The 72,089-nt window shown below is 38.1% G+C and overlaps 1 pseudogene; it reads left to right on the top strand.

The window, feature by feature from the left end:
- The first annotated feature begins 36,646 nt into the window (after window positions 1-36,646).
- Window positions 36,647-63,995, top strand: LOC142431048 (AP-2 complex subunit beta pseudogene; annotated as a pseudogene).
- The last annotated feature ends 8,094 nt before the right edge of the window (window positions 63,996-72,089 follow it).

Here is a 72,089-nt window from a genome sequence, read left to right as displayed (position 1 = left end):
TGAGTTTGGGTTTGGATATAGCTAGCTGAAAAAAGGGGGAGGCGACTTCATATATTCTGATTTGTACCAATATCATTTTATAAATATTTGAAAGGAATATTCAATATATGCTTGTGAGAGATGCGATAGAAAATGATCTAGAATCCCCTCTGACAATGGACCAAGCGCGTGAATAACCTTGCCATCTTGCAGAATGCATTGGAAAGTAAATTGTTAGAGAAGCAGTTAGGTTAAAATTTAACACTTTATCATTTGATCTCCTTCAAATTTGTTCTAGTTTTTAATATTTTCTGCTTTATTTTCCATTCAGGCTTTTATCTGTTTTACTTTGTTATTGTTGCTAGTTTTTAAAAATGTTTTTCTGTCTATGAAATCCAGGATAGGTAAATCTATAGAGACAGTAACTAGATGCATAGTTCCTTGGAATTATGGCAGGGGAGGTTGGATGGAAATGCAGAGCTACTAAGGATGAGTACAAGAATGAAGAAAGTGTTCTAAAACTGACTGTAATGAGAACTGAACAATTCTTGATATGGTTGAATTATTGAATTATATATCTAAACTATATGCCAATAAAATATTTTTTTAAAAGAAGGGAACTGGTCTAGGCAGGTGCTGCATAACATTGGAGCAATGTGTCATTACTGAGTCCTCAGATAATTGAGCATGGTTATACAAAACTCCAACCCACTGCCATTGCAGGGCTTATGACTCATTGCAACCTTATAGGACAGAATAAAACTGCCCATAGGGTTTCTCCATAGAAGCAAATCATCACTTCTTTTTCCCAAAGAGAATCTAAGTGGGTTTGAAGTTTCAGTTCACAACTGAGTTCTCAAGGACTGACACACTGCCGCCAGGGCTTCACTTTTGTTCATTAGTATCAAAAAGAGCATATCTTAATTTTAAAAGGTCCCTTATGTTATTATATGTCTCTTGTGTACATGTTCCATCTTATAAGTAAGAGAAATTTCAAATATTTAGTGAAAAAATACCATTATCTTTTAATTACATTCTCTTTTGAATTTACTGGACCCCCTCATATCCTAACACAGCTACATCTCATTAATAATTTTATACTTATTCCATGTTGAGAGGATATTTTAGATGTATTGAGTTATATATTACTAAAATTGAACATACACATGATGCAGCAACCCATTCGTCACTGTAAAGGAGACTAGTAAAAATGGAATCGAAGACTCCAAAGAAAGAGAATGCCAAAGAAAATACACATCAAATACTTACCGAACATTTTGTAAATGTTATTAAAGCCAATAAGCCTTTAGCTGAATATCACATTTGCCTGCTTTTGTCATGACTGGCCATAGAAAAGCCTTGACACTTAGAGGTATTTGCCTTCAAGTTAACTTCAATCTATAGCCAGCCTGCTGTGCAGAGCAGAGCTGCTGGACAGGATTTACAGGTCTACATGTCTGCAGGAGCAGAGCGCCCCGTGTGTCTGCTGAGGAGAAGCTGGGCGTTTGAACCACGGCAGTTCAATATGCAGACACTTTAACCACGACACCACCGGGGGCCCTCAGTTCTAGTTACAATTTATAAGTTAGCATTATGGTGGAGGAATGTTCCAGCAAGACAAGTAGATGCGGGGAATACACGACAGATAAGCCCCTCAGGACCAATATTGAGAGTAGCCATCTAGGAGGGTAAGGGATGGTGCCGGGAGAAAGGGGGGATCTATCACAGTGATCCATCTAGAGGCCCCTCCCAGGGGGATGGACAACAGACAAGGGGGTAGAGAGAGACATCGGACAGTGCAAGACATGAAAAAATAATACTACTTTATAAATTATCAAGGGGTCATAAGGGAGAGAGAGGGGGGGGGAAATTGAGGAGCTGATACCAAGTGATCAAGTAGAAAGAAAATGCTTTGTAAACAATGATGGCTACAAATGTACAAATGTGCTTGACCCAATGGATGGATGGATGGATTGTAATAAGAGTTGTACAAGACCCCAATTAAATGACTTTTTTAAAAGTTTGGTGGTTTAAATCTGCCTGCTTTTCCATATGAGAGAGAGGAGGCAGTCTGCTTTGGAAACATAGGCCATCTTTGGGGCCCTCCGAGGCGATTCTGCTCTGGCCTTTCCTGCTGGGAGCTGCTCTGGGGCTGTTTCGGACAAAGGGATACCCTGTGTGAAACAGCCAAACCCCGACCGGTCCAGGCCGTCCTCACGGGTGTTGTGGATCTTGAGCTTGTTGCAGCCGATGTGTCCATCAGTTGGTCCAGGGCTTTCCTCTCTTCCCAGCCTTTCTGCTTTTCCCAGCATGGGATCCTTTCCCAGAGTCACGGCTCTCTTCACGACATGTCCAAACCACATTCCTAAAGCATTCTGATTGAAGTCCTTTCAAGGAAGATGTTCTTGTTCTTCTGACTGTCCAAGGTGATTGCAGTGTTCTTCACCAGCACCACAGATACAGCACATCCCTTTCCCATAGATCTCCCTTATTCAATGTCCAGCTTTCACAATCATGAGGCAATTGAACATATCACACCAGGCCCACCTTAATCCTCAAAGAACGATCCATCCTGTCCAACACTGAAAAGAGGGCTTGTGCAGCAGACTTACCCAGTGGAATGCATTATTTAATCTCGACAGCTGCTTCCATGATAATCGATCATGGTACAGTGTGTTTTTATTTTCATTTGATTCTAGGCTTTTTATTGTGTTTTTGGTTCTACCCACCCACCCCACCACCACCACACTCCCACCCTTTTTCTTCTCTTGATTTGTTCTTTGGCCCATTTGTTGATTCAAAACCAAACCTAAACCCCTTCCACTAAGCCAGTTTCAACTCACATTGGCCGCACAGGGTTTCAGAGACTGAACATCCTCATGGGAACAGACGGCCTCATTTTTCTCCTTCAGAGCAGCTGTTGGTTTTAAGCCATCGACCTGATGCTTAGGAGTGCAATATCTAATGTGCCATATCACCAGGGTGCTTCTTTATTGTGTGCTTAGTAATGTATTATTTATTTTTCACATACCTCTATATTAATGTTCTTTCTGTTATAAATTTAGTTTAACTGCATTGTGAGTTGATCATGTATATTGTAGGATTTACACTACATAGTTATAAATGTATTAAGGCTTATTTTCTGTCATAACATGTGGTCAGTTCTATGGAGTGAACCAGAATGGCTATTTTGCTGAAAGGTGGAGATGTTATGCTACCTCGCCAATATTTATTTCCAGTAAAACATCTGCCAACTATAGCTTGATGGTTCAGATTTTGCTATCTGTACATTCAGTTATTATTAGTGATTTTAATTTGTACATGTTGAATACATCAAAGACCTATTTTAGTTTAATCATTGTGTTATTTTATTTTATGCAAAACTATTTATGAGATGGAGTCACAACCTAACATTGCTTGCTTTCCTAAATCAATATTCTGGAAATATAAAGAGGAATTGGATTTCTCTTAGAGGAAAGGAAAATATATACTGAAACAAAAATATCTGTATTTTGTACTAAATTCTAAGTAGTATGAAGGGAGATTTTAATCAAGATTTGAACATTTAAGAACAGTAGACCCCCAGTAAGTTCACTTATTATTTTAAGCAAATTAATAAAAATAATGACATTCAACAGAAGGTGCATTTAGTATCTGTGGGGGATATTTGGAAGTAAAAATGAATGAAATATTTAAGTAAATTTGTGGGAAATTTTATATATGATGATGTATGAATTGCCTGGACAATTGCTGAGAAGCTCTGAAGATTCACTTATCCCTTTGTTAAAATCAGGAAAGAAAGAATGTCAAGGCATGCCTAACTTCTTACCAATAACTATTATATAATCCAGGCTCAGATAGGATATTCAATGACACGTATTTTCCTTTAAATCTTCTTCAATGCTCTGTGGTAGAATCACTTCTTAATGATTAAGTTCCAGAAAATTTCGAATGATGAATTCTAGCATAAATCTACTTTTACTTGTCAGGTTTTGGTTAGCAAATGCATCCAATCTAGACTTTTCAAGTTTGGTCTTTGTTGTTCTTTGTTTTTGAGTCAATTCTAACCCAGCCCAAAGCTTTAGTAGATGGCAGAACTTCTCCTATAGAATCACCAAGCTTGTAATCGTTATGGGAGTGGATCCCCAGGCCTCTTCTTTCATGAAGACACCAGTGGGTTCAAACCACCGACCTATCAATTATCCGCCAATTGTTTAACCTTTGCACTACACCAAGGCTCTTTGGTATTTTCATTAGAGAATCTTTAATATATAAAATTATTATACTGCATTAGAAGAGCACAGGAAACACATTAGAATAATACTTATAATCTATCTCCATCTACAGGGTTTGAGGGGCAACGAGTAAATTAAATAACTCTATCCAAAGGGTGGGATCCAGCTGGTAGGATCTGAAAGCATTTTAACTTTCCAATTGGACCTGAAACCAGAGAAGGTAAGAAATTCAAGGGAAGGATTGAGACAAGGAACAGCATCAACTACTCTGAGAAAAGGAAACACATTAGCTTCATGTCATCGCTCAACTTCTGGCCTTCTTCCCGGGTCACGCAATTTTTGAAACTGTCTAAGAACAAGTAGGCAAAGCATTCTGGGAAATACAACTTTCCACAATGTAGACCAGGACTCCAAAGTGCCAGGAATGGGTGTAGAAACCAATTGGAAAATAACCAGAACACGGTCGTTAAGTGCTACTGTACACTGAAATGAGAAGAAAATTTAGAATCAGCTACTAGAACATAAATATGTCAGGATTAAGAAGGTGCATGAATTTTCTTTGTCAGGTCTTATATATTTGCCCAAAGCCTTCACCCTTAATGGATGATTACATAAATAACTTTTTCAAGCTTCATCTAATTATACATTAGCTTTATTTAATTCAATAATGGAACTATTGGATGCAGTTGTGTAATTTATTTCTTCTGTCAGTAGTGAAAAATGTCAAGGAATATAAATCTGAAATCAGATGCTTGAAATTATGTGATAAATTAACTGGTATTATAAGTTTGATTTCTCATGGTAATATAAATGTATAATTTGAGTCATTTAAACCTTAAATAGAATCATTTTGAAACAGCAATAAGATGTCAGGCATGCAAGCTATTGTAATTTCCTAGACGTCTTAAGGTTTAGAAATGCCCCAGGAACAATCAGAAGAGACATGGTTTGGTGCAGCCTGGAACCTCTGACCACTCACAGCAGAAAGGGTACAGGATTCCTGTAATTGCCAACTCTCCTATGCTGGGCGATAAAGAGCCTGCTCGAAGCACTGACATTAATATGAACGAGGCATTGCAGCCTTTTCTCTCCCTAAGCGAACATGCTAGTATTGTCTGCTGTTGGTTCCAACTCATGGCCATGCTACGTCCCACAGAGCGGTCCTACAGCATCCTCACAGTTGTAGTAGTTGAGTTCATTGTTGCAGCCACTGTGTCAGTACATCTCCTTGAGGGTCTTACTCTCTTTCCATGACCTTCCACTTTATCAAGGATGATATCCGTGAACATCATCATAGAACATAAGTTGTGCAATTGAAATATTCATATGCCAGCTTAAACTGAAAGTAAATAATACTTCCATTTTGGATAAACCACCTTCTTTTTCTTTTAATTGTACTCCCTAACATAAATGGCATCACAATGGCATCAAATCCAATCAGCAGCATCTGAAATGTTTAATAAGCATACTCAGGGGCAAAAAATATGCTGGCCAGTGTCAAAAACATGCTGGCCAAGGTATAAAAGAGTTTTAGTGCTTATGGGTAATTTCTTTCATATTCTTCTTGGAAGAAATTCTATTTATAGAAAGAAAAGCTACCTTTTCAAAGTGAAAGGACATGATGCACAAAGAGAATCAATTTTAATAGGTATACTGACCAATGTATTAAATAAGGATAGTCTTTACTGTCTTCAACTGTCTATAATCCTATTTTCAAGGTTACCTTAGAAAGATATTGTGTATAGGAGGATCTGATTTCACCATTCCATAGATAAGTTTTTTCAAAGCAGATGAATTGTTTTAAAAGTGAAAAAGGGAAAGGTAGAAAATCAATTACTTCCAGCTGACTTAGCAGCTACTTTCAATAAAAAAACTCCAATTTCACCGTTATCAAGTCAATTCTGAGAATAAAGACCCCAATGTTCATTGAACATATGTCTTTGTGAGACAATTCTCTAAATTATTTTCAGTGTAATTTTATTTAAACATACAAAAACAAATAAAAACTTAGGCAGCAGTTACATTTACCATTGAAATTTAAAGCAAAAGTAAATTAATTCGAGGGCTTAATTAACTTGGCCAAGGTTCCATAACAAAGAAATGGTAATATCTAAATTTAAATTCAATTCTTTTTGATCCAGGACCTAATAACTAAACTATCTAGCATATTTTTCAAAGGTCTCCAGCCACATATTCAAGGAATACAGGTGTAACAATACTCAATAACATGTAGAATTGTAATTGAAATTCAGATGTTTCTCTACCCCCATACCACTTAACTCCTAGCAATTTTCAAAGGGAAAATACTTAACATAACAGTGTCCAACAACCATCCAACTGAAGTACAGAAGCTTCTGAAATAAGAGAGTCTCTGAAGTGCTGAACTGAACAGATAAACAAATATTACATCTTTAAACACAGCTTTAAAGACTGCTTTCAGGGACCTCAGGTGCATATGAAAAATCATTCCGATTGAAGAGAACTCAAAATACTTACAAGTTTAAGGGCAATTTTGAAGTTCTCAATGCTATTCGGTCACCTGATTTATTTGCTAAGTTTTGCTCATAACTACGAAACACTAACATAGAGGGAAGTGGAGGCTTGGCCATTTAATTCTCACAACTCTCACTGAAGATCTGGTGTCAATTCTCCTTTAATAAGACTAAAGTGAAGCCAAGGAGCATCTGCCAAGTGCAAGTGTTGTGTTGCTAGGAGGCTAAAGATGTTTCAGCTGGGCTTCAAGACTATGACTAAACAGGAAGAAAGGTCTGGTCGTCCACTTATAGAAATCAGTCACTGAAATCTCTCTGTGTCACAAACAACTGTGCCCATATTTCAGGGCTCCTATGATTTGGGTCTACTGAACAGTTGCCCCAACAACAAACTTACAACATGTAATAGCATCAACGAAACCATGACCACCAGCAACAATAGCACAACAGACATTTATTTGCTACTTACTGGGAAATGGGCAGAATAATTAATGTTCACAAGCAAGAGCTCATTTAGTGCTTACTGCAATTATGTAAAGCAGTACTAACCCTATCCCATTTCATTGATTAATATTTCTGATATTTCACAGCTAGAAAATTGAAGTGGTAGCATCTGAATATGTGCTGAACTACAAATTTTACATGCTTAAATGTTCAGTAATATAAAGGGGCTTCAAAAAAGTCCTTAGATGTTTCCATTATCTTTGAATTCTATTTTCCAGGGAATTTTTGCAGCTCCCTTATTCTTGCACTCAACAAAAAATTCAATGTATGGCTGCATATGGCACTTAATGGTAGATGTAGTTAAACAGCTAGAATTGTCTTACTGCCTACAGTGAAGAGAGGAATCCTTAGAATCATATCATGATGAAAATTTTTCCTCATCTCCCCAGTTGTTAGTCGCCATTGGGTCAGTTCTGATTTTTTTCTTCAGTTTAAGATATGTTAAACATGTTCTTTGTTCTTTCATTGTGTTTTTCAAATTATATGTCTAATTTCATTGTAATATTTGGCTTTGTAATTTTAAATTTTCTGTTGAGCTCTTTAATTTCATCTTTTCTTCCATTTGCCTTTGCTGTTCAAGTTCAGAACAAGTTTCAGAGTCCCTTCTGACATCCACTCTGATCTTTTCTTTCTTTTTAATGACTGAAAAGTTTGCTTTCTTCATGAATGATGCTCTTGAGGTCAACCCACAGCTTACCAGATCTGCCACTAGTATTCGATGCATCACATCTGTTTCTGACAGGTTTGCCATAGTCAAGTGGGATAGACTCCAGGTATTTTTTTCTCTAGTGAAGGTGTTTTAATTTTTCCAGTTTTATCATATACTTACATATGAGCAATTGATGATCTGTTCCAGAGTAATGCATTGGTCAGAATTTAGCTATTAATATTGTACTTCTCCATCATATCTGCCCACACATTTAGTCAATTTTATTTCTGTGTATTCCATTTGGAGAAATCAATGTGTATAATCACCATTTGTGTTATTGAAAAAAAGGATTTGCTATGAACAAGTAATTAGCCTTGTAAAATTTTATCATGTGGTCTCTAGTTTCATTTCTATCATCAAGACTGTTTCTATCATATTTTACAACTACTGTTCCTTCCTATTTATTTCTAATGTTTGCATTCCAATTGCCAACAATGGTCAATGCATCTTGAGAGTTGAGACTCATGGACTAATAGTAAATTGTAAACTACTACACAATCTGGCTACAATATTTTATACCTACCACTATAACCCTACAAATATGTCATTATTGTATATTTCAAGACTGCTTTCTGGTAAGTGCTGTAACACAAACAGACTTATGGAAACCAGTGTTCATCCCTGCACTGTTCACAATATCAAGAATCTGGCAGCAACCAAAATGCCCATCAGTAGAAGGATGGATAGGAAATGTGGCATATACACACAGAGAAACGCTCAGCGACTGCAGAGTGCCTCATGTGATGGATCAACCTGGAGAACATTCTGCTGAAGGAAATCAGTCCATCACAGAAAGCCAAATAGCATATAAGACCAGTGTTAAAAAGAAAAGAACAAATAAACAAGGTTTTTGTACCCAAATGAATGGCAGCTTATTAATGGGCTGGGGAGCAAAAGTTCTGAACAGGTACCAATAGGCTTGACATTTGGGTCAAGTGGAAGATGGTAATCCATAAGAATGCAAAGAGAAATTGAGGGGGGAGGGGCAAAGCAAACGATTGGAGGTTTGATAAACAGTTCAAATTGCCTCATGCAAAATTGATTATCTAAATTGTAAGCCCACACCTAGTGATGATTTACGTAACATTGTTAAGAAGTAAAAACCCTTTCTTTCTGGAGTAAATGTTCTCGTTATTTAGCACATTATTGTTACTTGAATATGATGCCCCCTCCACTCCTAAGATTTCATTGCTATTACTATGGTAGATCTTTTTAATGAAAATTGAAGGGGGAAAAAAAACCCACAAGGCAGTTATCTTTCAGTCGTTGAGGGATTTTTGAAATAATTCTAATAATATTCTAGGGAGGTGAAATACATTTCTAAAAAGCCAATACACCATGCATCTAACTCATCAGCAGCAACCAGAGGTAGCATACATTGCCATGTAATCAACCTCATGTTTCCATCCAATTATCTGCATTTTCGAGAGCCATCATACCTGTCAACCATGTTTAGATAAAAGTGCTTAAGGTCAATGCCTTTGATATGAAGTGCTCTCACAGAGAGCCTGAAATAAATGACTTCAGGAGAAGCTGACAGATCCTGAATAAGGCTGAGTTATTATTCTGCCAATGAGCGTTGGTACTGATGACTGAAGTAATGTCACTAGTCACTACAGACTTGAGGTTTTGTTCTAATGACATGCTTCATGACAATCAAAAAGGCCTCCTATTGCAAGAAATTCATATTAATGTAACTCAAGGGAATTAAAAGACATGGGTATGTGTAGATCAAATTTCAAGTAATGATGGAAATATGTATATACAAAAGGTTCAGCAAGACAGTAATTCTGTGTAGGCATCTCTTTTTCATTATGAAAGCTACTGCTGTGTCCTATGACGTCTGGTTTCTATAACAATTACTGCCATTCGTCTTTGAAGTGGCATTTGCACAGGCCAGCTGGCTTAAGCTATTTTGACATTTGGAAAGACCCTAATCATTTTTTCAAGCCTATAGTCAAAATAACCAGGACCTTTAGACCAATATGACATATGATACAGTAATTTGTTTCCAATGCTTTTGAACATTCTAGGTGGCAGGATCACTGTAACAAAAATAAGTGATCAATATTCAACCATTTCATGCAATAGCATATGGTCAGGAGCTGATGGTACTTCAGGGAAAAGCTCAAGTTTCACTAAAGACATTGTAAAACAACATTCTAGGAATTGACAGAATACAAATGACAGGGTTGAGATACCTTTAAAAGGATATAGAAATGGAGATACTCATTTACACCACAAAGTTTGGAAAACCAAATATCTGGCCAACCAATTGAGAGAGGTACATATCTGTTCCCATTTCAGAGGAAGGTGATCCAACATAATGAAAAGGTTACAGAATAATATCATTAATATCAAGAAGATGTTTTGCTGGGGATAATTAAGAAAATTGTTGCAGCAGTACATTGACAGGGAACCAAGAAAAATCCAAGCCATTTGGAGAGAGAGATTTTGGCTGAAAACCAGAAATATAAATATTCATGCTTAACTGACTAGCAAAGAGAGTATTCTGTTTAGAAAAACCAAATTTAATGCCAGTGAATCAATGCTAGCGACCCCCCACTGTGAATTTCTGAGACTGAAAAGTTTTACTACAGTAGAAAGCCCAGTCTTTCTCCCTCAGAGCTGCTGGTGTTTTTGAACTGCCAACCATGTAGACCATAGTCCAACATAGAAGGGTTAAGCATTGACGCAATGACAGGAAGTTTGGTTTGATTTGGTGGGTTTCTGAGACTGTAACTATCTTCAGGAGTACAAAAGCCAGTCTTTCTCTCAATGCTATTTAGAGTGTATCATAAAAAAATTAAATTAAGGTTGCCATTTTGAAAACTGGAAATTGCAGACCACTTAATTTCTCTCATGCAGAGCCATCAGCAGAACCAAGGGTTACTGGTAAAATCAGGAAGGTTGTAGCTTTCATCACATCACACATACGTACTCTGTGCGCTGAGAAAACCACCCAAGAAGCCATACTGTATGAAGAGGAACACAGTATGAGGATTGGGAAATAACTCTTTGATAACCTGAAATAGGCAGATGGCACTACTTTACTAGATGGACATGAAGAAAACTTGATATGCTGATGCCAATAAAAGACCACAGCCTTCAGTATGGATCCCATTTTGACATAAATTAAAAATAACATTCCTATAAACGGATCAAAAGCATGATCATGATAAATGGACAGAGGATTGAAATGATCAATGATTTCTTGTTACTTATGTCTATAACCAGTGTAGATGGAAGCAATATCTTATGCATAAAATAGCTAGATCGTGAGTAAGGAATCAGGAGGAAGACTTGGTATCATTTAATGATGGTGTTGGTAAAGAACACTGAATAAACTATGAACTGTCAGAGGAACAAGGAAATCTGCCTTGGCCGAAGTCCTGTGGAAATGAGTGAAGCTGTGTCCCATGTACTTTGCATGTGATATCAGGAGCAAGCAGCTGCTAGAGAGAAGCATATTGCTGGGTAAAGTACAGGGTCAACAAACAATCAGAAAACACTCAGTGAAATATGGATTGACACCATGGCTGTTACCACTGCTCACATATAGCAATGATCATAACAGTGGCTCAGTATCAGGCCTCATTCTGCTCTGGTATACAGAGGGTTCCTGTGAGTTCAAACCAACTGAATTTTACCTAGCAACAATGTAAGATAACAAGGGTGTTAAAGAACATTTTATATGGCCCCAACTCATCTTTTCTAATATGATGGTTGAAAGGAGGGACAAAGAAACTAAGACTTCAGTGGTATGTAAATGGTATCCTTTATGACGATACTAGCTGAATTTAGTTATTTCAAAAAGAGGAGCACTGTGAACAAGAGACACAATGTAGATTGATCCTGCATCATCCTCACACTCACAAGCATGTTCAAGTTCATTGCGGCAGCCATAGTACCAATCCATCTCACCCCAAATCACTTTAGCCTTGACTGGTTCTCTACTTTACTAAATACACTTTCCTATCACAACTAATTTCTCTTAAGATGCCCAAAGCAAGAGAATCAGACAATATTCCATGATCTGTAAGTATTTCATTGACTAATTTTTTAAAAATAGGTCACCAGACCCTTTATGTTTCCTCTGCCTTAGTCTGTTTCCTCTGCTAAGATTTTTAATGATTGGTCACCCTGCTGATAATTAAACTGTGGGTGCCGAAATGACCCGTATATCTCACCTTCTCTGGCTGTGGTATCTCACTGCTACCAAGTCAATACTGACTTATAGTGACCCCCTCCCCGGGAGGGGGGATTTCTGAGACTGTCACTGTTTACAGGAGTAGAAAGCCCAGTCTTTGTCTCCTGGAGCTGCTGGTTGTTTTGAACTGTCGACTGTGCAGATCTCAGGCCGCTGGGTAAGTAACCTCTACACCACCAGGGCTTCTGTAGAGAGCAAGAAGAACCCAATCCCACATGATTCCAAAACTAATTCCAGCAATGTATACGCTGATTTCCTTTATTTTGACACAGGGAATCCCTCTCATGGCACTCTCCTGCTCTGATGTGTTTGATACTCCCTTGACATGACTAAGAACTCACTATTCTGAGCATTTATAAGAAAAGTTAATAGGTCATAAATCAGGCTCAGAAGGCATGAAGGTTGCATTTCTGTAGCTCTTCGACTCATCCATAACGGCTGGAATATCTCTTACTCTCATGCCAGGCTTCTCAGTCATGTTTGTTCTTCACCTCTGGGCTGCTTTAGAAAGTGTTAGAAAGCTCTCTTAGAGAGCATAAACAGTCAAGAGACATCTCACTATGCTCACTATGAAAGCCAGTCTCTTGTTCAAAGATACAGCTTTACACAACGTATAGGCAGGGACTCATGCCCCATTATTTCCACTTCTCCTGGCAAGAATTCCAGATGTATTCCATTTTGCCATCTTCTGGGGGGCAGGATTCTCAGCCCCTGCTTTGGAAATAGTCCACCTTACTCAGAGGAATGGTAAACCTAACCAATCCCCACTTAGCCCTCTACATCTTAATTCCATGCTGCCGCTCAGTCACTGGGTGGGATTTACAAAGACAATGGACAGAGGAGCCAGACCCAATCATTTCATTTCACCTCAATTTCAGCATAGTTTCCAGCAGCACATCAACAAACAAAGCGCCACCATACAATGATAAATAGGGTTGTTTATTGAACCAAATCAGAGAAAACAAGTTTATCTTCTAAAGCATGGCTGGGGAACAGGTGACCCTCAAAACCATCATTTTCAACGAGCACCCAACATCTAACCAAAGATGGTAGTTCCTGCCACTACATTATGGGTGGGTAACTAAATGGTTGACTAAGGTGGCCTCTAAATGATGTTATAAATATGCAAATTGCTCTTGGCAGAAAAGAAGTTACCCATCTTTATTTATCATCAAGATATATTCTCAGCCATTGTTTGTTCCTGGGTGAGAAATCAGTGAGAAGGATGGCATATTGCTATTGAATCCTGGCCAAGGCAATAAGCCTATGTGGGAGGTATAAAAAAGCAGGAAGATCATTCTCCATGATCCCTGTCTTTATGGCCATTCCCTTCTCTACACAATATTTGTGAATGAGAAACGGCAAGATCCATCTGTCAATTGTCCCAATTTTTGCCATAAACATACACTAATGTCATGAAAATCTATGGACAAACATGCATTTGCTAGTCAAATAGACAGTGAACGTTCTTAGATGAACACATGAAGTACTCTTATCCTCATGTTGCACATGTTACTTTTCCAAACGCTTTTGTGTAAACCATATTCAGTATGGGTGTCACAAAGACTTATATGCGTTTCATTCCCATTAATTGTTCCTCTGAAGTAGGCAGGGTCTATACATAATATTCAGTGCCTTTTAAGTTAAGTATTTGTCACACTATTTTCTCAGGATATGCTCTCTCAGACATTTGTGTGTATGTGTAAAGAAATGGCTGTGTTTTCTAGATTATATAATGCAGATTAATAATTCTCTGCATATATATGCTGTCTAGTTTCTATCTAGATAGTATATGGACAATAAATAAAGACAACTTTCAATTTACAAATGGATCATATTCCTAAAATCTATTCATAAACAGATTGACAAGATGTTAGGATTAATCTTCTCATAGTTTTCGTGTGATAAATTTGATTACCTCCATCAGATTTGAGTGCAACTTCTCTACCCTGAGATTTGCAACATTACAGTAGATGAAAGAATGGAAAAAAGAGAGTCCAACTTTGCTTATGATTAATATAATACATATTTGAATATATCTTGACATTGATTATGATCAATATAATACATTTTGAAATTGTGACATGTAGATACTGTGTTGTCCTTTAAGTACTATATCCTCACTTCTTAAAAATGCTTTCTCAAATCCTTAGGGACCCCTATGCTGCCTAGGCCTGTCCTGTATTTGCCCCACTCGTCCTCTGAATCCTGCTGTCCTCTACAGTCTCAAAGCCCGCATGAAGATGGGTTGACACTGTGGTGGTTAGCAATGACCTGAAGCACAGGAACAATTGTGAGGATTGTGCCGGACAGGGCAGTGTTTTGTTCTGTTGTGCATGAGGTTGCTATGGGTAGAAATGACTTGATGCTTTCTAACAACAGCAAAAACAATAATAACCCCAAACATGAATATATTCTACACTCAGTTCTAAATATTTTACACTTTGTTTTAAACTTTTAATTATTTTTATTACTTAGCTCTATTTCCTCTTTAAATGCCCGAAACATAAGACATGTTATAACATTTTATATTGACTTTTATTTTTGTTCACTTCTATTTAAAGAATATTATATGTAGGTTCTAGATTCTTTGATATTTGTTAGTTTCTTTGTAACTTAGAATGCAATCTAATGTCAACCTAATTTTGAATTAACTTGTTTTATTTATTTTTTTGGGTTTTTTTAAATCTCTGTAGGCTTATAATGACCTAATAATTCTGCCCTGTTTTCTGTCCTTCAATGGTTTTCTTAGAGTTTCCAACATAAACTTTTCACACTCTCCTTAGAAAAAATATGTGACTTCATGATTGATACAGTTACTCATAAATAATCTATGGTGATAGTGTCACACATTGTATATTTAATTATACTATAATACCTTACCTAATCTTTAATATGTCTGGCTTTGACAATCAACTGTCTAAAAAAGTCATAAAAATGCATTATATCTGTATTTGGTTTTATTATTTTTAATCTAAGTATTTTATAGTTTTTAATATTTAAATGTACTTTTAATATATTTTATATGTAGTTCTTATATATTTTATTCCTTCAGTTTGAAAAACTAATATACATATTATTTAGTCCTTTGGTTTGAAAAAAATTCTCTAAAAACAAGTATTAAAAACTTGTATGATACTATTAAACTGTTTTAATTTCTGTTTCTTATAAATACATACTCCCAGACATGATAGGGCTTCAAAATTTTTCATTCTCTTTTCCTCTGTATGTTTATTGTTCTTTTCTGGTCCTCTCTCTTAATTTTTCCTATATTTTCAAATTTTAGCAATTTAAGTATGAAGTATCAAAATGCATGTGTGTGTGTTCAGTATTCTCTGATATTTTTGGTAGTTCTTGACTCTGTGGTTGGATAGATTTCATTATTTCAGAAAATTCAAGTTCATTTTGCTTCCAAATGTTCCTTCTAACTTACTGAGAGTCTGCTCTATTCTGAAATTCTAATTTTAATTAAGTAGACATAAAGTCAGAAAACATAACCAAAAGTTTAAGATATGCATTTTCAATAATTATTCATATGAATCTGATGGGAAAGGGTGAGAAAAAGTATTCAATAATTCTATCTCTAGTTTAGAAAATAGCCACATTCAGTTCTATGCTCAATTATTAAAATAAATTCACAATTAAATTGCTTTCTATCAAAGACAATAAGGATATGCAAAATTTCTGTAAATAAAACAAAAAGAGAATACTTAAAAGGGAACAGAAATCAAACATTGTATCGGCCATACTGACACTGTAAGATAAAATAGTATTTATTCAAATTGATAAAATATTAATCATTCTTTAAAAAAATGGACCTAAACTATGTCAGACCTAGTTTTTGCAAAAAAATTAGGCATTAATTTTTAAAATATATTTGCTCCAGTATTGCAATTCTCAATAAGCAATCTGAATTAATAGGTGTTGTTTTAGTGGTGAGAAATAAAGGGATCAAACATTTCCCCAAACTGAACATCCTGGACAATTGGATTTAAAACAGCAATAATTTACATGTTCAGTCTAAATGTGAGAGGCAGATAGAAAATAGGGCTTACATACATAGTATAAAATCACAGTTGTGGTAAATTCTATAAAGGGAAAAGATGAATTGTTACTAATAAATAACACAGGAAGAATACTCCTTGAGATTAGACAAATAAGTAACAGTTAACTATCTGGTTTTAACAACATGAAAGGAACGGAAAGCTACATACAATATGGTGAACTCTAAATTCAGACAAACATAATGATCATTGCTACAAAGTTACTATGAATTATGTTGTAACGATAATTCATAGTAGGTAAAGGTTCAAATGAACTTTTTCCACCTGTGATACAGGCTACACTAGGACTCAAATTATTTTACATAGTTCAAATTCCACTTTCCTTTATTATATTTATGATTTCTATTATTTTATACAAAACATAAGATTCTTTCTTTGCTAATATAAGTAAAGAGTCTATGAAAATCTCCTTGACAGAGCATAATGTGCTACCTTGTCCTTGGTCTCTAAAGCTTTTTTTCATATAAACAGACATCAGACATCTAATGAAGTCTTATATCAATCGCTTATTCCAATGACCTCTGCATTTTTAGTCTTAATTAGTATTTAATTATAGCTGTCTCAGGCTTTCATTACTCAACTAACTCTGAAAAAAAGTTTAATTTTATTCATTTTATTTATATTTTTGTTTTATTGGCTTATTTATTCATTCAAGGCACAAAGTCCTAGTGTTAGATATTAAGGTAGGAATTAAAGATTTCCTGACAAGAGTTAATGAAGAACAACTTTACAACTGTTCCCATTTCTAGTATATAATTATATAAATTTTCTGTATGATAGTAAAAGCAACAATCACCATATGTACATTCAATTAGGAGGGAGCATAATGCTAAGAGCATGGCAAAATTGTTTTTAGTTCTAGACTTATTAGTCTAAACGTATTTGTTGAAGGATGTTTGTTTGTCTGCTTACTCGTTCAATTTGAAATAAAAGTCATTTATTTTCCAATAAAAATAAAGACAAGGATGATTCATATGCCACAGATTTGGGGCTGGAGGAGACACTCCCTAAGTCAACTACAATCGTTTCTCTAATGCCTAGAGTTCATGCATTTTAGGGACCATTACAATTGCACCAGTATGGTCATTCTATGCATATTCAATTGTAGTTATTATGAACAATGATCAAGGCTGGCATAGAAAGGACATAACATTTCTGTTTGCTATGGATTATTTATTGTCTGAATGTATGGGAGGGAGTGTTCTCTTTCCTTTCTCGTCTTAAAATAGATTTCCATAAAATTATGATAGATGATGCTCAGAATTCCTTGGTCCAAGAAAGATTGTGGGAATGAGTAATTGCTTGTTTTTACAGCCTCTTACTTTGGTAATATCTTTGTCAAGTTTATTTTTCATTATTGAGTTAGTTCAAGTAGATTAGAGAAACAAATCCAGAGACACTCATATGTGCATAGGAGTTTTATATCAAAGAGTAGTTGTATATTAAGAAAACATCCCATCCCAGTTCAGATCTAGTGCATAAATTGGATATTAGCCCAAGTATCCAATACTAGTCTATAAATTCCTCTTCAGACTCACGCAATGCCTGCAATGATGCTGAATGCCAGAAGATCACCGGCCAGTGGGTGGAAAGGGTTGTGGATCCAGTGGTGGTGGAAACACCTCTAAGGTTCTGGGTGGCTCCATGTGGCTTGTCAGCAGGAAGACATGAAGAGATAGAGTATGCCCTGTCCCCAGGGAAGAAAAAGTTCCTAGAATCCTCATGAAAGGCCACACCCACAAAAAGGGATCAATCAAATTGTGACCTGATTGACAGGCTGAACTACAGTCCTTCATTCTTTTATCAAGTTGGCATAAAATTGTGTAACTACCACGTGTATTCTTTTTATTTTGTTGCTTGTGCATGTGCAGTCAGTACGGCCAATGAAACTATCGAGGAGAGGCTAGAAAGTGTCTGTTCCCCCACACAGAAAGTCTAATGGCTTTCTGTGATGACTAACCATGCATAGCTTCATGTATGTGAAAAATTAAGCTTCATACTTACTGTACCACTCATGGTTAACATATGATTATTTATCTTAACCACCTGTTTGCACGCTGTAAACGGCTGGAGGAATGAATGAAACTGTTGACAACTAGTGACTCTGCTGAGTTGAGGCAAGGGTCCATTAAGTTCATGCACCTTCAGGATATAATAGAGCAGTGGTCTTTAACCTTCCTCAAATACAGTTCCTCATGTTGTAATGACCCCAACCATAAACATTTTTGTTGCTACTTCATAACTGTCATTTTGTACTGTTATGAATTGGGCAACCCCTGTGAAAGGGTTGTTCAACCGCCAAAGGGATCGTGACCCACAGGTTGAGAACCACTGTAATAGAGGCCTAGGAAAATAACACCTACCAGATCAACCCCTAAAGAATGTGGATAGAGCCACAACCAGGTAAACTCACGGATTTGTATAAAAACAAAAAGTAATTTTAGGTGCCATTGAGTCATCTCCAACTCATAGTGATCCTATGCACAACCGAAACAACACCTGGTCCTGTACCAGCCTCACAATTGTTCCTAAACTTGAGTCCTTTTAAAGGTGACAGAGAACCCATTTGATATTATCATGTTTAGAGCTCACAATTTCATATGCCAGTGACAGATCATAATGTTTTAAATAATTTTTAACATTAAAACATGCTTCCAGAAGTCTTAGAAGAATTTGATGGCCCACTTCTAATATATTGGTTGACAATGACAATACCATATACAATTACAGTGTGTTTTAGCTTCAGAGTTGTCTCCATGAGACATAGTTTCTTCTTGTTAGGATGTGCTATTAGGGACACCGTGTGACAAAGCAGATATGCCTCACCGAAGTTGCTAGGTGGTGATGTATATGGAACAGGACCTCTGATGGTGTAGTGGTCACGGGTGGAGCTGTTAAACGCAAGATCTGCAGTGTGTGAAAGGACAAGCTGCTGCTGGGGAGAAAGAGAAGGCTTTCGCCTTTCCTAGTGGTTCAGTCTGGGAAACCCACAAGGGCGGTTCTCATCAGCCCTACAGGGTCGCTATGAGTCGGAATCAACTGGATGGAGGGGTTGTTTGTTTGAATCTGTAAGCGAGCAGCCTGTTAGGCCATTCACCTGCAGAGCGGCTGAAAGGTTCTAACCCACCAATACTTTAGAGAGCAGCTGAGCGTGTCACACCAGGGTTCCATTTAGATATCCCCGCATCCATTCAATTTCTTTATGCCTGTATGTGATTTGTATTTTTAAAATGTGGTCATTTAAGAGGTAAAGAGTAACTAAATAATTTACTAACTTTAAAACATTCTTGCATTATTACGTTTTCATGTAACAGGTAAGCCGTGTAAGGCAGTAGCTGTTATATTTACCACTGAAACTGTAAACAAAAAAATGCTTTACAATAATTGATGTGTGCATAGTAGACAGGTATAGATATGTAGATATGGATATCAATTTACTTATTGGTTTGTCCCTATTTGACAGTGTCATAAGAACATTGATTTAATGTAAATGATGCTATAAGCATAATAATGCCTTCTGAATTATAGGGCTAACAATGGAATGGAACATATCTCAGAAAAAATCCATTTGTCTATTCTGTTCTATTTGATTTTTAACTTTTAGTTTTTAACAATATTGGAATATTAACCATTACTATTTCAAACCCTGTTTTAAACAGAATCTAATTCAAATGTAATCTATCTGCCTATATTTCTCAATTTCTAGGAACAGTTCTATTGAATTATTTAGTGTACTATACTATGGCAATTAAAGGGACCCATTCAGCAGGATTTAAGCCAACTAATCAGTCGGTCATTTCTAGTCACTTCCTAAATCAGTTAAGCATTCCACCAAATACATATATTTGATATTTCATATATATTCATAATTGAGTGATCAACTTTCTGATTTATAAGCTGACAGAATTAATACCCTAAAGGGATACTATAATGTTAGCTCTTAAAATTGTGTTAGACTTGCCTATAAATTAGATTATAGTACAATCATACACAGTTTTATCCATGTGCCTCTAGGAAAAAGCATAAACTCAGTGCTCCCAAAACATCATTCTTTAAAGCAATTAACTATTGTATTTATCTTCCTTTTGTGTTTTATTCTGAGAAGCTATTTAGATCCACCATAACATGCTGTAAGTCAGAGAAGTTAATACAGAATATCGCTTGGCCTAGTGTTTTAGGTAGGTACTTCAAAAGTTGAAGAGCCCAACAGAGCATAGGACACATATGAAGCATGTAATACAGGTAATTAGTAGGTAAAATAACTGATCTTTCTAGAATCTTTTGAATCAGTTGGTTAAAAGAAAAAGACACTTTACAGAGAGGTCCCCAATTTTGTATATTGTAAGCAAATCACATAATAAAATTGACAAAAACGTATCACTCCTGACAAAGGCAAAGTTCTGAAACACAAAGAAGTAAATGTTTCATCGATCTCATGTAACACTCATAGGATTGCCCGTGAAATGTATTTTCTTTAGTTAGTTGAACATCAGCTCCATTTCTGACAAGAGGTTTTGTCTGCATTGTTCCTAAATTAGCATTCTGCTTAAGGTTACTTATAGCAATGGTAAAGTAAAAGGAAACTGTTATACTGATGTCTTCCAGATAAAATAAAAATTCAGATACAAACGTATTTAAATCAGATTCTCAGGTAGAATTTTTTCTGACATGAAACATGTAAGAAAAAATATAAAAATATGTTCACATTGATTTTTCTCTCTGCATATACACACACAACAATCACACATATGAGGGCTGCCTTTGTTCTAGCACTATTTGCAACGAAACTAGTCATACTAAAGTCATTGATTGCATCCTAATTGCTACCTTTTGGAGCAATAGTGGTTCTGAGGTGGAAATGTGCCGGATGTGCAGGCATCACCGGTTCATCTCCAGCCAATGCACAATAAGCACGGCCCCCTCTACCTCACAGTTCGCATTTTACATCTGCTTGGGGCTCCTGGGGGCTCATGCGTTGCTGTGATGATGATCTGGAGTCAGTCGAGCCTCCAAATCAAACTGAACATGGGGGAGGGATCTGATGGTATACCTCAGCGTTTCATTCTATTGTGTTGTGTGTGGGACAGCAGGAAGCCAGAACTGACAAGACAGCAGCATCCTTTCAGCTCTTATCTTACCCAACAACGTCCAGTACCAGTACTTGGTTTTAGTAAAAGCTTCCCTCCCAAAGCAACCATTACCCTTTATTTTAGTGAATTACCTTTGATGAATTCCTGTGACAGGGCATCTATAACCATTTTCCCTATGATCTCATAGTCCTGATATTAATACTGATTTTCCCTATAAAGTCTTTCTCTTCTCTTCCCTGTTGTCAACTTGAATCGCCCTCTTCTTTTTTCCTTTTCATCTCCTCTCTTTTAATGTTCTTTGGAAGCTTTGCCATAATCTGTTTCAATGTTGCATTGCCGACTCCATGCAGCAGCGAAAGGCAGCTCACAGACCCAATAAAATACAGCTCCTCTTGGCTGGATCTGAGCACTTAGAGAAACAGGGTGGACACTAAGGCGTGGGAACTAAAATAGGACGTTTATATTAGTGAAAATTCATATGCTGTTGAATATGGCATATATATTTGAAAGGAGAAGCTACATAGGCAAAACTCAGCTGAGCTTCACACATTTTCTCGATTCAGATAATCAGATATGGGATGATGGATTCAGGGGATGGGTGTTATAGAGGCGCTTCTTCTTCCACAGAGAGACAAACTCTATTCCTCGGAACAGTGATGAAAACTCAAATCTGTATTTCCAATTACATTCTCTAATCTGAGCCGTAGCCTCATTTATTCTATAGACTGGAAGATATTTTTATGCAACTATGTGACAGGTTATTTAAAGTCAGCATGTCCAAAACTGTTTGTCACATTCTTACATCAGCCTGATCTTATTCTTATATTTCCGCTCTGGGTAAATTACATATTATTCAATTATTTTTCCACATAAAGATAAATGCTTATCATTTACTTTGTTTACAACACTTACTTGTTCAATGAAGCCTATAATTAAGACATTGCACAAAAATGCAACCCATTTCATGAAGTAGATTCTGACTCAGTAACTAGCTCTCGTTGAAAATGAATCATTGTCTATGTTCCTCCTACAATTGGCTTAAGTTGTTTTCATTTATTATCAACATTCATAAAGTCAGTTCACTTTCATTAATGCATTATGTTAAATATGATACCATCCTTTTACTTCTGCTGTTATCTGTGCTTTAAAAATCCTCACCTGGTTTCTGTGTTTGAAAAATACAAGATATTATCAAAAGTCTCTGTATTTATCCACAATCATTTCCCTTCTAACTAGTGAGAAATTGCTTATCTCATTATTCAGGTTGTGCAGCATAAATGGGCTATAATTTACTAATGGTTATGGTAACTATTTACTTTGAATTCTGTATGGATCTAACACACAGGTACACTGACTCTCTCATGCTCTCTCTCTCTCTTTCTCTCACATACACACAACCTCCTTGGTGCTTTTTTTTAATCCTCTTTATATCTTGTTGATCTAAAATCCAACCTAAGGACTATATCCTTATTTTCACTCCACTTTCACCCTTACTTTACATTTTTACTCTGTGACTGAATTAATATATTCACTTTCTTGTTTGAAGACCTGCCAAATTAGGAATCAGTTTGAATCCCATGTGTTCTCTTCACTTATCTCTAAAATGGTAAGGCAATAATCTTGCATCCAGAACCTCAAGACCATGGCTTAGCAATTAATTAATTGGAGATATTTGAATTATAGATTGAATCCTGGCCCTTACCACCCAAAATTCATATGTTGCAATTCCTAACCTCTGTGAGATCAAAAGATTACAGGGCCTTCCATATTTACCATAGGTGAAGAAAGCCTACAGCTAAAGCCAGAACACTGGTCAGATTTCTACCTTCTTAAACTGTGAGGCTGTCTTGTAAGAAGTGTAGCCAGAATGCACCGTAGGTGCAAGGATGGCCAGACTTCTCACACACTTTGCACAGGTTAACAGAGGAGACCAGTCCGTGGAGTCGGAGCTCACACTTGGTTAAGCAATCCACCCTCAGTAAGTGGATTGACACCGTGGCTGCAACAGTGGGTCACGCATGGCAACCATTGTGAGGAAGGTGCAAGACCGGCCTGGGCGTCCTCCTGTTTACCTGAGGTTGCTGCGAGTGTGAACCCATCTGAGGGCATTTAACAAGAGCACATTTTGAGGAAATACATTTCTACTTGTCAAATGCACACATTTGTTCTGTTTCTGATACAGCAGAACTGGACAACTATGCCAATGCACATCATTTTATTGTCAGCAATTAAGTCTCACAGCATAATGCTAATAGAAATAATGTTGCCTTATTTTGAGTACTAAATGAGAAAAAACTTGGAAAATCAAATAGCATACGACCTTGTTTATGATAGGATCCACTACATTCATGAGCTTATATTATTGTCAACAGATGATTTAATGAATTACTGAAATAATTAATAAATTATACATCAAGTTAATGTTGATATTTGCTCTCAAAAGTTGAGAATGTTTCCTTGCGACAACGCCCTTTCTGTGATAGAGCAATACTCTAAGTGGTTCTGACTAGAACCAGGATAGTTCATGGATGTGGACAGAATTTTAAATGATCTTATCCACAAATGATTTACAGCTTTATCATTTGAGATTTAGAGTCATTAACATTTACAAGACCTGATAAAATAAATGAAATGAGAATTTGTATTTAAACTACAATTTCACAACTATGACACGATTGCTAATTCAGGCCAGATATAAAGTCTTTGCTGTGGGGGGATGTCCTGTGTACTAAAGTGCATATAACACCATAGGCGAGATCTTCCCACAAGAGTTTGTAGTGTTTGCCCCTCTTTCACCTAGTTATGACAACTCAAAATGTCCCCAGAGACTTTGCCAAATGTCCTTGAGAAAAAAAGGCAAAGCATTTCCTTGCTGGCAAATATTCTGTTAGATCTATCAAAAATGTCCCTCAAAAGGGAACTTGGGGGCATCCTTGATACATGGTGAAGTATCACAGTCCAGGGGGGTCAACTTACCAGTGTGGTTACTCTCGTGATCAGTTCACCCCTCTTGGTTCTATTTTTTCACATTAATTCACCACAGTGTTTTTCCTTATCACAGTCAATTCCATATCAATATACGGTATGGTATGGGTAGGCCTCTTCTGAAATTGGAAAATTAGCCATGCACCCTGTTCTGCTAAAAAGTGATATGTACAGAGTTGAATCATATGTGCTTTTAATCCTGTCAACTTTTGACTTCATTTGAAGAGCGTAATCCATTTATATTACCATTGATAAAACATTTACTTCTGCCACTTTGTTACTCATTTTCTAAGTGAATGTGTCTCTTTTGTCTCTCATTTCCATGTGTATTCCTTATTTTTATGATTATTTGATATTTTAAATTTAATGAGCTATTTGATTTCCTTATTTCCTTTTGTGCAAAATTTTAAAAGATATTTTCCCTAGGCTACATTTACGTCTTAAACTTTTACTAATATCGTTTGAGTTGATACCTACTTAACTTTAATAGCACATGAAAACTCTATTCTTAAACAGATTGGTTTCTCTCAAGTTCATGAAATTGTCAAAAATCACATCTTCATGTTTACAATATGTGCTCACAAAGATGGCTCCTAATTTATTTTTCTGTGTACGTTTTCAAATAATATGGGTAATAAAAACTGAAGCTTTACAAAAATATTCAACTTTAAATATACCCGAGCAATGACATTTTCCAAAGCCCTTTATTCTTCATAAGGCTCGCATCACTATCTAATGACCTCTCACGTCAGCCTACAGGATTCGATTTGTGAAGCAGGTCTACAGACAATGTGCTTCCCCGGCTTCTGTTTCTCTGAAAGTGTTTTCATCTCTCCGTCCTTTTAAAAGAGAGACCACTTTTACACATTTAGATTTATTGCTGGTGCTTTATATGCCGTTGCGCCTCTTTTTGCCCTCCATGATTTCTGATGAAAAAACAAACAAACAAACTGCTTATTCTATTGAAGATCACTTGTACATGATGTGTTACTTCTGTCACTTCGGTCTGCTACTCTTAAGATGATTACTTTCTCTGCGCTTTTCAAAAATGTCATTATAACTTGTGCACATCACTTTGCATTGATTCTATTCGAGGGTGTGTCTAAGCGGACATACAATTATCAATAGCATGCTATACATGCAAATGTGAATAAAGGAGAGAAGAAGAAATTCCTTTGAACTATAGTGTTGTCAAAAGTATTGAATGTATCACAACAAGGCAGATGAACAAACAAATCTGTTTTTGAAGAAGTACATCCAAAATGGTCTTTGGAAGTGAAAGCACTCTCCACGACATGTTGACACAGAAGCTGCAGCAATGGACTAACACATGGAAAGGGTTATGTGAAGGCAGAGGGTAGGGAAGTATTTTACTCTCTTATGTGTGTAGCAGCTAGGTGTTGAACCTGACCTCATGGCATTCAGCAACACCAATAACAACAAATCCTATTTGGAGTTCTTTAATATGCTTAGAAATCTGCATTCAGATTTTTCATCAATTTTGGGTGTTTTATTGTTTAATGATTAGAGTTCTTACAAAGTTGATTGATCTCAATCATTTCTGCTTGCTTCTGTTGTCTTTGTGTTTGTTGGTTTGGTTGGAAAATAAAAGCTTTCAGATTCTTATTCCTCCATCATTGTGCTTTCACTTACAGGATATAGTTTTGGATCACAATATTTAGTCTTTCTTTCTTTACAAGTTCAATTATCAGCAGGATTAACTGACATCTTTCTATGGGCAATGGGAAAATACACTATTTGATCTTGACTTTACTATTTCATGGAAATAATGACATAGTCTTCAAAATTCATTTTTTCTTATCCTTTGGCCTTCTAGTTTGGAATCAAGTAGGCCACCTTATCTTCGAATAGGTATACATTGAATGGGTGGCTTTTAATAAAAAGCAAGTATTATTGTGATTGGGTGTTGTAGTGTCAGCTCTTACTTAGTGTGCTTATGTGCCTCTCAGCAAAACACTGTCTAGCCTTGTGTCATAATTATAGCAGTATCTGCTCATTATTTTAACCAGTTTCCATCAACCTCCTTGGATATCTTCCTCTTATTCAATGACCTTCTGCTTTGCCCATCACAATATTCTTCTTCTTCAGTGACTGGCCTCCAGCAAAAATGTCCAAAATATGTAAGATTAATATTTAAAAGAAAGGCTGTGTATTCCTAGTGGGTTCCAAAATTTCAATCCTCCTGCCGTAGAGCCTATTTTTACTCAGAACCATTCCACATAAGGTTTCAAGGCAGCAAATATAGATTGCAGAACGCAGCCTCTGGTTTCCTCACAGTAGACGGTGGGTTTGATCTGCTTATCTTGAGGTTAACAGCCAAAAAAAGAAAAGGGAAACTCAGTCAAGTATTTCTTCTTCATGCTCTTTTTCTTTATTTTCTCACTATCTTCCAAATAAATTGCGTGCAGAATCAGCGTGAGGAACATTTCAAGTGGTCCGTTGATAGAGTAGGAAAAAATGACAGGCCGTTGTATGACTGCTGAGATAATCTCAGCTTATTCACAGGGTTCTGTGATGGCCTCTATCTAACAATATTATAATATTTCAAACAAGCAACTCTCAGCACAAACCGGTAAATTACTACATACCACTTAAGTCCAAGACAGCTATTTGTTGTTAAGATTTCTCATTTAAAGGAACACAAAGGAGATAATTGAAAAGCATTTCTCAAATAAGTGCTCTACTTCAAGATATCTTTTTATTAAACTTTAGAGATCTTCCACCACTGGATTTATTTTCTTGTTCAATATTATGGCAGAAGTAGCAAAATTTTGAACTGGATATTTATCCATTTAACAGGGTTAGTGCTTATTTAATGAGAACCTTGTACTCGGCACCCTGAATAAAGTTCCTAGAGGGTGAGATGGACCAGTGGTTTGGAATAGCCTGGACACTGACGGTTGAAATTTACAGGTGTTCCTGGAACTATTAATGCATTCCATTCATCAATCTGTTTTCAAGTCCAATTAGTTTGTGCATCAGAACAATTAGGTGGGTTCAAATCTAACAGTCAAATGTTTGTCTTCCTATGTAGTATAGCGTATGCATTCTAATAATTATAATAATAATCACTGTGTTAGGGTTCTCTAGAGAAACAAACCAGAATGCTAATAATTTTATATATATTTATACAGATAGATAGATAGATAACATAAGAAATAAAGAGTTAATTAAATCATAAAACAGTACAAATGGCTCAGTGCAACTCATTTCCGTGAGACAGTTGTGAGACACTGGCAGTCCTTCAAGTCTTAAGGGCCGCTGGGTAGTCTTCTATAGAGAAATTCAGGCTCTCCGGGCACTAGCAGCAAACAGCAAGGGAGGTCTCCAACAGTGAGCCAGATGCCAGGGTCCGACAGTCCCCAGATAAAGAGATGTAAATTCCAATGACTTGGGGAAGCAGGTCTTGAAGGAACCCCAAATTTTAGTGACACAGTCCATGGGTTAAGTGTCCCACAGGTAGTGTAGATCACAAATTGAGGCAGGGAACAAGCAAGGTGGCCACAAAATGGTCCCATGAGCACAGAGCAAGAGCCAAGAAAGGCAAGGCTCACCGAGCGATTTATCTCTCCGCCCTTCAATTCATCGCACAAGTGTTTATCGGCCAGGTTGGCACAATAAACTAACTACTTCAATCCACCCCTTGCCTGTACACAATTCTTTAGCCATTTATAATGTATGGACATTAATGAAATCACACTTATACTTATCATCAAACATCTATCATTCATATAAATGAAAACACACTGAGTCCTATTGTATCTGATACATCATACATGAACAAAGAAAGATATGCAATAAACACATAAAAAGAAAATACACTGACAATTACAAACCTCGCTTTTATAATTGATCATGTGGTCGTAATTGACAGGTAGGACTACCTTCTTCTACTACCCATTCTGTATTACCTTTGCCCTCAGCAAACACCTCATCTGGCTGTGGTTTTTTGCCTGGTGGGGTGACCCAGACCTTCATTCCTGAGGGGTCTGGGTCATTATAAGTCCTGTCAGGATTGGGTTGCTGTAACTTACCATTTACTTTAATAGCAGGGCATGGTAACACTAGGAGTCGGCCTATGGGATCTCCTGGATTCCAGACATATTCTTCTTTACCTCCATTATGCAGTACCAGTCCAATTTCTCCTTGATAACCAGGATCAATTATACCACTTAGTACAGTGACACTCTTCCTGACCTGTTGATCCAAAGGCATGAGAAGTCCAAAGTGCCCAGGGGGCATTCTCAGCTGCCAGTTCAGTGGAATCCGTGCTATGTTTCTGGGTGGGAGAGTGCCTTCCTTCAGGACCAGGACCTCCAGGCCTGAAGCACATAGGGTTTCTGAGACAGGAAGCAAAAATGCTGCAAGTAGATCACTAGGAGTGAGTGGTGCCACTCCAGCTTCCACCCGTTGGTTCCTGGACCCATGAATTCTGGCTATTGGAGACACAGCACCATATATTGGCTACTGGTTTAGAGTGTATACAGCTTCCTGGAGAACACGGTCTCAGCCCTGCAAATTGTTGCCACCTAGTTGACACCACAATTGTGTCTTTAGGAGCCCATTCTGTCGTTCTATCAAGCCAGCAGCTTCAGGATGATGAGGAACATGATTTGACCAGTAGATTCCATAGGAATGGGCCCATTGCCGCACTGCATTTGCTGTGAAGTGAGTTCCTTGATCTAAAGCGATGCTATGTGGGATGCCATGCCGGTGGATGAGGCATTCTGTAAGTCCATGAATAGTAGTTTTGGCAGAAGCATCACGTGCAGGGAAGGCAAATCCATATCCAGAGTAGGTGTCTATTCCGGTAAGAACAAAGCCCTGCCCCGTCCATGATGGAAGTCGTCCTAAGTAATCAACCTGCCACCAAGTTGCAGGTTGATCTCCCAAGGAATGGTCCCATACCTTGGACTTAATGTTGGTTTCTGCTGCTGGCAATTGGGGCACTCAGCAGTGGCAGTGGCCAAGTCAGTCTTGGTGAGTGGAAGTCCATGTTGCTGTGCCCATGCATAACCTCCATCCCTGCTGCCATGTCTACTTTGATTATGTGCCCATTGGGCGATGACAGGAGTGGCAGAGGAAAGAGGAGGACTAATCTCCATAGCGCGTGTCATCTTATCCACTTGATTGTTAAAATCTTCCTCTTCAGAGGTAACCCTTTGGTGAGCGTTCACGTGAGATACAATTAACTTTACTTTCTTGGCCCATTCAGAGAGGTCTATCCACATACCTCTTCCCCACACTTCCTTGTCACCAATTTTCCAATCATGTTCCTTCCAATTCCCTGACCATCCAGCCAAGCCATTAGCTACAGTATACAGTCTCACATCTGGCCATTTTTCCTAATATGCAAACTGAACAGCCAGGTACACTGCTCAAAGGTCTGCCCATTGGGAAGATTTCCCTTCACCACTGTCCTTTAGGGAGATCCCAGAAAGGGGCTGTAGTGCTGCTGCTGTCCACTTATGAGTGGCACCTGCATATCATGCAGAGCCATCCGTAAACCAAGCATGGCTTTTTTGGTTTTCAGTTAAAATATGATACAGAATTACCCAGGAGGCCATAGGTGCAGACTGGGAGAAAGAAGGCAATGTGACAGGAGTGGAGACTGTGGGCTTTGGTCACTTCTTCATGCAGCTTACTTGTTCCTTCAGGTCCTGCTTTGGCCCGATCTCGTATATACCACTTCCATTTAACAATGGAGTGTTGCTGCACACGTCCAACTTGATGATTCCGTGGGCCAGACAATACCCAGCCTCCTGGTGACTTGGTGGCCCATGGTGAGGCATTCAGTTTCCACCAAGGCTGAGTAACAGGTCAATAGCTGTTTTTCAAAGGGGGAGTAGTTGTCTGCAGAGGATGGCAGGACTTTACTCCAAAATCCCAATGGTCTACACTGTGATTCACCAATAGGGGTCTGCCAAAGACGCCACACTGCGTCTTTATCTACAACTGACACCTCTAGCACCATTGGTTAGCTGGATCATATGGTCCCAGTGGCAAAGCAGCTTGCACGGCAGTCTTAACCTGTTGAAGAGCCTTTTCTTATTCTGGGTACCACTCAAAATTGGAGGTTTTTCATGTCACTTCATAAATGGTTTGAAATAGAACACCCAAGTGATGGATATGTTGCCTCCAAAATCCAAAGAGTCCCACTAGGCATTGTGCCCCTTTTTTAGTCATTGGGGGCACTAAATGCAATAGCTTATCCTTCACTTTAGTAGGAATATCTCAACATGCCCCACACCACTGGACCCCTAGAAATTTTACTGAGGGGAGGGTGCCTGAATCTTCATTGGGATAATTTCCCAACCTTTTGTATGCATATGTTATACCAATGAATCTAGAGTCTTTGATAAATCTTCTTTAGTGGGTCCAATCAGCATAAAGTCATCAATATAATAGACTAGTGTGACATTTTGTGGAATAGACAGGTGATCAAGATCCCTTTGGACTAAATTATGGCAGAGTAGAAGAGTTGATGTACCCCTGGGGGAAAGTTGTGAAAGTATATTTTTGTCCCTGCCAGATGAAGGCAAACTGCTTCTGGTGGTCCTTCGAGACTGGTATTGAGAAGAAGGCATTAACCAAATCAGTAGCTGCATACCATATACCAGGAGAAGTATTAATTTGTGCCAGCAGTGAAATCACATCTCGAACGGCAGCTGCAACTGGAGTCACCACCTGGTTAAGTTACGAAAATCCACTGTCATGCTCCAGGATCTATCTGTTTTATTTACAGGTCAAAGAGGTGAGTTAAATGGGAATGTAGTAGAAATCAGCACCCCTGCATCTTTAAATCTTATGATGGTGGCACTGATCTCTGCAATCCCTCCAGGAATGTGAAACTGCTTTTGGTTTCCTATTTCCTAAGCAATGGCAGTTCTAATGGTGTCCACTTGGGCTTTCCTACAATGATAGCCCTTATTCCACATTTCAGGGATCCAATATGGGGGTTCTGCCAGCTACTAAGTATGTCTATTCCAGTAATGCAATCTGGAATTGGGGTAAGAAGCACAGGATGGGTCCTGGGGCCACTGCACCTACAGTGAGGCGCATCTGAGCCAAAGCTACATTGATAACAACCTCCATTAGCCCCCACTCTGACTGGTGGGCCTTCAAACACCTTGGGTCTCATGGAATTAGTGCCAGTTCTGAGCCAGTGTCCAGTAATCCCTGAAAAGTTTGATTATTTCCTTTTCCCCAATTAACAGTCACTCTTGTGAAAGGCCATAGTGCACTTTGGGCAAGACTAGAAAAAAACTAACAGTATAGAGCTTTGGTGATGTAGCAGGGTCCTCCTTCAAAGGGACCCAGCTCTTCCTCATTCAGGGAGTTGTGGGTCTATAAGTTGGCTCAGATATGGGAATTGATTGAGTGATCATGACTGTCTATGCTGCAGTTCACCTGATCTACCATTCTTCCACCTGTATGGATCGTGTAAATATTTAGCAGGTTTCCCATCTATTTCATTGGCTAAGTAGCAATGCCATAATTCCACATGAGACAGGTTGCTTTGATTACTACGGCAAACTTCTTGTCTATTATAACCGTGCCCTGTCTCTGCTGATTCAGTGCTGACACCTGCCCTCTACCACCACGGGGACCCATCAGCCCCATTGCAGGCAAATGTCAGAGTTCGCTTAGGGTAGTGCCCACGTTAATCCTGGTGCACATAAAATAGCAATTACAGGAGTCTTAAGAGATGCTGGGGCCCACTTCACCAACTTGTTCCTTATGGTTGTGGTGAAGGATATGTCCTCAAGACACCCCCTTTTGGGGGTCTATGGGAAGATTCTGATAGATCCATTCCAACATACTGATTTCTCTAAGCTTTTGGATGCCTTCCTCTACAGTGTACCATGGTAGCTCAGGTACTTCAAGTTGGTCAAATCTTGGCCATCTGGCATACCATACTTCAGCGAACCAAACAAATAAACAATTAGATACTCTCTTAGCCTCTCTCACAGAGACACCGAAAGAAGAGTATGTGCTTAGGGGTCCCATATCCAGAACTCAGACCAGTCTAATATTACATTTCGTGTACCAGTGTCGCACACTCTCAGTAACCATACCCAGGGATGTTCTCCAGGCTTTTGGTTGAATATATTTGAAAACTCGAACAGATCTTTGTGAGTATAGTGCACTTCTTCTTGGGTAATCATCTCAACCTCACCTTTAGGATATTTCTGAGACTTAATTTTAGTTACAGGTCTAGTGGAAATAATGGGTGATAAAGGTGTTTCCTGGGTGCTCTTGGTGATATCTTGTAAGGCATCTCCCTCGGGCAATGCTATAGATGCAGCCCTACCTGGCATTTCAGCTTGCACATTTTTTGTTAATCTGCTCATGTGTGGGTTGTTTTATTGATAGTGCCTTAATACCTTCAGCTGGGAGTGGTGGATCTATTGACTGGGGTGGCTCAATTGTTTCTAGGGGCTCAATATCCTCCTCTTCTGGATCATCGGCCCATACATTCCCATCCCATGTTTCAGCGTCCCAACTTTTTCCAATCAATGCCTTCACTTTAATATCAGACACTGCTCTAGATCTGTAATTCAGCTGACACTGTAATACAGCCACCCGCATAATGAGACTCTGGACCTGGTTCTCAGCAATGTCAGCTCTTCTACTAGAGAGAAGGCTCTCCTTTGTAGCAAAGGTGGAAGCTTTCAAATCTATTAGTCTACACCTGAGTCGCGCTCTGAGACCAACCCTCTCCTTAATCACACTTTCCGTTTTAAGAAGGACCAGCCAACCAGCTTTGCTCTGTTTGTCATCCTGACAAAACTCCTGGAAACTATCAAAGATAAAATCACTCAGAGCCTCTCCTTTAACCAGCACTTCATCTATCAGTGGTGTTACTGTAGATATTAACTTAGTTATTTCACACTATGGATTAGTAAAAGTAACAGATTTATCCATGCTTTTGGGCATAGAAGTAGCATTACTAGTGCTGTTAAAACTACTCAGTCTGGAGAGGCAACTTAAGAAATCCATATTTTTTATTTCATTTCACTAGAAGCACTCCTGGGACCAAATGTGTTAGACAGGGTTCTCTAGAGAGACAAAACCAGAATGCTAGTAATTATATATATATTTATACAGGTAGATAGATATATAACATAAGAAATAAACAGTTAATTAAATTATAAAGCAGTACAAATGGCTCAGTGCAACTCACCCCCGGGAGACAGCTGTGAGACACTGGCAGTCCTTCAAGTCTTGAGGGCTGCTGGGTAGTCCTCTGTAGAGAAATTCAGGCTATCCCGGCACAAGCAGCAAACAGCAAGGCAGGTCACCAACAGCCAGCCAGATGACAGGGTCCGACAGTCCCCAGCTCAAGCGATGTAAATTCCAGTGGTGTGATGAAGCAGGTCTTGAAGAAACCTCAAATTATAACAACACAGTCCACGGGTTAGGTGCCCCACAGGTAGTGTAGCTTGCAAATTGAGGCACACTACAAGCAAGGCAGCACACACTAGTCCGATGATCAAAGAGCAAGAGCCAAGAAAGGCGAGCCTTGCTGAGCGATTTATCTCTCCACCCTTCAATTAATCCCATGTGCGTTTATCGGCCAGGTTGGCACAATGACCTAACTACCTCAATCACTGAAGAAACACTGCGGGATGCATAAAAACATCTTTAACATAACCATAAGAAGCTTGGGTGGCATAATGGTTACTCACTGGGCTGTTAGCTGCAGGGTCCGCAGTAGGAAGAGAGCACTCAGCAAGAGGAACAGAGAGGGCTAGCTACTCCATCAGGGCTATCTGCTACTCTACAGGACCGATCTAGAGCGGCAAATCTCACCGGGCAGTTCCACTCTGTCCTGTGGCGTCTGTATGACTCCGCACTGACTCGATGGCAGTGGGTTTGGGTTTTCATTAACCTAATAGGAACTAATAATAATATTTTAGGACTGCTGAAAAGTAGCAGTTGGTGGTTATTATAAGACATTATATGTCCCTCATATTTTTAACATAAGAGATATTAAGGTAGTTGGTACCTAAGAATGGGTGGCATATAACAGATGCTTGCATCCTGAGATTGCCTATAGGATGAGGGTAAATAAAAAGTTTTCCTCCAAAATCTCATTGTTGCTTAGTCCTGGTAAGTCAGTTCTAACTCATGGTGAGCCACTAGACTTCAGAACCCCCTTCCTCATTCTGCCCCGTCCTCGTGATAACTGTTTGGGTGTCCATTGTGGCGACCACGGTGTCATTTCATCCTGCTGAGCATCTTCCTTTTTGTGTTTGTGGAGCCTCTACTTGACCAAGTGTGATGCCCTTTCCCAAGGATTGGTCTCTGCTCAAACATGCACAAAGAACATAAAATGAAGTTTGTTGTCTTCACGTCTAAGGTCACTCTGGCAGCCCTTCTTCCAAGACAGACTTGTTTGTTCGTCTGGCAATTGAGATAGTCGGTATTCCTCACTAACACCAAAGTTCAAAGGCACCATCCTCTGGGTTTCGCTATGCATTGTCCAGCTTTCACCTGCATATGCCATGATTAAAAAAATAACAAGGCGTGAGTCAGGTACTCTCAGTCTCCAAATTAGTACATTGACTTTAAGGAGGTCTTTTATAGTAGAATTTTCCATTGTAACATGTTTGATTTCCTGAGTGCTCCTTCCCTGGTGGTTGATTCATTTGAAATGAAATACTTGACAATGTCAGTCGCTTCTCTGTTATTTGATACAGTTGTGAGAATTTTTTCTTTCTTTAATATCTGAAGAATAGCCTTCATTATGAAGTGTGCCAGTCCTCTCTGTCTTCCTGCACACCGGGTGGTGTCATCTGCATAACGCAAGTTGTTCATGGATTTTCTTGAAATCTTGATATCTGCTCTCCCACTTTTAGGATTTATTTCCTCAGCACACTATGAGACAATATTGACTTAATGGTAATGAGTTCATTGGCCCGAATACACTGAATAAATCGCGACCCTCTCAACCCTGCGGTATTGGAACATGTGAATTCACCTGCCCAATTACAATCACATTCACGCCCCCCAACCTTGATTTGTGCCTGGTCTTCCAAGATGTTTTCTGTGGTGTGGGTTAGAGTGTAGAGATGATATGTCACCTCAGTTTTCTCCCTTCTTCTCCTCAAAAGTCTGGACCCCCAGGGGAGGGGGCAAGCTCCACGGGCATCCCGCAGGGCAGCACCGAATCCGGGGCTTTTTTGAGGAATCCATTGTCATGATTCCGTCCCCAGAAACATCAGGACTCTATTCTTTCAGGACGTTGTAGAGCTCAGGCTCTTGCCTCCTCCACTTCTTCAAACATTCGGTCTGAAGGAAGTTTCATCGAGGCTGCGGATACACTGTCATATCGATGGCAACTTCATCAATATTTGGCCCTAAGAATGTCATTAGAAAATTACCAAATTAAATGTTAGAGTCTGTTTGAGTTTTGACTCAGTGGTGTCTTGCAAAAATTACCAAACCATTTGTCACTTGCGTGCTCTGTAAACGGTAGGCCAAATTCTCAAAGGTTTTGTTCATCTTCAGAAGGCACCAATGGGGCAGCCCATGGAAGGTGCAGCCACAGGCCCCGTGTTTACAAGTAAGAGGTTCTGAAGTCAGGGCCATACCTGGCCAACTAGTTCAACGATATACACTTTCAGTAGATTGCTTGGAAGACATGAAGCTCAATTTCAGTCTCTTCAACACAGACAAATATACATTCTCTAGCGTTGAAAGTGGGGGTCAAACAGGGTTTTGCATGGGAATCACTGTACCTGGGTTCTGATGTCTACAAGCGCAGTAAGCAATAGATGACAAAATTGCTGTTCTGAACCTCTTCTGACTTTCCACTTTCCAGTACCATGACACTAGTTTTCACCCTCGCACAGGTCACAGCCTCTCTGTTCTGTTTTGCGCCTGCGTATATTACTTTTATGTGTTTTCCTTCACCAGCCCAGCCACTATCATTGACCCAGGGGCCCCTTAGCTACACCTGTGTTATGTATGCCATATCTCTCCTGGCGTGCCAAATCCAGAAGGTTCTAAATAATTAAATCTACTTCCTTCCAGGCTGCTAGAAATTATGTGCCTATTGAACCCAAATGTGTTAAGTGTGTAGTTTTCAAAAACCAGGTAAATTTGGGGAACAAAAAGAAATTCTAGTAACCCACGAAGGCCTCTAGTATAAACCAACATTCTCCCAGGAAAACACGTATGACCATCCTACTCGTAAGCCAAGCTGCTTTTGAGATTTTACTTGGAAAGCACGGTGCAATGCATTTCCTCATTGCCGTTTTTCATGCAAGACCTTGCAAATTGTTTCACTTTCTAAAAAGTGCTGCTTGGTATGGTTTCTGCATGCTCATATCCTCTCGATGTAGTGAAATGGGACCTGGCTCCGTGCCCCCAAATGCCTGCAATCAAAAGATGCAGGTGAGTGTTTACACAGCAGAAAACCCAGAGGAAATATAAGGCCAGGTAATAACTGGCTCTGTGCGTTACCAAATCTCATCAACCATTTTGACAGTGAGGTTTTATAGTGATTCATTTGGTTTTCTAAATAAAGATTGATGCAGATGACCACAAATAAATTCCCCTAGTCTTGCTTACCAAAATACAGGCCACACCAAACTCATGACCGACGGTGGCGGCGGCAGCAATTAATCTGCATCATGTACCAAGTAGCTTTGGCCAGTGCAGCTTCTCTGGGTGTCATTTAAAATGGCAAAGCAAGGGTAAATAAATCAATAGGCTGTTCTGGTACATTTCTGTAATGCTTGTAAAGTAACCGAGTGCTAGAGCTGGCAGAAGTTCCCATTATGTCAATGAGCATTCGTTAAGGAGAAATTGTGTGATAAGCACCAGCCACCATGGAGGACCCTGGCCTTTGCTTGTGATGGAGGAAAAGGGCAAACACCTTATAATATCTGTAGCATGTGTTTCTTTTTCTCAATAGAGAATAGATACTTTTCCCTAGAAGTTACTCATATATTCATTTTACTTTTTAAATAAAAAATATGGAAAATTAGGACAATGTGTGTATAGCAGTATGAAGATTAAATTCAGCATCTTCATAATGTGGGATAAGAATTGTAATCCTTTGAATACTCCTTTCTAATAGTTGTCATATGATCTTGAATGTGCCTTGAATGGTTTCGATTATTTTACTTCAGTTACAGTATAGTTCATGGATCAGACATGGTCTGTCTTCCTGAATATTTCCGTGTGCTTCAGAGGAAACTGGCTGATGTCACATTATCCAATTCTTAGAGAGTGCTGTTCAGAGCATCAGAATACTTTGACTTTTTGTCTCCTTGATCTCCCAATCACTGGGGAAGCACTAGTAACATGTCCTACAATAATTGTGCATTTGTTTATTGCTCCTTGTTTTTTTTCTCAGTTTTTATCTAATGTATTTTTACGTTCCATTGCTTGGTGCACACATGTTTCAAATGTCTGTATCCATCTTTGGACATGACCTCCTTATCATTGTGTAATGTTTCCCTATACCAATATTTCTGGTAACTTCAGCTTTTTCTAATATTAATTATTTATATTCAGTGTATGTGAATGTTATTCAATAATACTTTCATTAAAAAACAAAGCAAAATTAAAAACTCACTGCTGTCAAGTAGTTTTCAGCTCACAGCAACCCTATAGGACATAACTGAACTGCTTTTGTGGTTTTAGAAACTGCAAACCTTTACAGGAGTAGAAAGCCTTATTTCTCTCTCTGGAGCTGGACTCCCTGGAGTTGAAAACTGCTGACCTTGTGGTTAGCAGTCCAGTGTGTAACCCATGAATATACTAAAGCTTATACAAATAATACCCATGAATACACTAACGTTTATAAAAATCATATGGTATATTCACTGGGTCTCTTCATGTTTAACATAGTTGCTTTTCATATTTAATGTTGTCTTGAGAATTTTGAGAATTACTGTTAATCATCTGGGATTTTGTATAGGGCAATTGATTCTGAAGAAAATGGACATTTAATGTAAGGACTCCTGTTAATCTGATCAGGAGTTTGAGGTTTACTGTAGCCAGGTAATATTAGTGAAAGCTAAGAAAAAGTCAACTTGTTCTAGTTGCTTTCTTTTGCTCCCCTTATGGATTTGAAATTCCCTTTATGATTTCTTTACCTTCCCAGCTTGTTTCTTGAAGCTTTTCCTGCTGATGTTTTTCTTATTATAATTTCAGATTCATTAGCATAATAGCAGATTGTGAGGACAATTTCATGTGTACCCAGTCGGGCTGTGACCACCCAGAATAAAAGCAGACAACAAAGAAGGCATGTGCTGTTTACTTGGTGGGACTAGCCACTGAAAACACTATGGAAAGCAGCAGGACACTGTCAACTGGGGAAGAGCCACCTTCCCAAAAGATAATCCACAATAATGATGTGAATGGAGTAAAACCAGCAGAAGTAAAGCTTGAGGGGACCGTCGTTGGCTGATAGGGCGTGACTCAAAATGAAAAGAAATCACTGCAAACCAAAGTTAATCATTGGAACTTTGAAGGTACAAAATATGGAGTATCTAGGAAAACAGGAAGTTGTAATGAAATGGAACACATGTGCATCTACATTGATAATTATTTGTGAGTGGAATGCAAAAATTGGAAAGAACAAAGAAGGGAACCTAATTGGGAAATATGGTCTCGGTGAAAGAAATGCAGCTGGAAATCACGCAATAGATTTTTTTTATATATAAATTTTGAAACTTTAAACAGTGACTATAATGAACACCTTTAGATGTACCTCAGCACACTTAAAAAATTATTTCCTAAGGATAGAGTTTCTAGAAATAAAATCAATTGGAGAATGTTGTATTTCAAGATTTACTCTGTTTTCCTTTCAAAACTTTATTTTGGAATCCTGCCAGTGTTTGGTTGTGATCCGCATGACTGCTGGTTGGAAACCACTAGCAGATATGAGGGCGAAAGACTGGGCTTTCCTCTTTTTCCTGTTTGTTTTGTTTGTAAATTCACATAATAGAATTTTGCAAGTCTAAATAGTTCATTGAATTACCTCTTTAAACAATACAAATGGAGATTATACATGTTGATTTCTCCAGAAGGAATACACAGAAATCAAATTAACTACATCCATGGTTAAAGACGAGGGAGAATCTCAATATCAGAAGCTAAAACCACATCACAGGTGGCCTAGAACAGACCACCAAGTACTCACACGTAAGGTCCTACTGAAGCTGAAGAAAACGAAAACACATCCCCTAGGAGCCAAAATATAACCCTCAGTAGACCCCACTTAAAATTTGAGGAAATCTCAGGACTTGGTGCATTGAAGACCAGTGACAGGCACGTAATGAGATATGGGATATCAGCAACATAATCCACGAAGAAAGTGAAAGGTCACCACAGAGAAGAAACACTTCAAAGTGGATGTCAGAAAAGACACCGAAACATCCTAAGAGAAGCTTACGCAAATGGGAGAAATGATGAGGTCAGAGAGCTGAACAGGATGTTTTAAAGGGCAAAAAGAATATTTTAAAGGGCAGCTCTAGACGAAAAAGTAAAATATTATAACGATGTATGCAAAGACCAAGAGTTGGGTGTTCAGAGGCAAGAACACATTCAGCATCTCTAAAACTTAAAGAAACTCTAGCCTACAGTTTCCATATTGAAAGATTCTATAGACAACATAATGAACATTGCACGAAGCACCAAAGGCAGATGCAAAGACTACTCAGAGACATTGTACCAAACATAACAGTCAACATTCAACCATATCCAGAGATAACATATGCTTGGGAATCAATAGTACTGCGGGAAGAATTCCAAGCCGAACTGAGAGCATTAGACAAAAACAAGGCTCCAGGAATTGATGGAATAATAATTGAGATACTTCAACAAGCTAATGAAACACTGGGAGCACTAACTCGTGTATGCCAGGAAATGTGAAAGACCGCTATTTGATCAATTGACCGGAAGAGATCCAGATTTGTACCCATTCCTAAGAAAGGTGACCCCACAAAATGCTCAAATTATAGAACGATATCATTGATATCAATTACAGAGAAAACGTTGCTGAAGATTACTGAACAACCATTGCATTAGTCTATTGAAAGAGAGATTCGCTAGGCTTAAGCGGGACACAGAAAACAATATGGAACAAGTAACATCATATTGATGGGTTATAGCTGAAAGCCGAGAATACTAGACAGATGTTTACTTGTGCTTTATTGACTATGTAGTGGCATTTGACTGTGTGTTTCATAACAAATAATGTACAATGTTGAGAAGAATTGGGGATGGGCTCAATCATAAAAATGATTGGCAGGCTTGTGCAGGTGAGGGACGGCCGTGTGTTGTTGTGCAAAGAGTTACTGTGATTTGGAATTGATTCTGTGGCACCTGAAACAACAACAATGCCCAAGGTTATAATCATTTGAAAACAGGTTTGTTTATCATGTAAAGAGAATGCTGACGTAGGCTATATGCTAATTAAATATATTTTTGATCTACCCAAACAGGTTGAACAAGAGAAGAGAGGGAGCGAGACGGAAAAACATACAGGAGATGATACATGGAGCTTTCCTAGTAAGCAGGAAGCCTGAACCAAGAAGGATCTTTTTTTGGAGCTCCCAAGAGAGAAAGCCTTTCTGCAGAGGTGGCATTCTGCCTTTGAATCCTAGTCTCCTAAGGTGTGAGCACACACCCTCCTGTTGTCCAAGCCACCCACTTGTGATATTTGCATCATCGCAGTACTGGTTAATGGAGACGTTCACTCGGAAGCTAGCCTTCCCTAAGACACAGACACAACCATCATGATAGCCGGGACGCTCTTGGATATTAATTAGACTCTGGAGTTCATCTTTTGTGCAGCATTTACTGTTCTACACAACACAATTGTATACTAATAAGTTCTAAATTGTTTGATGAGGAGTAGTATGGAAGCCAACACTTTTCTTTTACCTTATTGAATTCATACACTTTTCTTTCCTGCAATAGCTTTCGATTCTTCATTTTGATCACTTTGGTTTGCCTAGCTAACTCTTCTGGCACTGTCTTTGACAATGGTCTGCTTCTAGTCATTAGGCTAGCCATATCTGAAAATATTTCACAGCTATGCATATCGTTTCCCATGGCTACTTCCTCTCAGATTGGCACTAATTCCTTTTTTGTTATCTGTTCTTTGTCTGGAAGTTCTGCTGAAACCTCTTCACGTTGCCTGACCATTTGAACTTGGAGTGACAGAGCTTCTTGCATCACAGTAACACACAAGCCACCAGAGTGCAATAAATTGACAGACAAGTGGTAAACAGGACTTCACGATATTTTGTCGTGACTTTTAAATTTTATTTTTGCTCTTATATGGTCACTAATTTTCTTATTCATGATATTTGCCACTTCTCATTTTCCTTTGTTATATTTGTGAGGCTTGCCACTGCTGGATTAGCCCTTACTTGGTCACTCTGCAAGTGTGGCAAATGATGGTGACTCTACTCCTGCATCAGCCATTATTTGTGCATCTGCCTGGTGGTTTTTCAATGCCACACCTGTGGCAGTTTGATCCTTTCCTCTCTAGTTTTCCTTACAGAGTTTATTCTACAGATCTGGGATGTTGAGTGAAGGAGAACTACTCTTTGGATATTTGAGAATAAAGGCTGTTTGGACTCTTTTCACCCAGGAGATGTGAATAACAAGAAGAAATTCTACCTTTCCCACTGTAAGCCTTCAGTGGAGCATGCCCTGCTGTGCTAGGCTGGGTTGCCTAGAGTAGCAAATCCAGTGACACGCATATGTGTATAAGAGAAAGCTTTATGTCAGCAAGTGATCTTATATCCAAAGAAGCCTTTCATCCTAATCCAACTCCAGTCCACAAGTTGGATGCAAGTCTGGGTGCTTATGTTAGTCTGGGTAGACTAGAGAAACAAATTCATAGATACCTGTGTATAAGAAGAACTTTATACACAAGAGCAATTGAATATTGATAAAACATACCAGCCCAGTCCAGATCAAGTCCAAAAGCCCTGTATTAGCCCATATGTCTGATACCAATCTATAAATTCCTCTTCAGACTCACAAACCACATGCAATGAAGCCAAATGTAGGAAGATCACTGGGCAGTGTGTGGAAAGCCTTGTGATCCAGTGGTGGTGTGAACATCTCAGAGTTGGCAGGGGTCCTCACTTGGCTTCTCCAGCTCTGAGACTCTGGCTGCCATCCGCCTATCTCCATGTGGCTTGTCAATTGCTATGTCCCCCAGGGAGTGAGCCTGCGTCCCTTCTCAAGCAAGCTACCTATCTCCTTAGCACCTCCCCATGAGGTAATCAAGATGCAACCTGATGGACAGGCTAAAACCCACCCATTCACTCTGAATCCCCTCAAGTTGGTAACAGATATGTAACTACAACAGTGCTGTTCAAACTCACACAATTGCAGACTTATGACTTAGAAAAATGGAGCAGGAACCAAGAAGATAATAGAACAATATTGAGACTCTTGTGAATCTAAGGTCTGTGGAAAATGATAGGGTGCTGACAACTCTCAGTGTTAAGGGGCCCACATGGGGTACATATGGAGGCAGGCAGGATTTCAGCAGGCTGGAAAGCAGACAGAAAGAGAGTTTCCCCATTTCTCCACTTACAACAGTGGTTCCCAACCTTCCTAATGCTGCAAAGCTTTAATATAGTTCCTCATGTTGTGGTGATCCCCCAACCACAAACTTATTTTCATTCCTACTTCATAACTGTAATTTTTTCTATTGTTATGAATCAGACCCCTGTGAAAGGGTCGTTGACCCCCAAAGGGGCCGCAACCCACAGTTTGAGGGCCGTTGATTTATAAGAAGGCCGTATTCCCAAAGACACATCACCAGGCTGTAATCTGATTGAGAGGTTAGATACCACCCTTACATCTCATAAAAGTTCCTGTTGATGTAAAATCAGCTAAGGACCACACCTGCACGATGGGTAAATCAGGTCTTTCTCAGGCTTTTGGAAAGCACAGCAACCAAGAGTTGCTATGGGAATGCACGGTCTTTGTCTCCTCTGAGCATGGATATTCAGCTCCTTTGTCTTCTTCCTCAAACAGTCAGGGTTCCATGTTTTTCCTCATTTCTTTATCGTACAGGTTTATTACAGAGTCTATCTTGACCATTGAAGCCTTGCCAAAGTCAGTATTGTGGCAATTATTCATTATGAAATATGCTCTCTGTCAGTGACTGCAAGGATGTTTCTCTTGATTGTGTTATTCCCTACATAGCAAACTCTATGGTTTTCTGATTCACAATGGTCAATACTAGTCCATTTCAGCTCTCAAATGCCTAGAATGTCATTATTTATGGATTCCATTTCATTTTTGAAGACTTCCAATGTTCCCAGATTCATACTTTGCACATATCAAGGTCTGATCATTAGTATGCTTGTGCGGCTGTTTCTTGTCATCTTGAGTCATCGCCCATGAGGAAATGAAGATCTCAAACGCTTCATTCCCACAGGCTCTGCTCCACTCCTGTCACCATGGTTGCCCCTACTCTGAGAAAGAAGCTCTTCCTCAATACAGTCGGAGTGCCCTCTGGCCTGCAGGTGCCATCCTCTAACACTATCTCCAAAAATGCTCCATTTACAGTTCCTTAGGTCTTCAGTATCTGACAAGCTTTCGAATATATGCACAAAGTGGTCGGTGGTTCCTTCCTTCAAAACAAAAAGGCAGGCTCTTCCTTTTTGGTTGTCTGTTCTTAGTCTGGAAGCTCTGCTGAACCCTGTTGGCATTTGAAGTATCAGTGACATAGTTTCCAGCATCACAACAACATATGTCACCACAGCACTGACAGATAAGTGGTGGTACACTGCCATATAAATAGTAAATAGAATGGCCAGAATGCACAGGATTAACGATGGCTGCCATCTCCTGGATATAAAATAAATCATCTTAGAAGCAGGATCAGGGGATATCACTATCCGTAAAAAAATGCCTATTTTGAGCCCTGAGCTCCCTGTGCATTGAAGCTCCATGATCCAGAAGAACAGCTTTGGGAGAAGAGGAGCAGCAACAGAACCAGGATCCAGAGCATGCGACTTCCTAGTCCTCAGATGACATGAAGCTGAATGCTTTGGAGAAGGAGGCTGGCTTGTGCAGTAGGGTTTCTTGGGGGAGGTAATTGAGGGACTGTGTTTTCTGAGTCATGGAGATGGAGCTGGTACTTATAGTGGTAGAGGCCTATAGCTGACTGGTATACCACGTGGCTGAGGACCAGAGAGACATCCTTATTGGTATGGCAGAGGCAAAACTTTCCTGACTAGAAAATTGTATCTTGAACATTTGTCATTAAATTTTAACCTTTTCGTTTCCCTAATAAATCTCATAATCTTGAGCATCATCTGTGCATTCTGTGAAGCCATTGCAATGTATTATTGAGTCCAGTCACAGATAATTGTTGTGGAAAGGAGAGTTAGTGTAAGATTTGTGGTCCTCTGTCATGCAAAGACTATCAGGTTATTTTGCACAAATTAATTATTGAAATGAAGAATGAAGGTGATGAAAATGAAAAAACAGAAAGACAAGGATGAGGGAGAAAACATTTGATTTATCAAATCACAAAGTTCATTGTGTATTTGGAATTTTAATAGAGATTACTATTCAAATCCTTTAGCAAAAGTTCATTTGGAAGAGACTAGGAAGTAAACAAAAGCAATAGAAATCATTAAAATTGCCACCAATATAATCAGAAAAGGGGGGAAATTTAAACTTAGTTGCGTATAAAAATAAAGAGAAGTATCTTTCTTTACCTTGTTTGAAATTCATTGTGTTCTTAAAATTTTATTCCCTTGCATGATTTACAATAATTTTGTAACACGAGGACTTAGAAATGCTAAGAGAAATAAAGTAGCAACAATTTCTGAAGCAATAATCTATGTCATAATGAAAAACGTAAAATAGAAAAGTCCTGAAACCATTTGAGTTGCAATTCATAAACTTTATATGCAACATCTACTTGAAGAAATCTTTCTAAAACATTTTACACCTCTTAATGCTTCCATCTGCTGCGGAATTTTCAAGTTGCTCCTGTAGAGCTGTACAAGGAATGACTGGAATCTTTTTAATATGAGGTTTGCACTGTGGTAGGAAATTACCTTGTTGCCACGGTTCACTGATCGTGCTTGGTGGGCCAGGAGGTCATGGTTTCAGGACTTAAACCATAATGGTAATTCGTAATAGGCTCTCTTTGCACTTCCCGCATGGTTCTGGGTCAACAGCATCATTATCCTTTACTTCAAGTTCATGCGTGTTTTGCCCTGCCACTTTCACATTGATAAATCCTGTCTTCAAAATAGAAAGTGATATTTAACCAATGAAATATCCGTATGATACTATATATATGGTACATCTAAGTAGAGCTATAACTTTTCAAATTTAGCCCCTTTAATTTACACAGACACGGAATGCACAGGCAGAAACATTAAAAATACAGAAACTATAAACTTAATATATTAAATAAATTCTTGAGATTGTTTTTAAAAGTCAATTGAGATCTATGAAAAGTTGTGATTTAGCTTTTCTGGACTTGTTTTAAGTTTCTTCAGCTTTAGCTTGAAGTTACACAGAAACAAGGTGACTGTTGGCCTTGTTGTGAGTGATGACATTAAGTTTGTCCATCATCTTTTTTCACAGATATAATTAATCTGATTATTGTGTATTCCATCTGACTCTGTTCAGATGTGATGTCATCATTTGTGATATGCAGCATAAATTTGTTTGCAATATGTCTTTTTTTGCTGCTCCTCTGCTTTAACAAGCATGATGCTCTTTTCTCAGAGCGAGTTGCTTCAGATATTTCCAAAGACTGTAAGATGAAGTATCACAGTCTTTAAAACTAGGGAGCACTATTTGCATATTCCAAGACAGATTTGTTCTTTCTTTTGATAGTTCTCGGTATATTAAATAATCCTTGCCAACACCATAATTCGGATGCAATTTTCTCCGAGTGTTAGGCCAGCAATTGCATGAATCTGAAGGTCAGCTCCAGCGAATATCAGTCTTTCCATGGACTTGAGTTGATAGAAAGGTTTTTTTCTTACACAAATAAATATCCCTGGTTTTGCTTCTCTAGAAAACTCAGCCCAACACAATCATATCCTACATTCTATGAGCACTTCTGAATCTGGCATGAACTTCCGACACCCTACTGCAAGTCTTTTTAAGTCTCTTCAGCAAAGATTGACTTGCACGTGATCCACAAAGGTCTGCTCAACGTTAGGAAACAGCTGTGTCAGAGTGACAATTACAGTTCCTTTCAACCAGAGGACTCATTTTCTGGCAGCAATAGCAGACAATACCCTGATGTTGTAAATAAACTTGTCGATGGCCAATTTTGAATAAATAGATCACCCCCTTCTTTTTAATTCATCTTAGGCTAGGAGCTATTGTGAAACCTGTATTCCCTGTGTAACTCTGCTGGCATTCTCATATATTTGAAATACTTCTGGCATTCTTTCCAATATCCCTGCAGCATGCAAGCTACCATTGCGTGACAAACTGACAGACTAATTGTTGCTATCCTATAGGCCCGTGAAGATCAAGCCAATTCTCACTCACAGCAACTCTAATGTAAAGAGTATCAGAGCTTAGACTTGGAATTGTCTGGTACACAGCCTTCTCCTCCTTCTGTGGAGCCGTAGTTTGTGTACTTGTCAACAGTCAGGTCAGCAGTTCAAACACACCAGTCAGTGAGTTCATGAGAGAGAAATCAGGCAGCCTGCTTCCATTGAATATTGCAGTCTCAGAATCCTTCTGGGGAAATTCTTCTCTGGTCCTTTACGGTTGCCATGAGTCAGAATCAACTTGACAGCAGTGGATCCCATGGTGATCATTTAACTTGAACTTCCAGTTGGCTTTTCTCTCATTTTGTCTACATGGCAGCTTTCTGTCTGTTACAAGCCAGTTGATACCAGAACTATTTCCAAATAGCAGAGGCAGCCAAACCTAGCCTGTGTGATTTCATCCACGTCTTTCTATGTGAAGTTAAGAAAGGTCTAAGTTAATTTTACTGAGATTCTGTGTCTACTGTGACCTCCAGCCACCACATGAAAAGCTCTATAGAAATTACTTCAATCTCACAAGGTCATGTCTATCTTTGGACTTTATGTACTGGTGCTTTTACAACATATCATCTTGCACACTGTTTCAGTAAATTCTAAACATCCATAAAATTAGCCTAAGCAATGATAGCCTTAAAAAAAATCTCAAATTCTCCTAACTGAGAAACACTGCTGGCTAGTATTTCAACCGAAGGTCTCTTTATCTATGTTGTCATGGATTCTTTCTAGCAGGAACTTGCGTGGTTCCTTTTTACATTATGATACAAAACCAATGGTCACATATTATAATTATCCCTATGACATCCAGGGAGTAGACAGCACATATTTTGCTTCACTTCTTACTTTACTTACTCTGTAACAGTCTATGTACAATCCTGATGTTTTACATTGTTTTCGTTTGTATCAAAGAACAGGAGAGGGGAAGAGAGCACAGAAAGTATGTAAAGCAAATTGACACAATGAGATTTATTCTTGTTTACAAACCTTCAGGGAAGGAATCTTTCATTGAGTATTTGGAAGTGCTAATTTTACAGCCTTTTATTTTAGCATTGGTAATAGTGGCCCCACTGGCATACTTGCTGTTTACTGAGACGTTCTTGGCCCCAGGCACAGTGCTAAGTGTATTATAAAATTATCTTACGTAGCTTCATAAATAAATTTTAAAGTTTGGCAGGCTATCAGGTGAAGAATACCATGGGTTCCTAGACCGTGCTAAAGTATTCTAACATGAAAATATGTCCGTCACGGTTGTTTATTTCCTTCCCCGTGCATCTGTTCATCACATGACAGTAGCTTCTGAGAGGCGGGGCTCATACTGTTCTTCCTCCAAACTCCCAACACACCAACCCATGTAGGTTTTAGTCATGATCAAAATACTCACATGGTCTAACTAAACATTTTCTCAAAGCAATAAACTCTCCTATCAACTGTATAGGTGAGCAAGGTGATTTTTCTCTCTGTCAATTTTGGAATGCTCACTCATGTGCAAAAACCATATATAATAAGGCAATATTAGAATTGTGGGGGTGAAAACGCTTGTGGTTAGTGGACAGACAGTGCCTTCAGACAGGAAAGGTGTTACAGCATCTCTCTCTGCCATATAAATGTCCTATATGTTCGCATTCACTTTTCCCTCACCCTGTATTCATTACATGAAGAACAAGGGACAATTTCCTGGAAAGGGAAACCTAAGGGCATATTTGAAAGTGGAAAGAAGAGGCGACATAAAGGGAAAGAAAATCCACTGCAGAGGGGAGGCGCTGTATCAGGAACTCGGGGACTTCCACCCCGCACAATATGTTCCATTCACAAAGGCTTCCTGACACACGCAGACTCTACACGCCCACTGGTTATGATCCAAACAAGCTCACTACGTTTGGGTGCACAGAAAGCTATGCAGCTAATACTACAGGACTACCCTACATTTGAATTTTATAATATATATTTGTTAAGCAGAATTTTTCCTTCATTCATATTTGCCTTCATATAGTCCAATAAAGATCCCCAAACAAACGAGAGTCCAGAAGTTAAGTACTGAAGAATTAAATAAGGGAAGATCTCTTAACTATATTAAAAAGTTTGTATAAAAAAGTTGTCAGGTGCTGTGAAGTGTGATCTGACTCTTAGTGGTCAGAGGTACAACAGAACCAAAGGCCGTCCGGTCTGCGCCATCCAACTGCTGTTATAATTGAGTGCATTATGACAGTCACCGTGTCAATCCGGCTTCTTAGAAAACTTCCTTTTTCATTTCCTACTTTACAAAGCATGGTGTTCTTTCCAATGACTAGTCTTGGCTGACAGCATGTCCTAATAATGAGAGCCAACACATGTAATAAAAAAGCCATATTTATAATGAACAGCAAAGGTGAAATATCTAGTGCATGGTTACTCATAGTTTGACTTCAGGCCTTATTTTTATTTTATTGGGTTCCAAATGGAATAAAATTGTTCTTAATAAAAGTGTACCCTTTAGTTGATGTGTGGTGCTAGTTATTTGATGATTCTATAACGATATTTAATTTATCCAGGTTAGGAATAAAGTCTCCTGAGTGGGACAAATGATACATGTCCTCGGCCATGAAAGGATGGGTTGGAGATTTGAACCTGCTTAGAGGTGACTCAGAAGAAACACCCAGTGAAGTGATTTGGAACAATGAGTCATTGAAATCCCGGTGGGAGCAGTTCTATTCCGACACAAATGGGCTCTCAGTGGGAATTAGAACTCCTTTCCTTGGAAAATTTATCAGCATTCTACAAACATTGATGCAACACAACAGAGTCTAAAAAACAAGGCTGGGCCTGGTTTTTGGCTTTCCACATCTTGTTTATGTCTATTCCATTTCTTTTCTTGTGGTACATTTATAAATAATTCATAGCTTTTTCAATTATTTTCATTGGTTTCATATTTATTGAAGTAGAGAACTGGCATATAACATCTGGCTATTTTTTATTGAAAATAAGAATAAATGTTAACGTGTGTTTTAAGAAATATGCTATCTGAAATATTATATATTCTTATTTAAATATTACTTGTTTGTTGTTTTCAATACCTGAAGTATTCATATAACTTATCAGATTAAAAATATATTTTAAAGCATTGCTTCTCAATATTCTTGTGTAATAATAATTTATTTTGTAATAATTAATAGTAGTTAGACCCAACGGGTTGGAGATTAGAGATGTATCAAACACCTTTCCAAGATCTTACATTACTCCATTTTCCCCCAACACCTCCCCTTAGTATATTCCCTCATGTAATCTTAGGTTCTAAAGTTCATTAAAATAGCATCACAGAACTCATGGAACTTCAAGGAAATGACACACCTGGTCGTGGGTGCTGTTAAGTCCCGAACAACCCAAAGTTCAGATCTTTGCCCTGAGGATCCACTTATTTCACAAAGCTTCAGAAGTTGGAGAAACAAGGTGTATTAGGGTGGAATAGAGAAACAAATTCATAGACACTCATATGTGCAGAAGAAAGAGTTTTATATAAAAGAGCCATCGTATATTGAGAAAACATCCCAGCCCAGTTCAGACCAAGTCCATAAGTCTGATATCAGCCCATATGTCCAATACCAGTCAATAAATTCCTCTTCAGACTCACATAGCACATGCAATGACACATAAAATAGCATGTGTACCGAACAGAATAAAACTAAAATGCATGCAACTCAATATGTGCCAAAACCTCGTTTAATTGTATAAGTGAACAGCATAACCATATTCTATGCCTAACAAGTGCAGTTAAATGAACACCTACAACATAATCCTGTGAATACATCTCACCGCATATGAGTGTTCATAAGCCAGCCACTTCATGCCTTTATCCGCCCCATTTTGGGTATCCAATTTCTAAGCTGCCCACTTGCATCAACCCAGTGCTCTGAGGAGATAATCATATTCTTTGATGTGAAGAATCTTCTTTCCAGTTGGAACCTTGTAAAGTCCGCATCCATAGCAAAGCCAAATCAAGACAAGCCAACCGTAAAGTTAGGAGCAATAAGCACCAGTCCACAGGCTCAAAAAATCTCTCCATCTGGTCAGATTCTGAGACTGTAACTCTTGAGGGGGTAGAAAGCCTCATCTTTTCCCCAAAGATTTGGCCCTGTGGAATAGCTGACCTTGATGTTAGCAGCCCTGCTCATAAACACTATGTCACCTTAGTCCTGTGACAGACAACTCCCTCCAAAATGAGGTTATAGTTCTAGACGTAAAACAAAAAACCTCAAATTCCCTCTCATCCAGTCAGCCCTGACCCAGAGTGACCTTTTGGTCAGAATAAAACTGTTACTGGGTTTTTGTGACAGTAAATCTTTATGAGAGTAGAAATCCCTGTCTTTCTCTAAGGAGATTCTGGTGGTTTCGAACTACTGACCTTATGGACAGCAGTCCAACGCTGAACCACTATAGAAGTTAGAATTTATAATACATCACAAAAGCATTATAGCCAAAGGGATTGGGGCAAGAAGGGCCACATTAAGTAATTGATGACATCTCATATGGACAGACAGGACAAGTATACAAGAGGGTGTCAAATTGTTCATGGAAAATGGAATTAAAGATAATGGAATTTCTCCACAAAACTTCCAAAGCCCTGACATGTATTTATTAGTATCCTTTCAAAAAATACAATTTTGATACATTAGATGTGAGACTTCAAACTACTACTCTTTTAGTGTATCCCTCAGGTATATGGAACAAATAGTTAATAATGCTCCCCTCTGAATTCATCATAGCGTAATTGGTTTAGCAAACAAGAAAGAAAACCTAGTTTTATATAATTCATAAGTAAAATGGGCTCAGAGAATATAAAACGCAAAACTTGGGAAAAAAAGTTTCATTTATAAAAGCAGCAGCTACCAATCTGTTGCTTTGATCATATTATTCCTAAAATAAAAACAAAAGATGTCCTAGTGTCAACCGTAAAATAAATTACGTTCACAGGATGAAGACAGCGCAAACATTGTATAGACAGTCTCAATTCGGGACTATTCCTGTGGTTTCATTATCTAAGTTATTCACTTTACTCTAGTCATTTGCATGCTGAGAAATACCCCTGGCATATATTGCTGCATATTTTCAGATGAAGGATGTACTTTACCTACCTTCATTATGTGACAGAAAATTGTACCAGTCATTCAGAATGGGAAAAAGTCCATATTACTAAAAATATTTTTATGGACTTTTAGATTCCCATTTTAGATATTCTAAGTACAGTATATTTTCTTTGTCACTCTTTCTTTTCCATCCTTGGTCAATTACATTTTCTGAACTATGGAGCAAATGAAATGTTATTAACCTGGAAATGCAAGAAAAAATGAGATGAGTTCTGGACAGTTCTACTTTTGTTTCATTATAAGCTAGGGTAGCATGGTGTTAACTGATTTTCAGAATAGGTTAGGTACTTGGCAATGAATTATGTAAGCCTCTGACATGCCACCCTCTTACAAGTAATATTTTCTGTAGAAAAAAAAGAACTTGCTTACATTCTAGACGCGTTTACCCTAAGGGTTAGTACCTTAAAAGAGATGAGGTAAAGGGGAATAGAAACATTTATCTACAACTAATGGCTCTTTTCAATTTGAGCTCAAAGAACATGTCTGTTCTTTTCAGTAATGACAGAATCTATCTCCAACTGACAATCTTGGTGGGAAAATGTTGTTCATAAAAAACTCACAGAATTAAAGGAGATCCTGTCATAATACTATCGAAAGAGCACTGTCAAATTTCTCTGGGCCTTTAGTTTAAATGTCATTTCTATTCAACTACTGAGATTTTAAAAGTGCTTCTGTATTGGAGTTTTCTCCCTACAGGTATATGTGGTCTTACAGGGATTTTACAATCCGTGTTAAATACTCTCCCCAAACGTATCACTTGTAAAATGACTTGTTGGGACAAAATTTGCAAGAATATTTCATTGTTTTTCAAGTGGTAGAAAATTGGCAACGCTTGAAAGGATTAGAGATTCATGAATAAAATATTGATTAATTACAATGGAATGTCACTAAAATCTTACTATCTATTGTTGGAAACTTCCCTAGTTTGGGTTTCAACTCATTTTGAAATTAAGGAAAACAAAATGAAAAACTGCTCAGTCCTGTGCCCCCCTTATTGTTGGTATGATTGAGCCCATTGATAAAGGCACTGTGTCAGTCCTTCTCATTAAAGGGCTCCCTCTTCTCTGGTGCCTCTATTTTACCAAGAGTGATGTTCTTTTGATGGTACATCCTGATAGAGGTCCAAAATGTGTGAGATGAAAGCTTAACTATATGAGTTTCTAAGGAGCATTCTTACTATACTTCTCTCAAGACAAATATCTTCATTCTTCTGGTAGGCAAGTATATATTCATTATTCTTTCCCAACACAATGATTCAAAGCATCAATACTTGGTCTTCCTTATGCATTTGATGTATAGGAGAAGATAGGAAAAAACATAACAAACAAACAAACAAAAGCATGGCTTGGGACAGGCACACCTTAGTCCTCAAGAATGGCATCTTTGCTTTCTAAGGGTTTAAAGAGGTATTTTGTAGCATATTTGCCCGATGGAAAAAATCGTTTAATTTCTTGACTGCTGTTTCCATGAACATTAAATGTGCACCAAGTAAGCATAATATTCTTGACAACTTTAATCTTTTCCCCACTGATGAATTTGCTTATTGGCTAGGTTGTGAGGGTTTTTTCAGATTTTATTTGATATTGAAGGGCAATGCATATTAAAGGCTGTATTCCTTGATCTGCATCAAGTATGTCGTGTCTTCCTTATTTCAGAAAGCAAGGTTGTGTCATACTGCATACTGCAGGTTGCTAATGAGACTTCCTTCATTCAGTCCTGGCCCCATGATCTTTTCCAGTTAGTCGTGTTTCCTGGATTATTTGCTTAGCATACAGATTCAACAAGGATGGCAAAAAAAAAAAAATACAACCCTGAAGAATCTTTTTTGTTTCTTCTGATTTTGAACCATGCACTACCTCCTGTTCTGTCTGAATAATCGCCTCTTGGTCTTTGCACGCAGGTTTCTGCATGAGTTGTTGAAACACATTTACATTGTTTTAGAATTTCCTTTCCTTACAATGTTATCCACGATCTCTTCTGAAGCAGTCCATTGTTTTGCACGGTTATGGAAACACTGCATCTTTTTATTTTATACTCAAAATTTTTATGGAGATTTTTTTCTTCCCAAACACCTACCAACCCCCTAAGAGTTAAAGATACTATTTATTGTTAAAAACAAAAATGTATCCAAAGTAGTAGCTTCCACATTTTACTGAGCATTTGATTTTCAAATTATTGTTTTTAATCTTCATGGTATTGGAAAGCAATTACTAAGTAGCAATCAACACAGATAAAATTAAAGATGTTCTGTGTAAACAAGGAGCAATTGTTTTCAAATTGAAATCAAGTGCTGAACATGTTTCCATGGTTGTTAAGTGGCATTCTGTGTCTGATCACATGAAAGAGTGAGAAAATTAATGTCATATAAATAAATATTGATTCATTATTGGAGCGTTATTATAAAGATGTTAAAAAAAAGTTAAGTACTTCATAAAGCTTAGGAAGAGTGCCCAGTAAATACATTTGAAAGAGAGTATTCTCCCAAGGGATGTAATTCAGACTGAATTGGGAGACCCCAAGGAAAGGACTGAGTCAGAGCTGTCTGATAACAAGACTGAGATCCAGACATACAGCTGAGGCTTGATATACGGAATAGCCCCATTCACTTACGTCTCTGAATGGCCATTCTTGATACTGGCACCTGGACTAGACCCCTTTTTTCTATTACAATTATCTACCAGTACCCTCTCCTAAAACCGCATTTGTCATTCTCCTTATCTAAAACCCCTTGTTATCCAATCCATTGCCACAGAGCAGATACAGAAGGTACAATTTGGATCCGTGGGGCAATGCATGGATAACTGATGCACTGAAGTCCTGGGAGCAGCTTCATTTGCACTTAAGTCCAAGAACCGTATCATTGTACAATAATTCCTCACAATTGTTGCTATGTTTGACTCCACAGCTGTAACCTCGATGGCAATCGATCCCACTGAGGGTCTCCCTCCTTTTAGCTGTGACCCTCCGTGTCCCAAAGCATAATGTCCTTTCCCAGGTGCTGGTACCACAAGGTGTCCCTTCCCAGGGCCTGCTTCCAGCTTGTCCAAAGCACATAAGACAAAGTCTTCCCACTTTTGCTTCCATTTTATGGCAGGTTTTCTCAAGAATTTAGGAAATTATGGTATTTAAGGAAACTAGATGCCCTGAATGTGAGTGGAATGTATTACTGTTTTCTATTCTAGTGATTGTTTTTAGTTTAGAGGAGTCTTTATCATATTCTTGTAATTTATATATGTCAAAGTTTTAAAAGTTTCCATTACAGATTGGAATTATGAACAAATTGCAAATATGAAATCAAATTGATATTATATTCTTTTTATATCGCAATGATGCACATGGCTCAGAATTGTTCACTGTGAAGTCCATCCTTTACCACATGATGTGATATCTTTATGAAGGTATTTACTATAGAAATAGATGCATGCTGCTTACTATTCACTTTAGACTCTTTTTGTCAAAAGCTTTTATTGTGAATTTACAGATGACGTTATTAATTTTGCATTCAATATTCCAAACAAATTTTCACAGCCCCACATCTTTTTTTTTTTGAGGCAGGGCTTCTCTCTCTTGTAGGATATGAGCCTCCTTCCTATTCAAGTTAACACCTCTCTATATCTAGTCTATGATTTCCCTTCCTTTCTTTGCTCCTCCACCCTGGTAACCATCAACGTTTGTTTTGGTATACGAACATTTTCTCAATTTTAAAAATAAGAGTGCTTTCATACAGTATTTGTGTTTTTGCAATTGACTAATATTACCCAGCATAGTATCCTTCAAATCCATTCACACCAGGAGGTGTTGTACAGCTTCATCTGTATTGTCTGTGTGTGAGCACCCATACTTCCATGGATGAATATTGAGGTTGTTCCCATCTTATTGCTATAGTGAATAATGCTGTCATGAGCACGGGTGTGCATGTGTCTGCTTGTTGCCATGAACATTTTAAACCCTCACATACACTGTGGTTTTGCCCCCGTTCTGAAGACCAAGCTGTCGCAGCCGTCTTTAGCGAGATATACTTGAACTGGAGAGAGTCAAAACCAGAGAGCTACATGTTTATGGTACACCTTATATATTTTGCTTAGAGATGAGTAGCTGTTACATCTGCTCGTAGTCCGTTGGCCAGTGCACGGCATGTAATCAAGCCCAGAGTGAATAGATAGGGGCAAAATACACTAGAAGCCACAGGATAATGCTCTTAGAAGAGAGGGGGAGAGTGAAAAACTGAAAACATGAATACTATCCTCCACAAGAGATGAAATTTGTTTAAATAGACAGTTATAAGACCTGACCATCTCTGTTCTTCATCGTCTTCAGAGTGACATTTTGGGTGTTTGCTATAAATTATGGAGTTTTTCCTTTCCCCCTTTAAAGAAATATACTAGCAGTTCAAATTGAGCAGCTGAAAGACATACATTAAATTTATCCACTCCTCACTTATTGACATGGTTGGGTTTCAAAGACCATTTATTTATGCAAAAAATTGGCATTAGGTGAAATGAAGGGTGACCACATCTGGTCACGAAAGGGAGGAGGACTACATAGTTACACAGCTGCCGAATTACATCACTCCACACTACTGCCCAACCATTGAGAATCACGGCTGACACATAGTTGACAAATAACCTAACCATGACAGCATTTTTTGCTGCCAGATAAATGTAACTAGTGTGTAAAATAGTAAGCTCGATTTTTTACTGATATGAAAGTGAAATGTCGTACATCAAATATCAAAATTGTTGATTCCTGAGGATTAGGTGCACTTACATTTTTCAATTTTGTTTCTCCACTTTTTTCCTTTGTTCTTTCTTCCTTCTTTCCTTGCTTCCTTCATTGATTCAAATCGTAACAGGTGAGGCTGTACATTTCAGATCATTACTTTGAATTCCACAGTCTAAACCACTACCGATCCCCCATAGTACACCCTTTCTCCATTCCTTGATTTCCTTTTCCTTCCTGTGGGTGTTCCACTTCACCCAAGGCAACCCGCATCAACTATCTAGCCCACTGTTTCACTTGTCCTCCGTTGATATTTTCCTATTAATATTTTGCACATCTCTCATTAAAATTATTTGATATTTTGTTATATTAAATATCATGTTCGATAGAACTTTATTATCTATTTTATAGCAGTTTATTTTTATGTTGACGATTGAAGCAAACACTCAACTTATCCAAATCAAAATTCTAATCATCCACTTTTAAATAATTTTCCTATATTTCTCTAAATCTTGTTTCATTTTTTTACATTTCCACCCTATTGTCAAAATCCTTTATTTGACAAGGATTTTTAGAATATTTAATAGATATCATTAGAATCGTTGTTCCTGTATTCCTGTTTCTTTTAAATGAAAATACCTTTACTAATTCACCATGGAAACAATATTCTCTAAGATATCAGTAAATACCCTATTCCCGGTTTATTTTTATTTATATGTATGTAAAATTTGAATTCATTTATTGCTTTTGTTATTAATATTGCCTGCATGTGGCATCCAACTTCCTTATGAACAGTTTTTCCGAGATTTCTTTTACATTATTAGATGATTTCAAATACTGAATTGTGTTTTTGGTAACCCATATATTCTATGCTTGATGTTTTTCTTATCATCTCTATATTTCCCTTCTACCTGCTTTAGATTTATTCTGTTGCTAATTTCTCAATTGTAAATTTGGAAGCAAAGACTATCAATCAATCATCAAGTTATCTTTTTTCTATTTTTAATGCTGAAGACTATAATTATCAGAATATATTTCCTACATTTCACAACTTAAATATATAACATTTTCCTTATTGTTTTGCTACCTTTTAACTTTTACCCTAATTTACTCCTGAATCAAGTAGATCATGGCCTTCACTTTGATCCCTTCTCTGTCCTCCTGTGAGCACTATCTCCTGGTACAAGACTGGGTCATAGGATGATTCACCACTTTGATAACCGTATTTCATGGCCAAAAGTCTAATTTCTTGAAAATCATTGAGTTTATAAGCACCTTTGCTCCATTTTGATAGAAAAGTAAATCATATCACGATGTTTTTAAATTTTGAAATCTGCTAGTAAACTGAAGATGCAAAAAAAACCTAGAGGGATTCAAAGAAGAAAAGGCATCTAACTCTATTAAGATAATAGACCTCGAGTTGCTGTTTTTATTGGTTGGACATAAGAGAAGATGGAAAGTTTAAATAATGGGGATTTTAAAAAGTGAATTTTCACAAATTTTTAAAGGTCAGGCACATACTTAAGATTACTTGCCAGCAACCCACATCCCTCCAAAAATATAATTTTTGGTTTTAATTTTAGACTACTTAAGATCCAACTACATACTATATACAAGAGAAACAGTATATTTAAAATCAGAAATTATGAAATTAAAGAAGAGGGGTAAATACTGTGCAGTAAGCACAGGAAATAAAAGAGTTATATGGAAAATATTGACATCATATAAAATAGAGTTCAAGTCAAAGGGTAGGACTGTAGATAAAGGAATACTTTTATTTCAGTAAAAATGTCTATTCACAATGAGAAAATAGGTTTATATTATTAATAAATGAGCTTCAAGACCCATATAGTAAAATTTGAGAAAATTCAGAGAAAAATAATCAATTCTACAACATTGATTGGAGATATTATTACCTGTGATAAGCAGATTCTAAAATATTTCCACCAACCAAACTAGGCGACACTACCAAGAGACTTTTCAGACAGTACTAAAGTTACCATCAGCTTGTCTTAAAGGAGAGTGATCATTCTGGATTATCTGAGTTGATCCAGTGTAATCACACGATACTTAAAGGCAGAATAAGAAAGAAGGAGAAGACAAAACTACTTATTGAGATGGATCAGAACAGGGAGACAGGAGGAGAGCCAAAAGGAGAGATTTGAGAAATTTGAAGTGCGAGCAGGACTTGGACCTTCATTACTGACTCTAGAACTGGAGGAAGGGGACCCAGAAATCCCTGCCCTCTAGAAGATAAGAATGAGCCTCCCCCTCTTTGTTGATGTTGACAAGCAGCAAAGATAGTGGCACCCTTGTCCTAAAAGCGCCTGAGTTGAAATTATTTTAACTGAGTAAACTTGAAGGCTGACTGATTCTCAGAGTTTATAGATAGGGACATCCAGAAATCTTTATGTTGACCTTATTAAAAAAAAACAAAATAGAGAGTCTGTTGATCAATGTAATCATTGATTGTATTCAGCTGGTGACACGTAGAATGGTAATATTAGTGCTGGGTGTTGTTTTGAGCCAATTACATGGGATAACTTTTTATGACAGCACTAAAGGTCTTAGAGCATAACCTTCTCTGATCATAGATAAACTAGAGAAGAGAATCAGAAAAAGGGAAGAAGAGCTGAGTAAAACAAACATCTGCTTTACTCTATTAGTATTAGCACGTCTAATAACTGCAGATTTATATTATTTTCATATGCACCCAGAAGATTTACCAGGATAAAATTTATTGCAGTTCATAAAAATAAAAAAATGGGTAAATTTTTAAAACTCTCAAAGTTATGTAAATTGTATAAAATTGTATTTGAAATAACTAGTAATAAATCAGCTAGAAATACCCCAAATTTTGAAAATTAAAACACACTTGTGGAAAAAAACACACAAAAAATGGGTGTAAGGAAAACTAGGGTACATTTTGTGGTAAGAAAAAAAAGTCAAACATTTTAGGCTACAATGAAATCAGTGATAGGAAGAAATTCACAATGTATTGTAGCAACATTAGAAAATAAATATTAAAAAACAATTATCTAATAACACATATCCTACTCCAAGAAACAGGAAAAGAGAGAAAACTAAATATGAAATAAGTCCAAAGAATGGAAAAACAGAGAAGTCATACATAGAATATCGCCTTGGTGGTGTAGCGCTTAGGCCTTTGATTATTAACCCTAAGGTCAGCAGTTCAAAACTCCTCTATAGGGAAAAACCTGGCTTTCTACTCCTATAAAGAGTTACGGTTTCAGAATCTCACAAGGGCAATTGTATCCTGTCCTATATTGTTATTATTAGTTCTAATCCACTCAATGACAGAGTGATTTGAGTTTGGCGGTGTGATGGTCAAGCAGTTGGCAACTAACTTTTGATTTGACCTTCCAATCCACTATGCCCCTCTAAGGGTAAAGGATCTTTTGATCAGCTTCAATTAAGAACTAAGCACAAATTTCTTTCAATGTCAGTAATGAAATAAGTAACATAATGATTAATACCACCACATATACTGAGGGTTAGTCTCAGAAGATTCTACAGCTATTAAAGAGTATATGGGAATATTATTTATATTTATATCAGGAATTTGATACACATTGTATCAAAATTGATTAAGAAAAATCTATAAAATAGAATGTACAAAAATAAATTTGTAACTAAAATTATTTAAAAACAAGCAAACAACAAAAAAGAAAAACTAAAAGCAAGCAAATCTCCAAGCCCAAATGATTTTCTCATGAATTCTATCAAACATGTAAGAGGAGGTAATGTGAATCTGATACCTTTACAATATAGATTTGAAGAGGATATTTCCCAACAAATTTTGATAGATCAGCATCGTTACGATATGCAAATTAAAAGGATTCAAAGAAAGGAAAACTAAAAATTAATATTTCTCAGGAATATAGATGCAAACTCTTTAGCAAAATTTTAAGAAAACAATTGTAACAATTACACAAGGACAAGGTATTATAAACAGTGCATGTTAACCCAGATTTAAAAATTAAATTAGCATTTTAAAATCTTATCATCATATTTAGCCTCATTAGTAAACAAATTAAAGAAATATTCACTTGGTAATTTCAAAGAAACATGTAACATAATTCAAAATCCACTTCTAACACAATCTCTCAGCAAACTACCAATTAAATACAATTTACTCAATGGATAAACAGTATTTACAAAAAATAAAAACAGTATGTGATTTTAACTAAAGACTTAATGTTTAAATTCAGAAAAGTAATACAAAATTGTATTTCATCTGTCCACCTGTATTCACAATTTGGCTATAGGTTTTAGCCAGTGTAATAAGGCAAGTAAATTAATAAGTGAATAAATAAATAAAGATGGCATACAATGTGTCAAATGTGTCCATTTTATTTGCATTTGACATATTGTTCATGTAGGAAATGCTGATAGACCTAAAATACCTGTTGAAGTAAATATCTGAATGTATAAGGAATTTGGGGATACAGAATTAATATTAAAACCTTACTATAATATCTACTGATTAATTAATAGGAAATTAAATTAAATTTAGCTCTTAGTAACACCAAGAGGAAAATAACTAGGAATAAATTTAATTATCCAGGTGAAAATCATGTACACTAATAATTATACAATGTTGAAAAACGAAAGTCAATATAGGTAAATGTAGGGACAACCTTTGTTCTCAGTTTAGAATACATAATATTTTAAAGATATTAACCCTACCCAAAGCAATCTGAAAATTCAACGAAAGCCCTATCATACTTTCCAAAGCATTCTTCACCAAGATGGCAAATCCAATCATCTGGTTTGTTTAGCTGCCAAGGTCCTCAAGGCGAGAAAGAAATCTTGTGAAGGAAGAGCAGAGTCTGAGTGAGTACTCATACACATGCCCTAGAAAGACTTGGTAAATTAGAAAGTCAGAACCAAGAGCGGAAACCCCTCCAGCAGATGGACTGATGCGGTAGCTAGAACAATAAGCTCAAATAGTCTGGTATGGGCATGACCCATGTTCTGTGGTATTTGCAGGAGCTATGAGCCGAAACTGGCTATATGGCACTTAACAGAGACAACAATAAAGTTACAACATTTAAAACAGCCTTGCACTGGCTTATGAGCCCTGGTGGTGTAATTGTTATGAGTTAGACTACTAACATCAAGGTCAGAGTTAGAAACTCCCACTCCGGAGGAGAAGGACCAAGGGCTTCTATTTCCATAAAGAGCTGACAGTCTGGAGGCATCATGGCAGGCAGGAAACCACTACAGCACCCCCTGGCTGTGTTCTGAGGCTGCTCACACCTCCTGGGCTCTTGCCTTCAGAGCACATTAAAGATAACCAGGACTGAACCCAAGTACTTGCCGACGAATAAAAAGGGAGCAAGGTGAACTAAGGGCTGAGCTCAGCAATGAAATGAAACAGAGGAAGGAGGCTGTGAAGAAAGTGGATGCTGCTGTGACCTTGGGAAAGGATGTTACCTCTCTCTTTCCAGATATAGCGAATTATGTGCACACTGACAACTTGGAACTAAAGAAGCTCTTGTATCTCTACTTGATGATCGATGCCAAGAGGCAGCCCGAAATGGCCATGTTGACTGGCAACAGTTTTGTGAAGGGCTGTGGGGCTTGGCAGTCAGAGCCATGGGCTGCCTCTGGTGGACAAGATCCCAGACTATTTCTGTGAGCCCCTCGGCACAGGCACGTGTATTACGGATGAAGACCCCTATGTCCAGAAAACAGCCAAGGTCTTGCGGCAAAACTACACGACCTCATTGCCAAATGGTGGAAGGTCAGTGATCCCTGAATTCTCTGTGAGGTCTCACAACAGATTCAAATCCTATGGTGGTGGTGGAGTCTATAGCAGGGCTGAAATCAGTGAATCCACCCTAACGGGAATCTACTTGATCTGAACTCTCAGAACACGGATAAAGTGCTGACACCCTTGAATGAGGCACTGAATGTGACCAAATCTTCATCCTTGATTGCTTTTCAAATTATAACCCTACAGATGACGGGGAGGCTGAGAACATCTGTACCTTGGTAGCTTCTTGGCTATCTCGTGCCAACTCGGCAATGGTACTTTCAGTAGTGAAAGTCCTTATGAAATCTCTAGAGTTGCTACCCAAGGACTCTGACTACTACAACATGATGCTGTGGAAGAAGTGAGCCCCTCCATTTGTCCTTTTTCTTTCTGGGAAGCCAGAGGTGCAGTACATTGCCTTGAGGAACATCCACTTAATTGTCCAGGAAAGGCCTGACATCTTGAAGCAGGAAATCAGAGGTTCTTTGGCGACCCATCCCAGCATTGCTCATTTGCTGGCAGAACTGAAGGCATATGTGACAAAGGTCACTGTTGACTTTGTAAAGCTGTGTGAGTCATTGGATGGTGTGCCCTCAAGTTAGACCAGCGTGCACCATCTGCATGAGCACTTTGCTTCATCTTGTCCAGTCTAAAGTCGATCATGTCGTTCAAGGGGTGACTGTTGTCATTGTGGCATCCTCTGCAAACATCCTAATAGGTATGAATGCATTATTGCCACACTGGGTGAAAAGGTAGACTTACCAAATAAGTCAGATGTCTGACCAGCTATGATTTGGATCATGGGAGAATATGCTGAAGAACTGACAATGCAGGTGCATTACTAGGAAACTTCCTGCAGGGTTTTCATGATGGAAACAGCCAGGTGCGGCTCACTCTGTTTCCTGCCATAGTGAAGCAGTTCTTGAAAAACAATCAGATACATAGCATTTGATCGAGCAAGTCTTGAGTTTGGCAACCCAGGACTCTGATAACCCTGACCTTGGAAACCGGAGCTATATTCACTGGTGCCTTCGGCCAATGGATCCTGTCACTGCGGAAGAAGTCATCTTCTCTGAGAAACCACAGATCTCCAAGGAAACAGACCATATTGAGAACGCCAGGATAGCCGATGAAATCTGCCACGTAGGTTCTTTTTGCCTCTGGGTACCATAAGAACCCCAATACTTTTGTAGAAGGAAGTCACAGAAACCATCACATATACGTATCGATTCACCATGGAAAACTGATGTGGGTGACAATCCTGTTGGCACCACCCTGACACCAACTTGGAGAAGCCTCAGGGTATACTTTCTCCAGGGGATCTACTATGGGATCTTTTGAATTTTGACCATGGTCCCCCATTCAATGTGCCACAAGTATCTGCCATGCAAATGCAGGCAGTGGATCTCTTGGGAGGTAAATTCGATAGTCTGCTCCAGCAGCCCTTAATCCCATCAACACTGCCAAATTCACATCTGTATGAAAATGAACATCACCAGCAAAGCTCTGCATCACACGATGGACTTTGCCATCCGGTTAAACTAGAATAATTTTGGTGTCATCCCCAGCTCACATCTGGTGAATCACACACCACTGGTGCCAAACCAGATGTCTCCCACCTCTCAACACCTTAGGCCCAGTCATGAAGATGGAATCTCTGGATAACCTGCCGCTGACTGTGAAAAACTATGGATGTCTTCTGCTTCAGCTGCCTCCGGACGCTCAATGTGCTTTTTTGTAGAAGATGGCCAAATGGAGAGCCAAGTTTTCCATGCAACATGGAAGGATATTCCTAATGATAGTGAACTTCCATTTCAGATTAAGAAATGTCATTTAAATGCTGACACTGTGTCCAGCTAATTGCAAAACAACAATGGATATGTGGAAGGGCAGGACTTGCTATATCAACTCCTAAAGCTCACTAACGGCATTTGAATTTTGGCCTAACTACATATCCATCCTCGACACCCCGATTACATGCTGTCCCTAAAATGCAGAGCTTCTGATGTCTCTCAGTACATCTATTGGGGTTATGGCACTGTTTTGAAAAACTACTGGAATGATCCAGTGCCCTGCAGCCCCCTGTGATTGGTGGAAGCGAAGCTCTTTTAACTGGAACAAATGGTGTCGCTATGTAGAATCTGAACCCAAATACTCCCAGGCCACTCACTCGTGTGCTGACTAGTATAACGTGCACTAACATCAGGGCAAAATCTGCTTGATATTTTTAGCTTCCTGTGAACCTGTGTAACCACTGCTTCAATCACTTCCCACCTCTTGCCCCTGCTCCTGCTCTATGGCTGCTGTGTTCTACATCCACTTTTGAGTGTGGTTTGGTATTTTGAAAGGATAACTCATTTCTAAAGCAGAAAAATGGAAGGGGAAAAAAAGCAAGGAAAATGTCCCTTAAGCATAAAAAAGGGGGAGGGAGAGAAAGAGAGAGAGAGAATCTCAGAAGCATACATGGGCAATTCTACCTATTCCTACAAGATTGCTATGAGTCAACATCAATTGGGTTGCAGAGCCAGGCATTCATTCAGTGATAAGCATACAGACAATTGGGATAAATTGAGATTTCACAAATAAACCTATACACCTCTGGTGAATTGATTTTTGAAAACAATGCCAATATCAGTCAATGAGAAAATAATAGTCAATAGCATTGACTCAACCAAATTTCCACATACAAAAAATAATGTTGAGACCATCCTTCATGTGCTACCCAAAAGAAAGAACCAACAAATATCAGAATAGATCGAGGACTTACATGTCATAATTAACAGCACTAAATTCCTGAAGGAAACATAGTATTAATGCTTTAGAATGCAGTTTTTGGTGATAGACTGTGACACCAAACACAGCAGCATCAAAGGACCAGAGAGATAAGTTGGTTTTCATTGAAATGAGAAACTTTTATGCATCAAAGGACTCCATTAACAAAGTGAAGAGAAAATTTTCAAATAAACTATTTCATAATCATATATGGGGTGAAGGTTTAATTTCCAGAACATACAATGAACTTCTATAAGTCAACAGCAAAAAAACCCCACAAACAGGACACTCCCTTACTGAAGGGTTGTGGGGAGGAGATGAGCCAGTCAGGGTGCAGGGTAGCAACGATGAAAAATATAACTTTCCTCTAGTTCTTAAATGCTTCCTACCCCCAACCCCCAACCCCCTACTATCATGATTCCAATTCTACCTTGCAAGTCTGGCTAGACCAGAGGGTGTACACTGGTACAGATAGGAACTGGAAACACAGGGAATCCAGGGCAGATGATCCCTTCAGGACCAGTGGTGAGAGCGGCGATACCTGGAGGGTGGAGGGAGGGTGGGTTGGAAAAGGGGAACCAATTACAATAATCTATATATAACCTTCTCCCTGGGGATTAGACAACATAGAAGTGGGTGAGGTGAGACGTCGGACAGTGTAAGATGTGGCAAAATAATAATAATTTATGAATTATGAAGGGTTTATGAGTGAGGGAGGAGTGGGAAGGGGAAATGGTGGAGATGATATTAAGGGCACAGGTAGAAAGCAAATGTTTTGAGAATGATGATGGGCAACAAATGTACAAATGTGCTTGACACAGTGGATGCCTGTATGGACTGTGATAAGAATTGTACAAGTTCCCAATACTATGATTTAAAAAAGATTAATAAGCAACTCAAAAAATGTATAGGCAAAGACTTGAAGGGTTATTTATCAGAAATCTAAAGTAAATAAATAAACCCAAAACAAATAGTCCACATGCAAAGGAAAATATGCTCAATTCTATTAGTCATTAAGGAGAAGCAAATGAAAGCTTAAATATGATCATTTCATCCACACCAATATGGTTTTATCAAAAAAAGAAATAAACAAAGTCTATATGATTGTTTCAGGGATGGACATTCAGAACCAGTGAAATGTACCTCTGGCGGAACTGAAATGGAACACCAAGCCATTGATGGTGGGATTGTGAAATGATATAACCACTGTGAATAAGAGTTTAGATCATCAAAAAATTAAATAAAATGAATGTGCACATATATATATATATATCCACTCGTAGAATTGAAAGCAGTAACACAAACACAGACATGTAAAAAAGATTGTAAATCCCATCCACATATGAGGGGACAAACAATAGCATAGGGCATACATGTAATGCCAATTGATTCTGCCATCAGGAGAACTGAAATTCCATCCATGTCACAATATGGATGAACCTGGAAATCATTTTAGTACATGAACATACCAGAATGAAAGCATGCATATTATATTATTCCAATGAAATGAAATGTGTAAAATGGCAAATGCACATAGACAACTCTTAATTGTGGTTACCAGAGTCTGGCTAAAGATTGGTGCAGGAGTTGTTTAGTTTACATTTAAAGTTAAAGTAATTTTAGTTATAGAACAGTGATAGTTGCATAGAATGTTGTTGATAGGTACCTTTGATTCAGTTCCAACTCAAAGTTACTTATGTACAACAGAACAAAACATGGTCCCATCCTGCTTCACCAACACAACCCATTGTTGCAGCCACTGGGTCAATCCTTCTTGCCAAAGGCCACCTGCTTTTTTGTTGTTCCTCTATGTAGTGTTAGTCTGGGTAGACTAGAGAAACAAATTCACAGACACTCATGTGTATAAGAGGTTTATATACAATTGAATATTGAGAAAACATCCCAGTTCAGTCCAGATGATGTCCGTAAGCCCGATATTTCCCGCATATATCAATACTAGTCCATAAATTCCTCTTTAGACTCACTAAGCCATGCAATGTTGACCCAAATGCAGGGAGACCACAGTCCAGTGGATGGAAAGTCTTGTGGATCCAAGGGTGGTGGTAACATCTCAGTGCTGGCTTGGTTCTCCACTGGCTCCTCCAGCTCCGAGGCTCTGGCTGCTATCAGCCTCTCTCCATGTGGCTTGTCATTTGGAGGTGCTTAGTGGCTAAGGAGATAAATAGCTTGTTGGAGGCTGGGCCCTCCCACATTCCCTGGGAGACATTCTTGTTGACAAGCCACGTGGAGAGAGGCTGATGGCAGCCAGAGCCTCAGAGCTGGAGGAGCCAGTGGAGAACCCCAGGAGCTCTTAGTGGCCAACAGTGACTGTCTGTACATGGGTGTTTGCCGTAGTGAGAAACTGAAGTATACTCATCCTTGGTGGTTGTTGACATTTTAAATCTCCGAGTAGTTTCTAATAACCAAGACGGTATGAGGATCCAGAGAGGAGATGAATCTGTAAGAGTGGTACGCACTTTTACTTGAGAGCTGATCAAGTCATGAAAAGTTAACATAGAAAGGAGGATCTCACAGAGATCCCATGAGAAGATCCAAATCCACACAGCACAGAGTCAGAGAACAATAGATAATATTAAAAGCAGCAATAACAACAACACCAGAAACAAAACCAACAAATTCAACAACTGCCTTAAGTGTACTTCTTTACTTTATATATGTTATTAAAATATTAATTGTGTATTATGGTTGTAATTTAATCTGCTAAATACAATGTAACACATTGTCTCATCACAGAATTATCCTAATTTTTTTCTGAATCAGTGTTTAAGGATATCCAAAATTGTGTTCATCAAATTATAAACAGAGATGTTTCTTTATGAGTAATATAGAACTATATATTAGTTTTCTTATTGACATTTTTAATATTGAGAATATTTTACATGGCCCATGAATCATTTTAATAATAAAAATGTCATTCTTACAAGGAAATAAATAAAATCATGGCAACACATGCCTAAAATCAATAATATACTATGATTCTGAACTACAGCAGCAGGTACAGTAAGAGTATCCTACAATGGCAGCAATAATGCATGGAAGTAAATTTTAAAGTGGTTTCCTTCTGAGTTCATGTGCTCATTCACAAATGAGAGAGCTACCTCATAGAATTCAGGATGACAGAGCGACAGTCTAATTTACTGTATAATGATAACAAAATAGATGACATAGGTTACATAGAGTATAAAATATTTTACCAAACATTTACTGACTGAATAAAGTATTTACCACAAACTTAAGTACAAGGATGAATAAGTCATAACTCTTCCATTAGCAAGCTCATTATTCAAGTGAAAATTTAAGACTTGTTAAAAATATATGTTTTTAAAAGTGGAGTACAGAGGAGGGTGAAAACACATCACACTGCTGGACAAAGGAGTAAATAGAATATTTATATACAATCTAATGAATTCCAACGTATGGTGGCCCTTTGTAGCATTACGGGATCAGATGGCCCCATCTTTGTCCCTCAGAGTAGCTGGTGCATTTTAACTTCCAAATTTGAGATTAGCTGATTATATATATGAGTATATGTGTGTATCATACACACACTAATAGATGAGTGTGTATATATACAAATATATATATATCAAAGTGGAAAGATAATGGAAATTTTCCATTTTTTAAAGCCTTCTTGGGCACTCGTGTGTGTGTGTGTGTGTGTGTGTGTGTGAGAGAGAGAGAGAGAGAGAGAGAGAGAGAGAGAGAGAGAGAGAGAGAGAGAGAGACAGAGAGAGAGACAGAGAGAGAGAGAGAGAGAGAGAAAGAGCTCACCTGTCTTTCTGTTTATAATATGGTGGCTTGATTCCATATGTGTTTCCAATACCATCAGGATCACTCATGGTAAAGAGGTGTCAACAGAGTCCCAGACTAACAGTCTAGAAAGAAGAAAAAGGTTTTCTACTTCTGAAAAATAAGTAACTGAAAGTCTCACAAATTGCAGCAAAACATTGTCTAATGTAGTGCTGAAAAATGAACCGCACAACTGGAAAATACTAACAAGAAGGGAAGCCTTTTCTAAATAAAAAGGCAAGTAACACATTTTCAGGACCTTCATTTGATGATGGGGCATGACACATAATGAAAAGAAATGATTCCAAAGATTCATTCATGATCACACTGTTTAATGTACCAAAATGAAACTAGGAACATGGAAATTGTCAAAAATGAATTAGAACATATGAACTGATATGCACATATGAACTGGCCTTTTGAGTCAGAAAATCATGTGACTTCCTATGCTGGAATGACATGTCAAAAAGGACATTTCCAAATTCATCTCAAAGTACAATGCTTTTGGTAACAGAGTATTATCTCTATGTCTATAAAGAAGGCCAGTTAACACAACTACTATTCAAATTTACACATCAGCAGTTAAAGCCAGTGGTGGAGTAATTGAAGAACTCTACCAACTTCTCCAGTATAAATATGTTCAAATAGACAAAGTCCAATGGTAACTACTGATGATTCAAATGGGAAATCACAAACAAGAGGAAGGATCAGTACTTGGGGAATGTGGTCTTGGTGACATAAATGAAACTGGATATCCCAGGATTGAACTGGCAAGACTTTTTCTTTGAAAACACCCTTTTCAACAACATAAACCGTAACAAACATAGTAAAATATCCTCTTAAAGTCCCCTGTAAACATAGTCACAATGTCCATTTACTAAATAAGGTACCGTATGCACAAGTGAAGATTTAGACTTCTTGGTGAAGGAGGGGGGGGTGTCATTATTTTTACTACTACAGTCTGAACTCTGGGACCCAACTTTCCTTCATGCAAAATAATCTCACCCGATCACATGTCCATGAACTATTTTAACCCATTATATCATCAGATTAAAGTCCAGAATGGCATATCTATTTGTTAGTGCCACAGCCTCTAATCTCAATATCTAAAATGGAAGGAGCTCTGATTATGAGCTACCCTGCGTTATAAGTGCTTTCCATCTTCAGACCAGTGCATGGTGGTTTTGAACTGCTAACCTTGTAATTTGCAGCCCAACCAATAACCACTACCCAACCGCAGCTCCCTACGATGGTTCTACTAATAACAACATCAACAAACTCAGAGTGAGTGGTACAGGGCTGGCTTGTCTTGTTTCCTGAAGATATTGAATGAAGTACAGAGGCGGGGGAGGCTCAGACATGCATGTTGTATGAAATATTATCACTCCTTACAAATACCTACTAAATATGAATTGTAATACAACTATCTTTATTCTAACTCGGCTTATAGCTAAAACAGACTTTGCCCATAAAATGTAGTCAATAGACATAATTTAGGTTTTTCTCATAGTTGGCACACCTGTATTTCCCAAAGATTGTTGCCATTGTGAAAATTTCTAAAGTACAGGGAATATATTCTTCCTGTTTGGCCCAAGAGAAGTTCTGCATCTCTTCAGAGATGTGCAAAGAGAAAGTTCTTTTCACCTCACTTGCCTGCTTCTTTTGATAGTCTCCGAGACACCAGAAACCAACACCTATGGGGTCTGACAACATGACTCTTTCTGCGTTGGGTAGGTAACTTCAGGAGTCACTGTAGCATTTGGCCTGTGTTTCGGCTTCCCTATGAGTTTCAGTGTGCTGTGCTGCACTGCACTGAGAAACATCAAGAGGCAGTCAAAAAGGTCTGTTAGAAAGGCAAGTGGTGGGAAGTCTGGCATTCTTCTGCAGTTCTGTGGAATTCACCTCCTGCCTCCTTTCAAATTAAGCATGCTCGCTCTATTGTATATTATTGCCTCATTAGTTACAAGTTAAAACTTCATTTCTTAAACCACAGATAAAATCCAAATATGAGATAAATCTGAATAAATAATTAAAATAATTTGATAGCTAACATAAAAATTGTATGATGAGGAATAGAGTGTCCCTACATTTTTTAGGATTTCAGATAAAATTTTCATGTCATTGAAAGTAGTAGCTCCCATGCATTTTAGTAGAAGTTATTTTAATCTAGCAAAATCAATCTCAGTAATTGAAAATTTAGCCAAAAAACCTTAAATTCAGTGACTATTTGATGAAATCCTTTTCAACAGGATTCCAAAGCAATTTTTTTTTCGTTTTTAATTTTTCTAATAATGTATCCCTCATTTCGATTTAAAAAACTAAGCGCCAAAATATATGGATTCATAGGTAGGTAGTTCAGTGGTGGAGTCATCTCCTTTCATTCAGGAGATTGGAGTTCAATTCCTACCCAGTGCATCTCATGCACTGTCACCCCCATTAGTCGGTGGAGGCTTTCATGTTACAATGATACTGAACAGGTTACTGTGGATCTCCTGGATGAGACAGATTGGGAAGAAGGTGATGATAATCTACTTTTGAAATTAACGAATGGAAACTTTCTGGAGCACAAAGATACTATTTGCCGCCTATCATTGGAGTGGTTCAGGACTTGACCATGTTTTGTATGATGTGTTTCTCCCAACACAGGAGCCTCCTAACAACAACAAAGTACTGAATGTACTTACAGCATTCAACTTTTATTATATATGTTATATATATTGCTATATATTATACATACAGCTTCTCTTTAAGTCATGTATTTCTTTTGGTATTGTTTGATGATCAATCTACATTCAATAGAACAGTTCGGTGAAAATAACATAGTTTCAAAGACAGAAGATGAGTACAGAAACTGATCTACGTGCTTATGGAACATATTGTTTTTTCAAGTTTCTGAGTAGATGACAAGACAGTAAGATATTTATAAACAGTGAGTGGTTGACAAGTTCAACCACTGACTTTTTGTTTAGTCTACTGATTAACCATGGCACCATCAGTGTTTCTTGAAAGAACTTCAGCCCAGGGTTTTACCTATAATTATGTAATTGTGAAGAACAGGGCTA

The sequence above is a fragment of the Tenrec ecaudatus genome, chromosome 17, assembly GCF_050624435.1.
Source record: "Tenrec ecaudatus isolate mTenEca1 chromosome 17, mTenEca1.hap1, whole genome shotgun sequence".
NCBI lineage: Eukaryota > Metazoa > Chordata > Mammalia > Afrosoricida > Tenrecidae > Tenrec > Tenrec ecaudatus.
Note: the sequence above shows the minus strand (reverse complement) of the source record. Positions and strands in the feature narration are given on the sequence as shown.